We start from the raw sequence: 72,089 nt of genomic DNA, 5'->3' as shown, positions 1-72,089 counted from the left end.
CTAAGTGTGTTCATGGCTGTATTCTAAAGAGTATTGGAAGTGAGGGGTAAAGTGAACAGGGCATGTAAGCACAAGGTTTGTATGTTCCCTAATTGCTTTGCCATGTTGATTTGCTTCATTAGCATGTAATTCACCTATTTATGCCTTCATTAGCATATTCTGTCACTTATCCTTGTTTTGCAGCCAGGCACGAAGTGTAGAGCTGTTTAATGAATACAAAACAGCATGCTTGTCACAGCTCATCACGCTCATGTTCTTTGCAAGAAATGCAGGTTTTTGTGAATCCTGTCTAGAGTTGTTATAACTGTCTTCATAACGTTTAATGCATTACAACTCCCTTGATATACTCAAAATATAGTTCAATGTTTATTTTGATAAATCTATGCATACATTCTTGTTAACAGGGAGAATTCATAGATATTTCTGCAAAACAATGATATCGGACTATGTGACCACTTTTGTCAGGTCTGTTTATTATAACAATACATTTACTTATTAAAAATATGCTGGACCATTTGTTGATGTAAGGATTTAAAATGATTTATTTTTATTTTTTTTTTGTAACTACATTGAAGATGTTATAATCCTTGAATCAGATGTGAACATATCAATCTCATTTTTTTTATGGAAGACAAACTGTTGAAAGAGAAAGGGTGCAACAAAGCATAAACCATGGATACAACAGCATGCATGCATGTTCTGGAATAATTTATTTTTTCAATATGGTGTGTTAGAGTTTACAGTAAAAATAAAGCTCTGTCATATGTCTCATGCTTTTATTTTTATTAAGGTATTGATTTTTTGGCTGGATTTTTTTCAGAAAATCAGGCTGGTTAAATTGTTATTTTTTATTAAGCCTGTCATTTTAGGAGTGTATTTTTTTCAGTACTGGAAAGATATGCTATCAAGAGGCATACACTGCCCAGACTGGGAGTTGAGAGCTACACATGGGGGGGGGGGGGGGGGAACGACTACATTTTGGAAAATGGCATATAATTTAAAAAACCCTGACTATGACCTTGGGAAAGATGTCTGGGCTATACACTTAATAAAGAGAAAATTTAGATGGTGAATTAGAAGTGTATTATACCATGACCCCCCCCCCCAAAACGTGCACGCTGATTGGCCAGCGTGCACATTGTAAATCAAGTTATACTAATGGAAAAAGGTCCGGTTGCCCGGACTTTTTTCCATTAGTATAACTCTACTTTTAAAACACTGTCTCTCTATGTTATATGGGTTTAACATAGCGAGACAGCTTTAAAATAAGCAACAGAGATCTCCGTTGCTTATTTTAAAGCTGTCTCGCTATGCTAAACCCATTTAACATAGCGAGACAGGTTTTAAAAAAAAAAAGCAATGGAGAAAGCAAGATCTCCGTTGCTTTTTTTACTGTTTCGCTATATTAAATGGGTTTAACATAATGAGACAGTTTTAAAATAAGCAACGGACATCTCCATTGCTTATTTTAAAACTGTCTCGCTATGTTAAACCCATTGAACATAGCGAAAACAGTAAAAAATAAGCAACGGAGATCTTGCTTTCTCCGTTTTGCTCAACTCTGATGTACTGCGCAGGCGCGCAGTACATCAGAACTGCCGCAGATGCCAGACATCTGCGGAAGGGCAGTAAACAGGCATTATACTATGCCATTATTTAAGAAAAGTAATAGTTTCTTTTCTTAAATAATGTCATGGTATAATAGCAATAACCCACTTCTGGGTGTGGGTAATGCTGTATTTACCCACGGTTGGCTTTGTTTGGTCCCTCGGGCTTCGCCCTTGGGACCAAACCATGCCAACCGTGGGTAAATCCAGCATTACCCTCACCCAGGCGTGGGTTATTGCTATAATAACCACTCTTAAAGCAAGGAAAGTTATATCAGAGTTGAAATATTTTGGCTGCATTACATATGCTAGATATATTTCAGAGAATTAATAAACATTTTGATTGTTTAACTTATTTAAAATGTATTCTTAAAATGAGGAAGACTTTGCCTTTATAATTAATGGTCTCATTTAAATTGAGACAAGGGACTAAATTCAAGAAATCATAGTTTCTTATGTTCATAAACTCGGCAGATGGAGAATTTTAGAGATGCTTATGAGGTATAATTTACACTAAAGCATTTTTTTTATGTTTATTCTGCATGACTACATAAGAAAGAATGTTTATTACTTAACTCAAATGCAGATTCTGAATTATTTCTCTTATATAAACCAGAGAATGCTAAATGTATATAGTTTTTTTCATCAAAAAATAAATGGAAATTTTGGCCCTTTGCAAACAAATCAGACTTAAAACACTTCAGAAAATGGCATTTTAAAAATACTGAATATGGATTAAAACTGCAAACCACTGGGTTGACAGCACAGGATAACTCCTGATTAAAAAAAAAACAAAATCTGAGAAAGTGGAGCAATAAAATAATTTCCCAACAGAACCTTCCCAAGCCTTACTGCCACCATCTTGAAATCAATGCAAAGAAATGCTTGCTGACAGAGAAAGAGAGAGAGAGAGAGAGAGAGAGTGAGAGAGAGAGAGAGAGAGAGAGTGAGAGAGAAAGAGAGAGAAAGAGAGAGAGAGAAAGAATTCTCCATATAAATTCCTTATTCTGTGTAGTATGGGTTCAGCATACCATAAGTATTCCACACTGATTCAGGACAGATTGGAAATATGAGTTATTTACAAGTGACACGTTCATGTACTTAAATAGCTGAGATAAGCTCTGGAACCAGCATGGCCATGAATCCTTAATATGATAAACTAAGTATCAAGAAATCAATAAAAGAATACTTCAATAAACAACTAGTTACTGGCTTATTTAGTTCCAGGTTTACTGAAAAAAATCCTGTCACAAATCTCAGACGACGTTCCAGGAAATCTATAGTTCTGACCTGCCATGCACTTACACACACACACACACACACACACACACACACACACACACACACACACACACACACACACACACACACACACACACACACACACACACATTCATAAACTCTTTTCCTCTCTTGTTTTTAGCTAAAAACCCATCTTGCCACTTTTCTGTCTCATATGTTTAGGCATTGGCAATAAGGTAGGAGAAAAACAAAACATATTTTTATGTAACTGAATACAGAGTGATTGTTTAGTTTTGGGCATGAATAACACAACAGCAGGATTGGATTGTCTGTATGTAGGAAGGAGCTCTACAAAGAAGGTGTAGGCAAACAATATTGTTATTGATTATTCCAAGATTCAGGATAGACACACTAGCTGTTCAGATGCAGTTGTCAACATACATGTTTGTTTTCATTAAAAAAATGCAGCTATTACCTTAGGCAAATATATAACACATTTTTCAGTTAACCTCCTGCAGAATAGGAATTATTTTTTCTCCAAAAGTGGGGAAACATAATTTTCCTTTCTGCACACTAAACACTTTTAAATATTTAAACACTGATGCACCACATTTACCACTTGTTAAATGTAGAAATGCCCACCAGAGGACACTATAGGGAAATAACAGACCTTTTAGGGTTGAGGAGACCCTTCACTTCTGGCAACAGGCCTTACAGTGCCTTCTGGTGTTTTGTTTTTTCCCTTTAATGCCCAGTGTGTTAGGCATTCTTATTCTTGCCTACTTTATTTTCCCTTTGAAAAAAAAAAAATTTCCTTTTGATGAAAAAACTACAGCAACTCTGTTCCTGTAATGAAAATGCACTGTTCTCTGCATGCACATTTAACTAGCTGCATCGGTTATTGACATTTGACCAGTACCTGTCAAGGGTTTAACACATGCATTCATAAATAAGGACTCCTTCAGCAGTATGGTTAGCAGTTGTTTAAAAGTGGAATTATCATGACCTGCGGTCTATGGCGTCTGCCAGTAAATTCATGGATTTCTTTCTAATTATTATGGTCTGCTGCAAAAGAAAGTAAACCTTTATTGATGGTATTAATCCGACTTTGCCCTCAGTTTATTGACAGTAACATTCTGAGTAAACTTTAGATGACACACAGTACTTACATAAAAACATATACAAAAAATAAAGCTAGCCTATCAACAGGACAGATAACCTTGTGCTGTAGCAACATCATTGCACAGGAATTCTGTTTTGTTACAGGAAGGTGACAGCAAGTACACCTTTTAGGCACTAGTTAGTAAAATGAGTTCCTTGCACTGTAACACTGTGTCAACATCACTCCACGCTTTCACTGCTATCACTGCATAGGCACGTGAGTCTTAGGAGATTGTTGCCAATGGCATTACTAGATGCAGAGTCAGTAGTTGAATATCATTTTTGTTATTTAGCTGGCGTGCTTGTTTGGTTTACTTGCTATACTCTGCCTGAATATTGCTGATCTCTGTCTGCATTTTATTTTGAACGGAACTTTCTCATTTAAGGCTTGGTTGCTCCTATTTTTTTATCTTTTTCTTATATTGCATTTGTTTTGTTTTAAGTTTTCTGTTCTATTTGAGTTTTAAGAGGTCTTGGCTAGGGTCAGTTAGAAAAGTTAGCAAAGAATTCCTTTGCAAACAATAAATAACATCAGCTAATTAGTGGGAGGAGCTGAAAAATGGCATTCCTCATTTAGCTTGAATTATTTGGAAGCCTCTTTATTTAGCTGGAGCGTTTGTTTGGCTTGCTTGTTGTACCCTGCCTGAAAATTGCCGATCTCTGTCTGCATTTTATTGTTCCCCTGCCGAAGTGTTGTTGTATTCTTAAACTTGGTGGCTTTTGAGTTGCCTGCCCCCACTATAAATCTGATTTTGGATACCCCACCCAGTTCCATCTCATCAGCTCATTCTACTGAGTACGGAGAGATCAATTGGGAAGGCCCACCCTGTAAGTTTCTTAACCTTGAATTATCTTCTGTTTCCTCCCTTCCCACTTAAAAATGTTCACTTTATTCAGCTGATTTTACTGTATTTGTGTTTCTTCCTACTTTATTACTTTATTTTGCTTTTACCGCTTGTTCTTAAAATTGTTCATTTGCATCTATTCTGCTGCATTTATTACTGCTTGTTAGTAGCCTGATTAAATTGCAACTGTTATTCTAAACCTCTTAGTTTTGGTTTAAGCACTTGGGCTTCAGGCCAGTTATTTTACATTAAGAAGGTTTGTGGTCTACACTCTTGTGGGAGGAGAGGGTAATCTCTGCCCTTCTGAGCTGGGAATTGCTGGTGAAGGCTCTTTGTGGCTGGTGTTCTAAGTATCTTTCTTCTGGTTTAAGCACTTGGGTTCCAAACCAGTTATTTTACATTAGGAAGATTTGTGGCCTAAACTCTTGTGGCAGGAGAGGATAGCCTATGCCATTCTAAGCTGGGAATTGCTGGTTGATGGCTTATTGTGTCTGTTATTTTGAAAGTGTCTTAGTTCTGGTTTAAGCACTTGGGCTCCAAACCAGTTATTTTACATTAGGAAGGTTTGTGGTCTAGACTCTTGTGGCTGGAGAGTGTAGCCTACACACTTCTAAGCTGGGAATTGCTGGTAAGGTGTTTTTGTGCATGTTATTTTAAATGTATTTGTTCTGGTTTAAGTACTTGGTTGAGTTCCAGACCATTTATTTCACACTAGGAAGATTTGTGGTCTACACACTTGTGGGAATATTCTACTGAATTGGTGCTTTATTTTTTGCTGTTGTGGCTGTGATTTTCTGCACTTTGAATTTCTAGTACTTCTGCATTTTATAGCATAGGCTAGATTCAGGCTTGCTGAAGCTAGACTGTTTGGTATCATCTGAGCCTCAAAACCAGCCATCTTACATTAACAAGCTACCCTGCACACTTGTGGCAGAAGTGTGCAGCCAAGGATCCACTGGAGTTTGGGATTGTTGGAATAAGTCTCAATCTTGGGCTTTCTCTTTGGCTAATTTAGAGGCTAGCAACAAGCAATCAATATCCTGTGTTATCTGAAGCATCCACTGCCTGCTCATGAAAAATAAGTATACTTTTTACTTGCACTGCACGTATTGCATTGTAATTTACTGTGTGTTGTTATTTTTGAACTGTATTTTTGATGTTTCCTGAACTTTTAACTAAGCATAGACATGGTTCAGATTTGCTGGACCCGGTCTGTTTTTACAGTTTCTGAGCACTAATCTGGCTTTCCTGCACAAAGAAGACCTCCCCCTACACCCTAGTGAGAGTAGAGTGTAACTAAGGACCTATCTGAGTGGTTATTGTTAGCCCAGGGCCCAGTGTAGTGTGCTACCATTCATTAGAGTGTTTGAAATCAGTTTAATTTCATTGCTACTTGTTGCCTGCATTAGCTCAGGTTTGTGTGGTGTGCACCACCCACATAACCAAGCATTACTGCATAGTGGAATATACCATTGGCTGTTATAGATGCAAACTATTAGACAGATAATTTTCCCTAAGTCAATTGCTTGTGCTGCATCTGAGGTTTCTCACTGTTGTGCTTCACTGCCCGGTTAGACATTCAGCTGAGCTTCTGAAGTTCCTCACCAAGTTTTACCCATTAAGCCCATTGCAGTTTAGAACTTTTTCTTGTCCCTTGGCCATACTTGGTCTTTCTAGTCCCTTCCCTGTTACTGACTGCAGTACTTCACCTAGTATCATGAATGGACAATTTCCCACCATTTCTCCAGCCCACCTGATAAACATGGGCATCCTGAGACAATGTAGCAATTGCTTCATGTACACTGACAAACCACATCTAATTCACACATATTCAATATGTGAGAGATGCATCTATATTAAGAATGATAGAATCTAGGCTCTATTACTCACAAATCAGTATATCAGATAACAAGTAGGTTGTCAGCTTCATCTCCTGCACCATCCATGTGTACAGCACCTAAACCTACATATGCAGAGGAATAGAAGCCTACCTAAAGATAAGACCTCCCAAACAAACACACTTCACTTAATACATTCCCAGCAAATCACAGTACACATACAAATGGATGCACCAATGTCTCACCAAACACGCCCTGAAGCCAAAACACAAAATCAAATGTTTTGGTCATAGGTGACCCCATTGTGAGAAACATAGATGTCCCACTCACCAGGTTGGATAAGGGAAAGGTCACGGTCAGCTGTCTGTCAGGTGCCAGGATCCACTACATCACACATGCACTCAAGACTCTCAACAACAGGTACTGTTATGACTCTATTATAGTCCATGTTGGTGTGAACAACTTGAGATGTACCTCAATGGACTATATGAAGAGATATATGACTGTGCTGTCTGATTATGTGTCCAAGGCTGGTATGTCCCTAGCCTTAACCAGAATTCTACCTTCACCTAGGATGATGCCTCAATACAGATAAAAAGGGATTGACTTCAACAATTGGCTTAGTTTCTAGTTTCTTCTAAGGGGATCCAGTACCTATACAAACAAAAAGCCGCAAAACAGATGAACCAGAATGGCTTCAGTGGTGAAAAAATGATCCACTAGGCGTATAATATGTAATAAAGCAATTTATTAAAAACACACAGAGGAAAAAATAAAATAAAATAAATAAATTAATTAATATTAATCCAAATGAGTCAAATCCAAGTGCTTTCATCTCCTTTGTAGGAGAGTTTTTCAAGAACAGAGCATGCCCAACAACTGAAAAACTTTTATACCATCATTAATTAAGTTTCAAAACAAAAGCACCAATCATTTTCTGTTTTCACTAATTGAATCCTTTGGTGTAGGGTGTGATAGTTAAAGGTATAACACAATGAAATGTGCAATAAAATATGCAGTTTTACCATGAGTCAAACCAACACAAATAGCAAAAAAACATGTGTGTGTGTGTGTGTGTGTGTGTGTGTGTGTGTGTGTGTGTGTGTGTGTGTGTGTGTGTGTGTGTGTGTGTGTGTGTGTGTGTGTGTGTGTGTGTGTGTGTGTGTGTGTGTGTGTATACCATTTGTGCATTACAATCAGTTGTCATGAAATTAGAAAGTAAAAATATATATTAAAAAGTATATAACTAATATACTTGTGTTAGGTTTTACAAGTGCATATACATACGCACATGCTTGTGTAACCTATTCACGAAAAGTTATGAATATATAAATGAATAGTGTCTGTATGAGAAAAAGCTAAAATATGTGTGCATATATATAACTTGTAGACACAATAAAATTCATTTTAGAGGGTCAGAATGCACATAATTAATAAAATTAATAAAAGTTAATTGCCAACATTAAGCAAATATGTTGGTATCATAAATTTTTTTTTTAAAGACCTCCCAAACAAACACACTTAAACAACCAAAACTGCCGAACAAACTAGTGAAACGAAAACCACCAATTCTACCACCAGTTCTAACTTTAGATGTGCATAATCAAGCAGTTGACATTTAGTAACATAGTGCATATACATATAGCATTGATTTTAATTTAGGGATATTGAGTGTATTACATTTGATGTTATTAACGCTTTATTCTAATGTTTTATAAGTTGACAGTTAGATAATGTATAATAGACTAATATATGTATATTGTCAAAATGTATCATATACAATTTTTATGATTTTTATGATGGTTCAAAATGAACGTGTGGTTTTAAAATAGGACGGTCCTCACCAATGAGGTCATTAATAGGGTAATTAATTGCATATTTAAATGAGGTTCATCTCTGCATAATTCGTTTGTCTGAGGAAGGAAGGCTACAAGGCCGTCCGAAAGTTCTTGTATATCAATAAAGTGCTAACATTACGGTCCTTACTTCGTGATTATTTTTCACTTATTGGATTCATTGAAATCATCATCTGCAGAAGGCTTCCTTGGTGGTTTTCGTTTCACTAGTTTGTTCGGCAGTTTTGGTTGTTTACGTTTGCTATGGCCAACGTAGGAAGCATTTCATCGCAGGACCCATTGTTTTCCCAGGATTGCATGGGCGACGCTGAAAGCGTAGGTGATAAGGAAGTGGCTGACGAGGCGAAGGCTGACGGCGACTTAACAACGTTAATCCAACTTTTACTGGGAAGAATGGACACGCTTACCCAGCGGATAGATAAGTTAGATAATGTGGCTGGAATTAGTTGCAGTAACCGAGGCCATTCAAAAGACATTGTATTACAGCACAGTACCAGCGGTGGGGTCATTGGACCCATGACCCGGAATAAAGAAGTGCGACAGGCAAGAGGCTTAGAGGGTACTGAGGTGGTGGAGAGGAGCACCGAGGGGACTGGTCGGAGTTCCACTACTCAAATTACATCTAGTATCCCACCAGGACAAGGGCAAGCGTCTACTATGAATACTGGATCCATACAAGGTAGTGTGCCGATAAACTGTATTCATGATTCAGTTCCTACTGTTGAAGCGTACCTCAATAAGAATGACTTTTTTAGTTTAAACAGTAACGTAAGAGGGAGGGAGCCCTCAATAGGACCTAAGACTCTCATTTTCAATAATATTAGCATACTAATTAGTGAATTTGATTCCAAACTCTTCAAATGCAAGAAATTGCAATTGGAGATTGCCTACTTGGAGGAGTGCCTGGAGAAAAGGATAGTCCCTAAGGGACTTAGGCAATGGCGCTTCCCAGTGGGTCTTATTGAAGGATCACAGTTTCATGTACAATTACTCGAACTTTTCGACAAGCAAAGCTTCGAGTTCATTAGAATGCTTACGGAATACTATGGGCAACAGGTGGAAGGTTTCAAAAATGAGTTGGCAGATTTGGAACATAAAATAAAGGAACACTATGACTTTTTAAGATATAAATATGACTATGCCCGTATTTTTACGAGCATAGAAGCAACCACTAACAAACTTTGTGAGAACAAAAGGAGAAAAATAAAAAGGGATATACAACAATATTCTAATAATAAAGCCTACCCTAGACCACCACAATTGGGTGAGAGAAAAAATAATAATAAGCTTAATAGACCTCTTCCTCAGGCATATAGACAAGAATACCCTAAAGTGGGACAAGAAGTACAATGCCTAGACGAGTTTTTGGAAGAGGACATTCAAACGAATTATGCGCCTAAAGACCAGGTTTTAGATTTAGACAATGAATACGATCTAGTGGGGCAACCTAATGTGACGGAGTTCAATTCTGGACAGGAACAGGATGATTCTGATCAAGAGGCAAATGAGCTAGGGGCTGAGTACAATCAGGGTTTTCGGCGAGGCCGGAATCCACACCAAATGAACCTGAGGTCGAGCAAGACTACGACGACCTATATGAATGTAAGGAACAAACAGAACCAAAGGAGGAAATGATGAGTTTGGAAGGGTGGCCCAGTATAGTGTATAGTACAGAGGGTGATTTCAAGATTTTTAACTATACTACACTAAACATCACCACTGAAATGGCTGACTTTTTCTCCAAAGGTCTGAATTTTGTTCCAGATTCTCATATGGATTTGGTTAAGACAGTAATCGACCTCAAGCTCTTTGTGCGCAAATTGAACTTGACAACTGTTTTGGGTAAAGGTTCATCACTAGCTAACCCATTCAGAATAGCCAGTCTGTTTAATCCACCCCTGGTTAATAACTTAAAAACATTTGAAAAAGCTTGTGAATTAGACTTAAGGCATCTGGCAGTTAATAAAATGTATGGTTCTAAAAATAGACTTAACATTACAGGGGAGCAGCGGGATTTTTTATCACTAATTCAAGATTGTAATATACGGGTCATGAAACCTGATAAAGGGAATGGCCTCATTTTCATGAACCAAATGGACTATATTAAAGAATTAACCTTACATCTAAATAATGGGCCTTATGAGAATATTAGCCTGAATGAAGTGAACAAGGCTCAGAATAGGATAAGAGCTACAATTGAAGATCTGTTGTTAGAAGATTTTATTGATATTGAAATACATTCTTATCTGAGCGTGTTGGCACCTAGAATGCCTACATTTTTGGGGGCTCCAAAAATACATAAATCCATTAGTAACCCTCCATTTAGACCTATTGTTAATAGTAGGGGGTCCATGTTAGTAGCATGTGCGAAATATGTAGACGCTATTCTTAAACCACTCATTAAAACAGAAAAGCAGATTTGCAAGGACTCATGGAGCTTTTTGGAAAATATCAATAAAATACCTTTCGACCCAAACATTGTTTTTTTGACTGTGGACATTAAAGATTTATATACAGTCATCCCACAACAGCTTGGTTTGGAATGGTTAAGGATGTTCTTGGAAAGCAAAAATGTGGAGCAGAATATTATTTACATAACTGAGACCCTGCTAGAACTAATTCTTAAATATAGTTTTTTCAACTTTAATGGTCTAACTTATAAACAGACGTCGGGGGTGGCTATGGGCTCCCCATGTGGGGGAGCATTTGCCAATTGTGTCATGGCCCAGTGGGAAAACACATTCTTGTTTAACAATGACGTTTTTAAACAGCATGTCGCCTGGTATACTAGATACCAGGACGACATGTTCTTCCTTTGGAAAGGATCTTTAGATGAAATAGAACCTTTCACTGGAGACATGAAGTTATTTGTGGATTTTTTAGATTTTACGTTTGAAGCTCATAATAATGAGATTAACTACTTGGACATATTGCTCAGCAAAGATTATAACGAGTCTAGATATATTAGTAAAATCTATCGTAAACCCACTTACTCTAATGGATTTTTACATTTTAGTAGTTGCCACCCTTACCATCAAAAAAGAGCGGTCGTGAAGGGACAGATGGTGAGGGCAGCACGTATGATTTCCAGAGACATAGACTTTACTAGTGAGTGTGACAACCTGAGCAATATGTTTATTAATAGAGGATACCCCTGGGCCCTGATATTAGAGATTAAGAAAGAAGTAGAGTTCAAAAGGCATACAGGCCATTTTAAACCTATTTTAAACATTCAAGATTCTTACACACTGACTATGTTTGACAATATGGAGGGGGAAGCCATGAATAGTGTTAAGAATAATCTTGGAACCAGATTTTTGTACACATTTTCGGTGGATCATCGTTTTATAAGGGATATCTTACGGAAGAACTGGACAATCATCATTGAGGATAGGCATTTGGCTGAGACACTAGGCCCGGTACCATGCATTACTTATAGAAAAGGGTTTAGTTTAAAATCTCTCTTAGAAAAGAATAAAAGAATAGGTTCCAATAGACACAATGGTATGTTTCATTGTGGGACATGTCGCCAGTGTAAATACACACAAGAAGGATCACATGTCATAATAAACAAACAGAAATATAAAATCATGGGTAATTATAATTGCGCTTCTAGAGCAGTGGTTTATGTGGCTTTGTGTAACAAATGCCCGGCCTTCTATATAGGGAAGACTGAGAGGATCCTGCGGAAACGCATATATGAACACTTATATGCAATATCCAAGACTGACATAAATAATGCACTGGCTCGACATGTGATGGAGAACTCTGACCATACTTTCCATTTTTCAGTGTTAAGACAAGTACAGACAGAACAAAACTCAGGCCCCTTGGCAGATTAAATTGGAGAAAGAGGAGCTCTTTTGGCAAATCAGAACAGGAGCACACATTTATCCCAGTCTAAACGAGTCTATTTCCCTCACTTGTATTCTTAAACATCTAGCACTAAGGAGGTAATTTATTGTCTTCACATAGCTCTTTTAACACTGTCCCTTCTTTTTTAACTTACTATATTCTAATTTCTAATTTCAATTTTAATCTAACACTGAGGTCTTACTACCATTTTTAATTTACACTCAGTTTTAGTAATATACATACATCTAGCTTATTCTCCGTGGGTAAAAAAAAGGGGGGGGTTTATAGTGTATATAGAGTTCAATGTGTCATGCTATGTCCTATACCCTATGGGGTGCTACATAGGGTGCATATATCGTCATCCTATTAGATAGTACAAATAGTTCTAACTTTAGATGTGCATAATCAAGCAGTTGACATTTAGTAACATAGTGCATATACATATAGCATTGATTTTAATTTAGGGATATTGAGTGTATTACATTTGATGTTATTAACGCTTTATTCTAATGTTTTATAAGTTGACAGTTAGATAATGTATACTAGACTAATATATGTATATTGTCAAAATGTATCATATACAATTTTTATGATTTTTATGATGGTTCAAAATGAACGTGTGGTTTTAAAATAGGACGGTCCTCACCAATGAGGTCATTAATAGGGTAATTAATTGCATATTTAAATGAGGTTCATCTCTGCATAATTCGTTTGTCTGAGGAAGGAAGGCTACAAGGCCGTCCGAAAGTTCTTGTATATCAATAAAGTGCTAACATTACGGTCCTTACTTCGTGATTATTTTTCACTTATTGGATTCATTGAAAACAAACACACTTCACTTAATACATTCCCAGCAAATCACAGTACACATACAAACGGATGTGCCAATGTCTCACCAAATGTGCCCTGAAGCCAAAACACAAAATCAAATGTTTTAGTCATAGGTGACCCCATTGTGAGACACATAGATGTCCCACTCACCAGGTTGGATAAGGAAAAGGTCACGGTCAGCTGTCTGTCAGGTGCCAGAATCCACCACATCACACATGCACTCAAGTCTCTCATCAACAGGTACTGTTATAACTCTATCATAATCCATGTTGGTGTGAACAACTTGAGACATACCTCAATGGACTATATGAAGCGAGATATGACTGTGCTCTCTGATTATGTGTCCAAGGCTGGTATGTCCCTAGCCTTAAGCAGCATTCTACCTTCCCCTAGGATGATGCCTCAATACAGATAAAAAAAAGGATTGACTTCAACAATTGGCTTAGTTTCTAGTGTCATTCTAAGAGGATTCAGTACCTCTCAGCCTGGGTCGATATGGTTGATAGACCACGATGCTTTGCCAGAGATGGTCTTCATCTGTCACCTCTGGGCTTTTGGCTACTGGCTAAGGCTCTTGCCTCCCCCATAGTGCCTTTTTTATGCAATGTCACAAAAACAAAATTCCTGACATAAAAATATCCTCAAAAAACAACCTTGTGCTTATGCTGATATATGCTAGGAGTCTAAATCTGGTACTGCACTCTCTGGAAGAACTCCTCACCTTGGAAGATGTGGATATCTGTGCAGTCACAGAGACCTAGTTCAAGGCCGTGGTGAGCCCCCCAACCATAACTCGATATAATGCCTTCCACACATTCAGACCACAAAATGAACATGTGAAAACTAAAGGAGGAGGAGGAGTACCAATGCCCCCAAGTTATCACCAGCTATAGATCCCCCTCCATGAACCATGAGGTCCACACTGCCTACTTTGATTTACTTGAGTCCCTCAAAATACAACTAAACACTCTGTCTATGGGTGAGTTTAACTACCCATCCATAGATTGAGTAAATTATGCATGCACAAACACATTAGCCCAAAGGTTCTAGGACTTCGTTAACTCAAATGCCTTGGAGCAGATAGTTGGCACCCCCACAAGAGGCCTAAACATTCTAGACTTGGTACACACCAACATGGTAGAATGGTGTACCACCACAAGTGTATGTCCCTCCCTGGTGAAATCTGATAATAAATCAGTGTCTTTTAAAGTAATGATAGCATCAGACCCCCCTCAAGAGAAATTAGGCTAAAAAACTTCTCCAAAGCCAACTTCAGCCTCTTACAAGAAAGCATTAATAGCTTCAAATCTCCTGTCCCCACTACGGCAAGGACACCTACACTGAGATATACACCAATGCATTGTATAACCATCTGTACAATTGTTCTGACTCAGCCATTCCTGATTGGACCAAAGCAAGATCCTCAAGAAAAAACAATCCTGCCTCGTGGACATCCACCATAAACAGGTTATATAGTAAGAGGGAGAAATTGCTGTCTAAGATCAAGAAACACTGATCTCAGAATTGGAAGCACACCCTCCTCAGCTTGAACAAGCAAATAAGACATCTTGTATAGTCCTCTAAAGCTAACTACAAATCTAGATTAGCATCCCTATCTAAGGATAAACATAAGGCATTCTTTAGCTACATCTGAAACCTTAAAGGTAAAGCCCAGATTTGTGCTGAACTGGTAGTGAATGGTACCACATATACTGAACCACTGGAAATAGTCACCTGCTAGTGGACAGGTTCAGTGAAAACTTCTCCTCCCTGTCCCAACCACATATACCCCAAAACATTCCTACCACCTGTTCACCTAGTATCTCTAAAGAGCAGGTCTTAACTGCTGTCTCCAAGGCCAAAAACACAGCCTCTATGGGACCTGATAACATCTCAGGATGCATTCTCAATGGTTTAAAACAGGAGTTAGAAACAACATTGGGTACTCTTTTCAACCACTGCCTAAGCACTGGTTTTGTCCCTGTTGAATGAAAGACAGCTACTGTCATCCCCTTGCACAAGGGGGGGGGGTGCATCCATTGACCCTGGGAACTATAAACCCATTAGCCTAACCAACTTTATCTGCAAGGCCATGGAGAGAATCATCATGGACCTTATCAACAAGACTATAGGAGACCTTCAAACACTTGACCTGACCCAGTTTGGCTTTGTTAAAGGGAGATTCTGTCTATTGAACCTGTTGGACTTCTTTGAGACTGTCACCAAAGCCCTGGATGAAGGCAAATCTGTGCATACGACCTACCTAGACTTGGCCAATGCCTTTGACACAACCCCCCACTTAGGCATCACTGAAAAACTCCCCCAGCTGAGGGGTCAACCCATATACTGTCAGGTGGGTTGCAAACTGGCTCACCAAAAGAACACGTACAGTCAAAATAGGGGATTCCACCTCCACCAACAGACCCATTACCAGCGGTGTTCCACAGGGATCTGTTCTGGGGCCCTTATTGTTTGGAATCTACTTCTCAGAAGTACAGGCAAAAACAAAAGGTCTGTGGTTCACAAAGTCTGCTGATGACTGCAAACTGGGAGCAGTCATTGAGTCCCCAAATTATGTCAACATTCAACAAGAAGGACTTAGGCAAACCAGTAATTAGTGCCAAAGTCATGGTGTTAAACTCACAATAAAAAAATGCATTATCATCCCTTTTGGCAAAGCCGATGTCCCTGCAGATTATCATATTAATAACACCCTAAGGTCTAAATCAGTGGTGACAGATTTGGGCACACAGGTTGACAGCAACCTTACCTTTGGTCACCATGTCTTCACAGTGGTAAGGAAGGCCTTCTGTGTTGTTCACCTCATAAGCAAGGGCATAGCTTCCAGAACAAAAGAGGTTATAACCCCCCTGTATACTTCCCTCATCAGGCCAATAATAAAGTACAATGCTCCCTTTGGTATGTACCTAAACAGGTACCTGTAGCATCTCCAGAGACCTGAAAGGTTCTTCACAAAGAAAATTCAGGGTCTTCAGCACATGACTTACATGGACAGACTGAAATCACTGTCACTATACTCTGTATCATATAGGCAACCTGTGCCTTTCATATAGAGCAACCTTTAATCCTTCCTTACTGGACAGTCTGCACATTTGTAAGTCAAATTACAAAAGATTCACTTACTTTAGGGACCTTAACCTAGCATGTGACATTAACAGGACTTGCTGGAGAGACAGATATGTCTCCCAGAGGTTGCCTCTCCTCTGGATTAACCTTCCAATACAGGCTAAACACAGCCTCTCATTACGTGTAATTTGGATGATTTGGATGGGAAACCGCAAATTCACCCCAGGAGTTTCACCTGTGTCCCTCTTGGATAGGGACTGTTGGTACTGATTTAGATCTGCTTATAATGTAGAACATATCTCTAGACATTTAAGGAAACAAGGGTTGAACTTGGCTAGGCTTGTAAGGGTTCTAGGGTCATTAGCCTAGTAACCTCCTATGAACCCGTGAACTTATTTCAGAGGCACAAATGTTGTGTCAGTGGCAGGTAGATTATAGGCAGCCACTGTTTCCCACAGGCTAAGATCTTTTAAGAACCTTTACCTAATAGCATGCCTTATAAATACACCCACAGCATCCAGTGGAGCCCTGACTATGACGCAGTTGACCCAAGTTTGACTAGTGATTATGTTGCTGGACAAATTAAAAAGGTGGCAGTAGGAAGGAGAGGTTTTTTGCCAGCTTGCCCACTTTAGGAGTGAGTGAGATGATTCTGCCCATGATCAGAAATATTCAGTATAGGGATCTAAACTCCTTCTGCAACATCAACAGAAGGGTTTGGAGGGGCAGGTATATCCTGCAGATGAATCCACTGCTCTGGAACAGACTCCCCATCCATATAAAACGAAGTTCATCCCTGTCCATATTCAAGCACAACTGAATCTATGGATGAAAAACAGAAACATTTTCCCAAGACTGCCCCCTGTACTACTAATGAACAGGGGTGGTTCCTAAATGTGTTATCCCATGCATGGGCTCTCCTCAAATTGTCTACTGTATGATGCCAGTTAACCTCATTATGGGTTATATATAATTATCGACCATGGGATGGGTAAGGCCAATTTATAACCAAATGGTATAAGCTATTTTGAGCACAAAAAGGGAAAATGGCTAGGCTTAAAATTGCCAGCAAGGGCATCTAGCCTTGTACTTACCTATGACCCTATGTCTCTGGTGAAGAGGTCAGTGCCAAAATTGTGAAACAGACTGACATTAGCAGTTTATCTGGGAGAAATGACTGAAAATGCAGCTCTGTCCAGTTAGGGCATACGAAAAAATTCCTTGGTAGGCAGCACTACAACCCCCCCCCCCCCTTAACCCAAAACTGCTGCAGTCCCAGCCCGTGAGCAGCAGCTCTAGAAAGCAGCTGATAGTCAGCTGGGGGGTATGGAAAGGGGGCTGGTGGTGAGAGAAAGACTGGAAAAAAGAAGACCAGCAATTTTTAGTTGAAGTTAAGACTTCATAATGAAGGTTACTAATACAATAAAATCTGATAATATTTTTTCTGGAAGCCTTTTTCAGCATCTTCTTTAGATTTAGGAATTGTCCTAAGTCATAACATAGAAGTTTGCTGACTTTTATATGTAGACTCCCTCAGTGAGCTTTGAGCAAAAATGTTCTTTTACTTATACTGTCTATAGGCACTGCTCTCATATTTTGCCCCCATATATCAGCCACTCTGCACCTTATATGATTAATGGATTTAAGGTTTAGTGAAACAGGTATAGCTGGGGTAACTCTGGTTATGACTGATGTGGCCAGGCTATACAATTGACACAGGGTGGGATATACCAACATACAAACTGCTTTTATATGATTACTTTATTTGATGAGTCCCCTTTGACAGCGATGAAACATTATCTAGTAACAGAGATGTACGATTTAAGTTTACCATCTTTTGTACTTTGCTACATGCTTATTTCACAGCGCCACACTCTTTACTAAACCTCTGGTAAAGATATACCCAAGCCAATGTTTTTCGTAAGAATTTCCTCTAAGTGAAGTCTCTCCTGTCATGTACAGAAGAGTTCTGTAACAATAGTAAGAAATGGAATTAAGCTCAGTGAAACGAATGGTGCAGTTTTCATTCTGCATGCTTTAAGTGCCCAGGGATTCTTCTGTTATTATTCCATGATCCTTCAATGAGTGAGTATGATTTTACTCACTCACTGCAAGCTATGTCAGTCCCTGATACAACATTTTCCAATCTGGAATCTGACTTATTGTTTCTAATCGAATATTGAATTGTTTTAATCAGAAGTGATGGAAGTTGTAAGGATGATGAGTTTTCCTTGTGAACAATGACTTTGTGAGTTACAGTTTGTTAGTTTTACTACATACTACACCTTTTGTTTTTAAATGCTGTCATCTGCTTTAAGATTTGGAAAATAAGAAACTGTTAACTGAAGACCTCCTCATAGAGACGAAGCTAATTCTAAAAGCAGAACTCCTGATCATAATCAGGCTTGAGTAACCTGTGGATATCTAAAAATCAACTTCTCAGACATCATTTGCCTGAAGTTCTACTCACTGAGAATTGGAGTTCCTGGATAGCAAATCACTGTCGATGAGTTGTGCCAGCAGTGATGCCCTTTTTGGGAGTAAGTTCCTCCTTCTTTGAGTTGGTGTGACCATGGAAATGGTATATATAAGTTTGGGGTTGTGAGAGTTTGCCCCTGCAAATGCATTTAGTTTTTTTTTTCAGCTGCTTTTTTCAAGGAAATCAGTTAGGGGAGTCTAATCTTTGGCAAGCTAAAATTTGTCTACTCATAATGAAGGCATCAGAATTTATGCTGTGTTTTCAACCCAGTGGTATATAAACAGCATATATTCAGATTATAATGAAGGAAGAGATTAATATAAATATATATGAAAAATGTGTATCAGCTATAGATCTTTTCTGTGTCAGAGGACTATGGACTCTGGTTATATACCAGAGTTGGGTTTCCTGCTTTAAAAACTAGCCCTTGCTTGCAGATGGTTTACTACGAAAACCTCTCCACTTTGAAGGTCGAATCCAACTGTACAAATCCTGCATGTCAACATTTAGAATCTCAAATTCTGGCATTATTTACTGTCAGAACTTGCCCTCCTTCAGGACCCATGTTAGTGCTTGTTCCTGGGTCCGGAATGGTAGGGAGTTTTGAAGTTTGCTGGCGTTCACGTGTGCCAGTATTTGGTGTACCTTGACCTTTGGAGTGACAAGATTTTGATAGTAAACCCTTGTAGACAATACCTTAAGATGCTTTGTGTTTCATGTGAGCAGTTAAAATTAAATGCTTCCCTTCTTCCAGTCTTGATCTCTACTTAGGTGAAATTTAAAAGTTTTTATCAGTTGTAAGATAAAGCAAGTGAATTAAAAAACTGCATTTAACAGCATTTAACATTACAAATCTGCTTGAATCAATGGCAGAAAGAAATGTAACTCTAAACAAATTAAATACGTATCACATTGTTTAAATATTTAGTTAATACTTTGCATTTTCCTTTTCAGTTTTAGCAACCTATATCATGTATAGTAAGAGTTTACATTTCACTTCCATTATAGTTTGCTTTAGGCATGCAAAGAGCAGATAGAGAGAGAGAGAGAGAGAGAGAGAGAGAGAGAGAGAGAGAGAGAGAAATAGAGAGAGAGAGAGAGAGAGAGCATGCTGTTTTCTAAACGGACTCCAAGTCCATAAAGTCCCATTATTATACTGCATACAGTTCACAGATGTTAAATTCTGCTTTTTCTAGTTAATTCCAGAAGGTGGCAATGTGAGTATGTGGATAACACAAGTGTTCCTCAGAAATCACATTGTTTTCTTTTAGTGCAAGGTATCCACTTTCTGAGGTAATAGCTTTATGCTGTACTTTTTAATTTAAGGCATGTAGCCATGCAACCAGAAAACACTTCTGATTTTAAATGGTGCCCCGTTGCCTCATAATTGTTTTATGTAGGCTTCCTGAGAGTCCAGTTTTGAAATAACGTGTGCGTACATACCTCTACAGTATTTAAACTTCTCCTGTGTTCTCTCTGAGACCATTTGAAGTACACATATATAGAATTTTTACAGTCTTTGTTTTCTAGTAGTTCAGAATAAGTGTTAACTGGATAAGTGGAGAAAAGATTTATTTATTTATTGGTTGGCATTTGTTGACCAGCTTGGTCTGGCTTGTCAGGACTAAACCGCCCCTTTTCAGTGGACGCCTGGGGGGAAAAGCTCCATACACATACACTGAAGAAATAAAATAACTAAAAATAATAATACAATTACAAGAGTACAGCAAAAGTAAACCTCATTTTTTCATCTATACAAAATTTGCTTCATACACAGTAAGGCATAATAAAGAAGTAAGATTATAACGTGTATTGATAGTTAAAGGTTAGTATTTGGAGAAGGAAGAATTTGGAGTTGAGAGTACTAGCCTGAAACAGAAGTAATATAGTAATATATTTTTGCTTATAGAGAAAGTCGAGTAAGGGGGGGGGGGGTAAAATTATTTTTTTTAAGTAAGGGTACAAGAAGAATTGAAAATTTTGGTTGAGATTTAGTACTGAGCAGAGTGAGAGAAAAGAAGTAATTTGTCTTAGATCGAGACAGGGTGTTTTGTAATGTGAGATTTAGAGTGGAGAGAGATGCAGTTAGATAGTGGAGGGGGAAGGGTATAGTTTATGTAGTATAATATAATATAGCATAGTATAGTATAGTATGGTGCAGATTAGTTAGTCAGGGGTGGTGCAGGGACACAGTCTTTTGCTTTTAAGGTATACTTTCAGTTGGTCTCTAAAGGATTTGTGTTTATTAAGTTGTTTGATTTCAGTAGGTATAAGGTTCCATAGCTTAGCAGCATGGCAGGAGTAGAGGCACTCACCAGTGTGATTACTAAATTTGGTTGCTACAGGAAGTAGTTTTTCAGTGGAACAAAGGGCTCTATTTGGTGAGTATGGCTGAAGGATGTTTTTAAGGCTAGGACAGTGAGGATGATTGTAAATTAGAATATGAATAATAAATGGGAGAAGGCTATGTGGAGTGGGTGTTCTAACCATGATAGTTACTTAAGAGCCAAACAGTGGTGGAGTCTGTAAGTTTACTGGTGGCAAATTTTGCTGTTAAGTTATAAAATTGCTCTAACATGGTAGATTGAGCTGTACTTAGGTTAGTGAGAAGGTCGGAGCCATAGATCAAAATAGGGAGGTGGGAAGTTGTTACAATAGGAGTTCTAGTGTGAGTGGAAAAGTAGGTTGCTACCTAATTTTTGGTATGTTTTTTGAAGACTTTGTTAATATGTATATTGAATTTTTAATTTTTATCAATAGTTACCCCAGTAACTTAGTTGATAATATATGTTTTATGATTGCATTTTCTGCTGAAGGGATTTTAAAAAGAGATTTGCCAAGTGAATTTTTGTTTGAGGTAAATAGAATTAGTTTGGATTTTTTAGGGTTAAAGAACAGCTACAAATTGTTAACCCATTTTTTTATTGATGACAGTGAGGTTTGTGTTTTTTGTTGGCATTTGTGAAAGTTTGTCACTGCATATTAATGTTGCATCATCTGCATGTTGAATAAGAATGGCTTGTTTTTTGTGCCTTGGAAGTCATTAATGAAGATTTGAAGAGTAGTGATCCAAGTACTGAACCCTGGGGTATGCCTGCTGAGACAGGGAGAAAGGAAGAATAGGTACTAACCCATTTTACTGCTTGTGATCAATTTGAAAAGTAGCTGTAAAACCAGATATGTGAAGTTGGACCATACAGAGTCTTTGCAGGAGGATGGAATAGGAGACTGTGTCAAATGTTTAGTCAACTCTAGGAACACAGCAGAGACAAGGTTCCATCATTTCTGTTTGGGGTTATGGTGGAAATTAAGTTTAGCAATGCTGCAGTTGTACTTTGGTGGGGACGAAACCATGCTGCAAGGGAGTTAATAGATATACTTCTCAGGCACTCAGCTAGGGGTGACAGGATGGCAATGGGCCTGTAATTAGAAAGTTCAATGGAGTTTTCACCTTTGTGGAGAGTGAGTATATGATTTTTTTACAGAAGGTGGATACATATTTTTCTTGGATATTTACGAGGATGGATATTAGATGGGCAAGGGCAGCGGTGGTACATTTTAAGAATTCAGCTGGTAGGTAGTCAGGAACAAGGTTGATAGATTTTAAACTTACCAAGGAACTTTTTTATACAGGTATCGGGGACAGAGTTGTGAATAAAGTTTGTTGTCGAGTTGTGGTTATCTTTAGCTATGGTCTTGGTAGGATCTGTTGCATCTTTGGGTAAAGAGGCAACATCCTAGATGAAATGAGACTTAAATTGCTCAGTTATATTAGTGTTTTTAGAAGTGATGGTTGGGCTAGGTTGGGAGTATTGACCAGGGTGTAAGAGGTTATTTATGGTAGACTAGAAAAGTTTTTAGTTATGTTTATTTGTGTTCTAGAGGTTCAAAAAGTAAGATTTTTTTTGTTTTGATTAAGTTTTAGTAGTTATTTCTGAGGTATGTATAATTTTATAAGTTGAGAGTAGTTTTATTTTTTGCCTTGTCTTCCAGGCTTTGCCTCTCTGGATCATAATTTGTTTTGTTTCTATAGAAAGCCAAGGAGCTGTTATGTTTTTGTATCCTTTTAGGATTGTAAGGGGCTTGAGCATTATGTAGATCTTGGAAAGAAGAGTTGAAAAAGGACACAGCCTCATCTAAGGGAATGAATATTAGTGGTTCCCAGTTTAGAACTTTAAGTGTGGCATTGAAACTATCATGTTGAAGCATTATATATTGCATGCTTGCTTATAGATTTGTAGGTTCTGTGTAGGGGCCCCCCTGTCTCTAAGTATAGAAGTAGGGGAGTGGTCACTAAGGGTGTCTAAAAATAGTTGCTATACAAGATTTTATCTGGAGAGTTTGTTAAGATCTGGTCTAAGGTTGTATGGGGGTTGGAAGATTTATTTTGTCTAGTTGTAGCTTCTATAATTTGGTCTAAACCATATAGACTTATGGTATTGGTTAACTTGTTGCTATAAATTCTTTGTCAGTCCATAGTTAGATCACCTAAAATGATAGTTTCTTGTTTTAGATTTATGGTAGCATAGTTCAGAATTTCTTATGCAGTAGCAATATTTTTGCTTGGTAGGGTGTAAGTGGCTAGCAGAGATACTTTTGTGGTGGTTTAGTTTTAGAGATGAGACTAGTTGCTTAGAGATTGGTATGGGAGATGGGAGAGTGGGGTGTAGAGAGAGCTTGAGAGTTTTTTTTAGTATAATATGGCCACTCCCCTGCACCTTTCCCTGTTCTTATCCAATCTTAGCATAGTATAGCCTGATGGAAGAATGTCATCATCTTTGGTGCCCTGCTTCAATCAAGATTTCTTGATTATTATTATGTTTGGGATGTAAAGGGCTATGCATGCATGGAAGTCTGGTAGTTTATTATGTATACTCAGGAGATTAATGTTGTATTGGTTAAGCCTAATGTGGTTGTTGAGGGGGGGGGGGGGGGTTGCAGCATTGTGTTACTTCTGCTCTTGGTTAATAGGTCCAGGGTTTGGGTCTATATCACCACACAGGGGGAGACACTGCAACAAGTTGCAATAGAAATTGTAAATTTTTTTTGTAATGAGTTTATAGGTAATAATGGCTTTGGGTTTACTGCTGTAAGTAATGAAGTGGGCTTTTGTGCACGTGGATAGAAATAAAGTTAAATATGAGTGCTGATATGGAGAAGTAGTGGATATTAACATTTTGGGGTGTGATTCAGTTTCTGGTGACTGAAAGTGGATAGGATGGTTGGGAACTGTAATGATGTAGAGCATGCTAGGAGAAATAGAGATATGAGTAAGAGGAGGTAGGATAATGACATGCTTTTAGTGGAGATAGTATAGTTGAAGTGGAAGTTGTTTAGCAGGTGGAAGTAGATGGAGAGAAGAAAGTTGTTAGGGATATCAGAGAGCTAAATAAGTCTTAATAATTGGTTTGGGATGTGGGAGGGGAGTAAGAGGTGAAGGATGGAGATACTATGGAATAAGTTTATTGAAGCTGGGAGTGGGTAGGTGGGAATTGTGGGTAGAGTTGGGGAGAGGAGCGAGCCCAAGCATAGCTGATATATTCTAGCTTACATTATTTCATTCATTATTTATTTATTTGTATTTATTTAATGGGATAACCTGACTGGACAAAGGCATGAAGAAAAGGCTGCACATAAAGGCAAAATGTATAGATTATAAATTAGAGATACGATTTTTTAACTAATACAATGACAACTAGATATGCAATTGCATCCATTTGATAAGAGACATTTTATAATATGCATTATGTAGAAATAAATTACTGCTTACATTTTCAGTATGTTCACACAATGCGGAGGTAACAATAGAGAACTGGCAAATATATTCAGTGTTTGTTGAGCTGCAGTGTTTTACATACAGGAAGAGAGAGAGAGAGAGAGAGAGAGAGAGAGAGAAAGAAGAAGAGAAAGGCTCAAACAATTGTCATTTCTATATGTAAAGACACATGAGGAATGATAATCTGAGTAAGACAGAAGATAATATAGAAGATGTTTTTGTTAGTGAAAGTATGGACGTATTCAAATGTTATAGCTGAGTTTAATGCAGAAGCGAAGGATAGTGATGTCTGAAAAATTATAGGGAAGATAGGGAAAAAAGAAGAACAATGTTTAGGTAAACGGGGATGTATAGAGTAGGTATACACAGAAAAAAGTGTAAGGCTATTATAATAAGGTTATCATGGTAACTTATGCTCACCTAGTGTCATACAAGGAAAAACTTACATGTGTATGTATATGTATATATATATATATATATATATATATATATATATATATATATATATATATATATACACACACACACACACACACACACGCATACACACACACACATATATATATATATATATATATATATATATATACATTTAATAATTAATTATTGTTTTGCTAGAAGATTTTAATTCTCATTAACAGGAATTATTTAGGAACAGGAAGAGGTCTGTCATAGTGCAATAGGAAACAGACGCACCTCTTGGTGCTTAAAGACCTGAAGGCTGTGGGTTCTATTCCAACTCCAGGTGATTTCTATTGCTGGCACTGCACTGCAGTATTATAGGGGTGCTGCATTCCTAAATGTATTTACCTTCAGATGAGAAGGTCCCATCTGGCTACATTGGTGGTAGCTCTGGTTTATGTAAAAAATCCCACAGCATCTATCAAAAACAGTATTTTTTAATTTATGTTACACATACATGCTACTTACATAACTTTACACTATTTTACAACTTTCAGTATTTGCACATGACATTTATAGTATTTACAATATTTACAATATGTATAATATTTTGAATGTATACACTATACACATACAGTTACATAACTCCTTCTCAATCTACCAAAACACACACCTTAATTGAATTCATCATTACTACCCATACTTTTATCCTCAACCAAAATCTTATTCTTTCAGAATGTCAGCAAGAGTCCATCTCTTATTAAACAAAACTTTTCTTAATATTTTTTCCCAGGTTTCTCCTGTTCTGCACTTTACCCTTCCCTGAATTCATTTCTAGCCTCACTCATAATTGCCTTTCCTAGTGCACCTGCCCTATTTTACTGTCTTCAGACTCTTACATATTAATGTTTTTTTATGTTTTGCCCTGCTTTTAGCTGCTAGTAATACCTCTCTCTCCCCCTGCAAAGCCCCTCTCTATTGTAGCTTATTTTAACCATACAGCACTGGGTTTCCTTCAAGTAAATCTACTTGTGTAGCTTGAGGCCAGTGTCCTTTTGTAAGCTTACTTCTGCTCATATTTTATTTCTTTTTATTTTATTTCTGGTGACTATACCTTTAGAAACTTTATATCCTTGTCTCTCAAGCTAGTTTTCACTATCTTTTCTGATTGTTTCTATGACTTCATCTTGACCAGGGTGCTAGCCCAGCCCAGTATTCATCATTACCCCTCCCCCTCACCTCACTTCCTCTTCCTAGTCTTCATAGGTGCCTCACAACAGCAGGAGCCATTTTGAAACCTTCTTTCCCCTTCATGCTGCTGAGCATCTGCTGCTCTGTGTAAGGTAAACTTTTGATTCTTTGGCATTAACTGTTTTGTGATGTCTTTTCTGTTGCATTAACTGCTTTAAATCTTATAATATTTGGTGATTATTTTGTTGCTTTATCTTCTTTAGGTCTTATAGTATTTTGTGATTATATTAAGATGAATATTGCTTGCATAAGCAGTTTTGGTGTACTTTTTCTCGTGACTCTAGTTTTGTGAATATTTAAAGTCTATTTTTCCTGTCGCAAGGAGCTCCAGCACCTTATGATCATGGGTAGCTTAGCGTTTGAATTGTACTCATATTACTTCTTGTTTTTTAATGAAAGAAAACTGTAAATGTGAATATTTACCAACTAAGTTTTGTGTTGCAAGGAGCAACAGGCACCTTAACTTTACATTTAGATGTATCTGTAGTATTTTCACTGTAATTTCTTGGTGAAGCACTAAAGTAAAAGGAGAACTATTGCCTGAAAGTGTACCAATTGTTGTTGTCCTCAGTATCCTGGATTTCTGTTTTCCTGCTTTGTGAATTATTGCCTTGTGTATGTCTACACTGTGCTGTTGTTAACTACTGTTGGTCTGCATTACTTTATGCATAGGTGTAATTACTGCTGTGTTTTTAGCTAGCTATGTGTGTAAGACACTCATACAATGGAAATCAATGCTAGGTATACTGTCTCTGACTACCTGTATTAATTTTTATCTCTCTACCCATGGTATTTTTGTCTCTTGCTCTTTTCCTGAATTACTTGCTCAAAACTAATCTCCCTCCTCTCTGTTTTTATAGCCCTAGTGGATTTTCCCCTGCATTTTTCTCCTGGCCACAGTACAGGCAACACGGGTTTGAGGACCTTAACAGATACCCTGCAACTCTTAACTATCTGTCCGGAAGCCACCATTTTAAGCTTAAAATAATACCACTGAAGTATGTGTCCCAGTAAATAACTACTACATAAGCTAATATTTTAATTAATGCTGGACTTTATAAGCACAACAAGAATTTACAGTGTTTTTATTTTGCTAGTCATCACGAAAAGCAGACGCCAGCAGCTCCTATCCTTTCTCTTTGGTTACCCACTATCCTCATACTGTTTCTGTGTATATTCTCCTATTCTGCACTTTACCCTTCACTGAATTCATTTCTAGCCTCACTCATAATTGCCTTTCCTAGTACACCTGCCCTATTTTACTGTCTTCAGACTCTTACATATTAATTTTTTTTATGTTTTGCCCTGTTTTTAGCTGCTACTAATACCTCTCTCTCCCCCTGCAAAGCCCCTCTCTATTGTAGCTTATTTTAACCATACAGCACTGGGTTTCCTTCAAGTAAATCTACTTGTGTAGCTTGAGGCCAGTGTCCTTTTGTAAGCTTACTTCTGCTCATATTCTATTTCTTTTTATTTTATTTCTGGTGACTATACCTTTAGAAACTTTATATCCTTGTCTCTCAAGCTAGTTTTTCACTATCTTTTCTGATTGTTTCTATGACTTCATCTTGACTAGGGTGCTAGCTTCTCTCCATTCGCCCTCGCTATGCTCGGGCTCACTTCGCTACCCTACCCTCATTCCCACCCACCCCCATTACAATTACCTTTATACCTAACTATCCCTCCCCTTCCTGTCCCACTAGCCACTACAATTCCACTTCCTGCTTATTGCCACAACCACATTACTAATCTGTCAATCTTGTCAACACCACTTGATCTATACCACTGTCTCTCTACCTACTGTATCTGACCATATTTTATTCCAACATGTATTATTTTCTAATATCTTCTACACTACTCCTTATTTTCTCTATCTCCATCTCTTACCACTCCAATCTCTCTGACCCACTCCAATGTTCACCAACTTCTCACTCATACAACATATATCCAACTACTTCATCTTTTACCATCTCCCCTAATCTCTTTACTACCTCTATCTCAAGTCTATATAAACTATCCATAATACAGGTTTTTAAACCTTCCCACAAAGCTAAGTCAAAACTATAGAAACTCCATCTAGCATCTACTACACACTCTCTCCTCACTAAAAACCTACTTTGTTCTGGAGATATCCATCCCGACCCTGGCCCCTCTTCTCTCCGCAAAACTACCTCTACACTGCCCCATCTTACTCCTCTAACAGTCACCAACCTCAGTCACAACAATCATCTCCATCCAAATACTTAACTATTTACTCATTGAATATTCAGAGTCTAGCAAATAAAGTCACTGAGCTGCACTCATGGATAGCTCTCAATACCCCTCACATCCTCTCCCTATCTGAAACCTGGCTCAAGCCACACATCTCAAATAGTGAAATACTCCCACCAGGTTATAATATCTTCTGATCTGATAGACCTGTAAAAAAGGTGGTGGTGTGGCCATCCTCTACTCAAACATTCTTAACCTCTCACCATACCCTTCTCCAATTGCTGACTTCCTCCAAGCTGAAATCATCATCCTTAACTGCCATCTGAATCCCCACAAAAAAACTTGCAATTGCCTCTATCTACCTTCCTCCTGGTAACAATCTGCCCATTCTTGAAAATATCCTATCCTGGTTCTCCCACAACATACCATATGAGACACTTACCTTGGTGATGTCAACATTGATTGGTCCAAACTCACAACTGACTCCCCCCAACTCAGTATCCACCTACACGGCTTCCACCAACTTATAACATTTCCCACACGCTTCCATAAAAATTCCACTTCCAGCTCCATCATAGACGGGATCCTTACCAATTCCCCCCACCAATACCACAATCCCACCACCTTACCTGACTCCCTCAGTGATCATCTCCCTACCACCATCTTAAGACACTACTCCCATATTCCTAAACCCCACCTTATCAAAGACTGTTGAAAACTATCGACTTTCAATTCATCCCAATTTAACTCCATTCTCCACAACATAGATTGGTCCATTCTAAAACACCTCCCCCTAAACGATGCTGTAAGCACTTTCAATAGCATCTTCATGAATACTCTAAACTCCTTAGCTTCCTCTAGGAAGATCAGAGTAAAATCAAACCATGCTCCCTGGCTCTCCAAAGAGACTAGGTCCCTTATGAAACAAAGAGATCATGCTTGGAAAACCTGGACTAAAACTAAACAACCACCTTTTCTTCAAAAATACAGGCAACTGAGGAACCTTGCAAAAAAACATACAACTAATGACAAAAAGTTATACTATAGCTCTGCTCAGCTTAACAACAAATCCAATCCTCGAAAATTTTGGTCAACTCTCAACAACATCCTCTATCCTGGAAAGCCCTCTAATCCCTCCCCATTCCCTAACTCTTCCTCTCAGTAAACAGCTACCCTCCTGAATAAACACTTTATCTCTTCCATCCAAAATCTGGTAACCTCTAAGTCAAACTCTACTTCGACACCCACCTCCCCAAGTCCCACTAACACAACTTTGTTTTCTTTTGAGCCATTTCCCATTACTTACATCAAATCTCTGCTACTCAAGCTAAAACCTTGCTCTCCTTCCACTGGCAATCTATCTTCTACATTCCTCAAACTTGCTGCTGACTCAATTGTCTATCCTGTATCTATACTAATTAATCGATCTATTCTGGAATCAACTGTCCCCACCCTTTGGAAATCTTTCTTCACTATCCCTCTTCATAAAGGTGGAAACTCCACTGACCCCTGAAACTACTGACCCATTGCCATTCTGTCCCCCCTCTCCAAGATATTAGAAAAAATTATTCACTCACAGCTTCTCAATCACCTTCTCACACACCACTTACTTACCCCTACCCAACATGGATTTCATCCTCACCACAGCACCACCACTGCCCTCCTCTCCTTCACACATTTTTTTTATTTTATTTTTATTTTACATTTGTTAACCGGGATAGTCCAACTGGATATATGTCCATTTTCAGTGGAGGCCCGGGGAGAAAAGCTCCAACAAAAGCAGCAAAAACATACAGAAATTCAAAAACAATGCAGAAAAGTATAGGATTGCTTGAAGAACCGACAAAATACATTTTAGAACATGGAGTCAGAAGTTGACATTAATAATATTGTAAAAGGAACCACAAGCTTACATCGTTAGTAAGTGAGAGTGAGATGTTTTAGTTAGAAGGAGAGAATGAAGACTAAATACGTTGTGAAGAGTGAGGATTAGCCAGGCTTGGTACAGTAGCAGGACCTTTTAGACCCCAGGTGTAGTTTGAGCTTGGCTTTGAAGTGATTCAGGGAAGAAATTGAGGTAATCTCAGGGGGTAAAAGGTTCCAGGTTCTACCTAGGGAGTTGGACAGGAGAGAGTCACCGGCTAGGTTATTAGTTTTGTAAGTCTGGATGAGGACTTTGTTGGAAGAACGAAGTGGTCGTGGATTGTTGTGCAGGGTGACTAGGTGTTTGAGTGAAGGGGTGTTTTCAGGGGTGTATATGATTTTGTGGGCTATGATCAGTTGGTTGTATAGCACTAGACTAGGAAGTTCGAGCCAACCAAGCTGAGTTAGATTAATGCAGTGATGTGTTCTAAAAGGGAGCCCAGTGGCGAATCTGGCAATGTGATTGTAACAGTTAGTAAGTTTGTTTAGATTGGACTTATTGTTATTTAAAAGAAGAGGGATGCGACAGGAGAGTAGAGAGAAGATGAGAACGAGCAATGGCTACTTTGGCTATGGGAGTTAGAAAGTTCTTTAATCTGTACAGTGAACCTAGTTTTTTATTGATGGTTTTGATCAATTGGTTAACATGTAGATCAAACTTTAAGTGGATGTCAATAGTGACACCTAGAAGTTTAGTAGATGGGTCAGGAGAGATAATTGTGCCATCTTTGGATTTGATTGTGAAGTTTATGGGGAGGACTTTTGTGTTGGTAGGAATATAAGCATTTTAGTCTTTTTGGGGTTTAGAATCAGGCGGTGGTTGGATAGCCAGTTTTCTATCGTGTTGAAGGTTGTTTGGGTACTTAGCTGCAACTCTGTAGGGGATGTAGCTGAGCAAATCAGTGTTGAGTCGTCTGTGTATTGGATGCAGTTAACTTTAGGAATGGCAGTGTGAAGATCATTGATGAAGATGGAGAATAACAGAGGACCTAGTATGGACCCTTGTGGAACACCCAGGTTGTTTGGTAATAGGGTGGAAAGTTTAGAGTGCCAGAGTACGGCTTGTTGTCTATCACTTAGGTAGGACTCAAACCATTGAAGTGATTTTAGATCTAGACAGAGTGATTTTAGGGAATGGATCAATAGTTGGTGATCCACCATATCAAAAGCTTTGGACAGGTCCAGGAATAGGGCTGAAGAAATATGGTTGTTATTACGATGAAAGTTAATGGTGTTAGAGAAGGCTAATAGGGCTGTAGTGGTGCTGTGGTAGGGTCTGAAGCCGTGTTGAGTGTCTGCCAGGAGATGGTTGTTTATTAAGTGGTGCATGAACTGTTTTTGGATACATTTTTCCATTATTTTGGCTAGGGGAGAGAGTATGGCTATCGGCCTATAATTGGATAGTTCAGTAGAGCCTCCCCCTTTATGGAGAGGGATGACATAAGATATTTTCCAGATATTGGGAATATTAGCTTCTATTAATGTGCGATTTATAAGTACTGAGATTGGATAGGCAATGGCGTCAGCAGATTTTTGTAGATATTCCGCTGGAAGTTGGTCAGCTGCGAGTGTGGTAGGTTTTAGTTTTCTGAGTAAGGTATGGATAAATGATGTAGCAATTGGATGGAAGCTAAATTGTGGAAGATTTTTAGAGGTGGAGCTGTTTGGGCTGTAGGGGCTAGGGGGCATGTTGCTGGCTAGGGTGTGGATAGTCTCAGTGAAGAAGCGATTAAAATTGTCTGCAACTACTTCTAGTGGTTTATTGGTGAGGGCCTCAGGTACAGGGGTAGTCTTTTTGCCAGGGTGTATTAGATTGTTTAGTCCAGCCCAGAACTTTTGAGGGTTATTTTGGTTAGAGGATTGTAGATTACTGTAGTGTTGTTTTTTGTCAAGTAGTATAAGTTTTTTAGTTTCATTCCTAAGTTGCCTGTAATCAATTTGATCCTGAGGGAGTTTAGTAGTTCGCCATAAAGCCCAAGCTTTGTCTCTGAGCTTAATTTTAAGCCTGGTCTCTTTTGAGAGCCACGGTGCAGTTTTTGGCTTGGTTTTTTTAGAGCGGATGGGTGCATGAAAGTCAAGAATCTCAAGGAATTTTTTGTTGAAGTACTGTACTGCTTCTTCTAAGGGGAGGCGTTTTAGCATAGACCAATTGCAGGATTTTAGTTCAAGTTGGAATTTGGTTAAATCAAATTTTTTTTTATTTCTGACATGTCTTAGTAGAGGTTGGTTGGGGTTGCTTACTTTCTGCTTGATTATATATGTGAGATGGTGATCACTTAGACTATCAGAGAGAGTACCATATGTATACAGGTTGGGGTGATTGTTAATGAGTACCCAATCAAGTATACTTTCTTTATGGTTGGGCTTACCAGTTCTAGTTGGAGTGTTAATAACTTGCTTGAATGAATGCAAGTTAATATGAGTGGTAGGAGATTCAGAGGAACAAGTTCTCCAGTCAATATTAAGGTCATCGAGAAGTATGGTTTCTTGGGGGTAGTGGATGGATGTCCAATGAAGGATGTCTTCTAATGTAGCTATATTATTACCTGGGGGAATGTACACACAGATTATGTAGATATGTTTACTGTTATTAAGTTTCAGTTTGGTAGCTAGGATTTCAGAATTATTGGTCTGAGGCGGTTGAATAACAGCTGTAGTTACAATCATATCAGATTTATATAGTACCGCTACCCCACCCCCTTTTCTGGATGCTCGGTCCAGCCTGTGTATGTTATACCCAGGGGGAAGTATTTCATTATCAGAAGTGGAGGGTTTTAACCAGGTCTCTGAGAGACACAGAATATCAGGGGCTAGATCAGCAAGGAGTGCATGAAGTTCATGCAGTTTGTTATTGATACTCGGATGTTGAGATGACAGGTTAAGAGAGAGTTGGGTGGATGGGGAATTGTAGGGTGTAGCTTAAGTTGCTGATAGAGAGAGAGGATTTATTAGTGTTGGTAGGGCCAGGGTTAGGGTGTATGTCCCCATCAATTAACAGTTTGAGTCTTAACTTAGAGATAAATTTCATAAATTTATCTATTATTTTACAGTATTGTTTGAGTCTAGGGCTGATTTTACTGGTGTGAGTGTGTTGGGAGTAGGAGCATGATATAAGAAGTGGTTTGGTATTACTGATGTGATAAAAGTTGGTATGTTTGGTTTCAGTGTTGCTGGTATGACCATTTGAGGCATGGAGTCCTAGGAGAGGTTGTGTTTCATATAAGGTTAAGAGGTATGGAGCTAGTAGGGTGGGTAGTAGAATGGAGTACCACATGTCTGTAGGGGTAGTGAGTTACTAGTCCACTATCAGTTGTTGGAAAGTAAGGTTTGAGGAAGAGAGGCAGGTAGAATCTAAAGAGTGTAAGTAGCAGAATGAGGAAGAGTGATGTGAACAAAGAGAGATAATGAGTTAAGCAAGAAGGTGATTGGAGCAGAGTGGTGGGGGCGTGGCTATGTGGTTATAAATGTAGATATAGAGGGGGCGGGTGGGAATAGGGGGCAGGGAGGGGAGCGGAGAGAGCCCGAGCGAAGCGAGGGCGAGCGGAGCGGGGCTACACCTATACCATATCAAACAGCTTAAAGCACAGCTAGGTATGTATTTAGCTGTAAAAGCAGGTAGTTTAACTAAGGTTTTTAGCTGGAATTAATGTATTCAACTAAGGTTGTTATTTGGGAGAAAACCTGGTACGTGAGGGAAATTATTTAGAGTACCTTGGACCCACAGACAGCAGTCTCAAACAAAAAGTTTTATATTTGTGATCCACCTTGGCTCTTCGGTAGAAGCTGCCGTGCTGTATAGTCTTCCTGCCTTGCACTTATGTCTTTCCAGTGGGGAATGGTAGTCTTTCCTTGCTCTGGGCACTTAGAGGGGCTTAGTCGCAAGGGAACTGCCTAAGAGAGATAGAGAAAGACCAGAAGGGAAATTAGGAAAGGAATGGTTCAAGTCTGGATTGTTGTGCTAGAAAATGCACTTTACAATTTCCAAGTATGGTTCTTGGTCCACTAGAGGTTCCGCAAGCTACAGCTATGGTAAGATTATCCTGGTTCTACAACAATTACATTAGTTGCTTAAAGAATCCAATCGCAAGGGTCCAACAAGATAGGTAGCAGCAATATTACAACAGAACATACATGCACTTTATTTTTAATGCAACAGTTTGTTTTGGGTTAAAAAGCTGATCGTACATAGTCATGGGCATGCAGCTGATAGCGCTTACAACTGCTACTGTTCATTAACACCGACTTAACCAAACAATACAGCATTTAGAGTTGAGCTATTAGATGAAGCGTTAAACCTGAGCAACTGAAATAGATTACTATGCTTTTGGCTTAAAAACTGGCTATATAAATTAAACTCATCACATCAAATTAATAACTTTATCTTAGACAACAATATAGCCAAAGTAAGAGGAAACAAAGTGATTTTGGCCGCTCGCTTTATCAGAAAAACTCTCCTGCTGTGTAAAGAGCGTTTTACTAACTTGAATTTGTATACTGTTTCTACAAAACAACATTAAAAAAGCAACATGGGAGAAAACTTTTATATAGACATACCAGTTAGTTGAGGATGCTGCCGACAGGGTCAAAGTACTCTAGATATTTGAAATTGGCGGGTTTTCAGTAGGTGTATAAGAAACCTCGCTTAACTTGTTGGGGGTGGGGGAGCGGGGCTACACCTATACCATATCAAACAGCTTAAAGCACAGCTAGGTATGTATTTAGCTGTAAAAGCAGGTAGTTTAACTAAGGTTTTTAGCTGGAATTAATGTATTCAACTAAGGTTGTTATTTGGGAGAAAACCTGGTATGTGAGGGAAATTATTTAGAGTACCTTAGACACACAGACAGCAGACTCAAACAAAAAAGTTTTATATTTGTGATCCACCTTGGCTCTTCGGTAGAAGCTGCCGTGCTGTATAGTCTTCCTGCCTTGCACTTATGTCTTTCCAGTGGGGAATGGTAGTCTTTCCTTGCTCTGGGCACTTAGAGGGGCTTAGTCGCAAGGGAACTGCCTAAGAGAGATAGAGAAAGACCAGAAGGGAAATTAGGAAAGGAATGGTTCAAGTCTGGATTGTTGCGCTAGAAAAATGCACTTTACAATTTCCAAGTATGGTTGCGGTCCACTAGAGGTTCCGCAAGCTACAGCTATGGTAAGATTATCCTGGTTCTACAACAATTACATTAGTTGCTTAAAGAATCCAATCGCAAGGGTCCAACAAGATAGGTAGCAGCAATATTACAACAGAACATACATGCACTTTATTTTTAATGCAACAGTTTGTTTTGGGTTAAAAAGCTGATCGTACATAGTCATGGGCATGCAGCTGATAGCGCTTACAACTGCTACTGTTCATTAACACCGACTTAACCAAACAATACAGCATTTAGAGTTGAGCTATTAGATGAAGCGTTAAACCTGAGCAACTGAAATAGATTACTATGCTTTTGGCTTAAAACTGGCTATATAAATTAAACTCATCACATCAAATTAATAACTTTATCTTAGACAACAATATAGCCAAAGTAAGAGGAAACAAAGTGATTTTGGCCGCTCGCTTTATCAGAAAAACTCTCCTGCTGTGTAAAGAGCGTTTTACTAACTTGAATTTGTATACTGTTTCTACAAAACAACATTAAAAAAGCAACATGGGAGAAAACTTTTATATAGACATACCAGTTAGTTGAGGATGCTGCCGACAGGGTCAAAGTACTCTAGATATTTGAAATTGGCGGGTTTTCAGTAGGTGTATAAGAAACCTCGCTTAACTTGTTGGGGGTGGGGGAGCGGGGCTACACCTATACCATATCAAACAGCTTAAAGCACAGCTAGGTATGTATTTAGCTGTAAAAGCAGGTAGTTTAACTAAGGTTTTTAGCTGGAATTAATGTATTCAACTAAGGTTGTTATTTGGGAGAAAACCTGGTACGTGAGGGAAATTATTTAGAGTACCTTGGACCCACAGACAGCAGTCTCAAACAAAAAAGTTTTATATTTGTGATCCACCTTGGCTCTTCGGTAGAAGCTGCCGTGCTGTATAGTCTTCCTGCCTTGCACTTATGTCTTTCCAGTGGGGAATGGTAGTCTTTCCTTGCTCTGGGCACTTAGAGGGGCTTAGTTGCAAGGGAACTGCCTAAGAGAGATAGGGAAATTAGGAAAGGAATGGTTCAAGTCTGGATTGTTGCGCTAGAAAAATGCACTTTACAATTTCCAAGTATGGTTGCGGTCCACTAGAGGTTCCAAGCTACAGCTATGGTAAGATTATCCTGGTTCTACAACAATTACATTAGTTGCTTAAAGAATCCAATCGCAAGGGTCCAACAAGATAGGTAGCAGCAATATTACAACAGAACATACATGCACTTTATTTTTAATGCAACAGTTTGTTTTGGGTTAAAAAGCTGATCGTACATAGTCATGGGCATGCAGCTGATAGTGCTTACAACTGCTACTGTTCATTAACACCGACTTAACCAAACAATACAGCATTTAGAGTTGAGCTATTAGATGAAGCGTTAAACCTGAGCAACTGAAATAGATTACTATGCTTTTGGCTTAAAACTGGCTATATAAATTAAACTCATCACATCAAATTAATAACTTTATCTTAGACAACAATATAGCCAAAGTAAGAGGAAACAAAGTGATTTTGGCCGCTCGCTTTATCAGAAAAACTCTCCTGCTGTGTAAAGAGCGTTTACTAACTTGAATTTGTATACTGTTTCTACAAAACAACATTAAAAAAGCAACATGGGAGAAAACTTTTATATAGACATACCAGTTAGTTGAGGATGCTGCCGACAGGGTCAAAGTACTCTAGATATTTGAAATTGGCGGGTTTTCAGTAGGTGTATAAGAAACCTCGCTTAACTTGTTGGGGTGGGGAGCGGGGCTACACCTATACCATATCAAACAGCTTAAAGCACAGCTAGGTATGTATTTAGCTGTAAAAGCAGGTAGTTTAACTAAGGTTTTTAGCTGGAATTAATGTATTCAACTAAGGTTGTTATTTGGGAGAAAACCTGGTACGTGAGGGAAATTATTTAGAGTACCTTGGACCCACAGACAGCAGTCTCAAACAAAAAGTTTTATATTTGTGATCCACCTTGGCTCTTCGGTAGAAGCTGCCGTGCTGTATAGTCTTCCTGCCTTGCACTTATGTCTTTCCAGTGGGGAATGGTAGTCTTTCCTTGCTCTGGGCACTTAGAGGGGCTTAGTCGCAAGGGAACTGCCTAAGAGAGATAGAGAAAGACCAGAAGGGAAATTAGGAAAGGAATGGTTCAAGTCTGGATTGTTGCGCTAGAAAAATGCACTTTACAATTTCCAAGTATGGTTGCGGTCCACTAGAGGTTCCGCAAGCTACAGCTATGGTAAGATTATCCTGGTTCTACAACAATTACATTAGTTGCTTAAAGAATCCAATCGCAAGGGTCCAACAAGATAGGTAGCAGCAATATTACAACAGAACATACATGCACTTTATTTTAATGCAACAGTTTGTTTTGGGTTAAAAAGCTGATCGTACATAGTCATGGGCATGCAGCTGATAGTGCTTACAACTGCTACTGTTCATTAACACCGACTTAACCAAACAATACAGCATTTAGAGTTGAGCTATTAGATGAAGCGTTAAACCTGAGCAACTGAAATAGATTACTATGCTTTTGGCTTAAAACTGGCTATATAAATTAAACTCATCACATCAAATTAATAACTTTATCTTAGACAACAATATAGCCAAAGTAAGAGGAAACAAAGTGATTTTGGCCTTCGCTTTATCAGAAAAACTCTCCTACTGTGTAAAGAGCATTTTACTAACTTGAATTTGTATACTGTTTCTACAAAACAACATTAAAAAAGCAACATGGGAGAAAACTTTTATATAGACATACCAGTTAGATGAGGATGCTGCCGACAGGGTCAAAGTACTCTAGATATTTGAAATTGGCGGGTTTTCAGTAGGTGTATATGAAACCTCGCTTAACTTGTTGGGGGTGGGGGAGCGGGGCTACACCTATACCATATCAAACAGCTTAAAGCACAGCTAGGTATGTATTTAGCTGTAAAAGCAGGTAGTTTAACTAAGGTTTTTAGCTGGAATTAATGTATTCAACTAAGGTTGTTATTTGGGAGAAAACCTGGTATGTGAGGGAAATTATTTAGAGTACCTTAGACACACAGACAGCAGACTCAAACAAAAAAGTTTTATATTTGTGATCCACCTTGGCTCTTCGGTAGAAGCTGCCGTGCTGTATTGTCTTACTGCCTTGCTCTTATGTCTTTCCAGTGGGGAATGGTAGTCTTTCCTTGCTCTGGGCACTTAGAGGGGCTTAGTCGCAAGGGAACTGCCTAAGAGAGATAGAGAAAGACCAGAAGGGAAATTAGGAAAGGAATGGTTCAAGTCTGGATTGTTGCGCTAGAAAAATGCACTTTACAATTTCCAAGTATGGTTGCGGTCCACTAGAGGTTCCGCAAGCTACAGCTATGGTAAGATTATCCTGGTTCTACAACAATTACATTAGTTGCTTAAAGAATCCAATCGCAAGGGTCCAACAAGATAGGTAGCAGCAATATTACAACAGAACATACATGCACTTTATTTTTAATGCAACAGTTTGTTTTGGGTTAAAAGCTGATCGTACATAGTCATGGGCATGCAGCTGATAGCGCTTACAACTGCTACTGTTCATTAACACCGACTTAACCAAACAATACAGCATTTAGAGTTGAGCTATTAGATGAAGCGTTAAACCTGAGCAACTGAAATAGATTACTATGCTTTTGGCTTAAAAACTGGCTATATAAATTAAACTCATCACATCAAATTAATAACTTTATCTTAGACAACAATATAGCCAAAGTAAGAGGAAACAAAGTGATTTTGGCCTTCGCTTTATCAGAAAAACTCTCCTGCTGTGTAAAGAGCGTTTTACTAACTTGAATTTGTATACTGTTTCTACAAAACAACATTAAAAAAGCAACATGGGAGAAAACTTTTATATAGACATACCAGTTAGTTGAGGATGCTGCCGACAGGGTCAAAGTAGTCTAGATATTTGAAATTGGCGGGTTTTCAGTAGGTGTATAAGAAACCTCGCTTAACTTGTTGGGGGTGGGGAGCGGGGCTACACCTATACCATATCAAACAGCTTAAAGCACAGCTAGGTATGTATTTAGCTGTAAAAGCAGGTAGTTTAACTAAGGTTTTTAGCTGGAATTAATGTATTCAACTAAGGTTGTTATTTGGGAGAAAACCTGGTACGTGAGGGAAATTATTTAGAGTACCTTGGACCCACAGACAGCAGTCTCAAACAAAAAGTTTTATATTTGTGATCCACCTTGGCTCTTCGGTAGAAGCTGCCGTGCTGTATAGTCTTCCTGCCTTGCACTTATGTCTTTCCAGTGGGGAATGGTAGTCTTTCCTTGCTCTGGGCACTTAGAGGGAATTAGTCGCAAGGGAACTGCCTAAGAGAGATAGAGAAAGACCAGAAGGGAAATTAGGAAAGGAATGGTTCAAGTCTGGATTGTTGCTAGAAAAATGCACTTTACAATTTCCAAGTATGGTTGCGGTCCACTAGAGGTTCCGCAAGCTACAGCTATGGTAAGATTATCCTGGTTCTACAACAATTACATTAGTTGCTTAAAGAATCCAATCGCAAGGGTCCAACAAGATAGGAAGCAGCAATATTACAACAGAACATACATGCACTTTATTTTTAATGCAACAGTTTGTTTTGGGTTAAAAAGCTGATCGTACATAGTCATGGGCATGCAGCTGATAGCGCTTACAACTGCTACTGTTCATTAACACCGACTTAACCAAACAATACAGCATTTAGAGTTGAGCTATTAGATGAAGCGTTAAACCTGAGCAACTGAAATAGATTACTATGCTTTTGGCTTAAAACTGGCTATATAAATTAAACTCATCACATCAAATTAATAACTTTATCTTAGACAACAATATAGCCAAAGTAAGAGGAAACAAAGTGATTTTGGCCGCTCGCTTTATCAGAAAAACTCTCCTGCTGTGTAAAGAGCGTTTTACTAACTTGAATTTGTATACTGTTTCTACAAAACAACATTAAAAAAGCAACATGGGAGAAAACTTTTATATAGACATACCAGTTAGTTGAGGATGCTGCCGACAGGGTCAAAGTACTCTAGATATTTGAAATTGGCGGGTTTTCAGTAGGTGTATATGAAACCTCGCTTAACTTGTTGGGAGTGGGGTAGCGGGCTACACCTATACCATATCAAACAGCTTAAAGCACAGCTAGGTATGTATTTAGCTGTAAAAGCAGGTAGTTTAACTAAGGTTTTTAGCTGGAATTAATGTATTCAACTAAGGTTGTTATTTGGGAGAAAACCTGGTACGTGAGGGAAATTATTTAGAGTACCTTGGACCCACAGACAGCAGTCTCAAACAAAAGTTTTATATTTGTGATCCACCTTGGCTCTTCGGTAGAAGCTGCCGTGCTGTATAGTCTTCCTGCCTTGCACTTATGTCTTTCCAGTGGGGAATGGTAGTCTTTCCTTGCTCTGGGCACTTAGAGGGGCTTAGTCGCAAGGGAACTGCCTAAGAGAGATAGAGAAAGACCAGAAGGGAAATTAGGAAAGGAATGGTTCAAGTCTGGATTGTTGCGCTAGAAAAATGCACTTTACAATTTCCAAGTATGGTTGCGGTCCACTAGAGGTTCCGCAAGCTACAGCTATGGTAAGATTATCCTGGTTCTACAACAATTACATTAGTTGCTTAAAGAATCCAATCGCAAGGGTCCAACAAGATAGGTAGCAGCAATATTACAACAGAACATACATGCACTTTATTTTTAATGCAACAGTTTGTTTTGGGTTAAAAAACTGATCGTACATAGTCATGGGCATGCAGCTGATAGCACTTACAACTGCTACTGTTCATTAACACCGACTTAACCAAACAATACAGCATTTAGAGTTGAGCTATTAGATGAAGCGTTAAACCTGAGCAACTGAAATAGATTACTATGCTTTTGGCTTAAAAACTGGCTATATAAATTAAACTCATCACATCAAATTAATAACTTTATCTTAGACAACAATATAGCCAAAGTAAGAGGAAACAAAGTGATTTTGGCCGCTCGCTTTATCAGAAAAACTCTCCTGCTGTGTAAAGAGCGTTTTACTAACTTGAATTTGTATACTGTTTCTACAAAACAACATTAAAAAAGCAACATGGGAGAAAACTTTTATATAGACATACCAGTTAGTTGAGGATGCTGCCAACAGGGTCAAAGTACTCTAGATATTTGAAATTGGCGGGTTTTCAGTAGGTGTATAAGAAACCTCGCTTAACTTGTTCGGGGTGGGGAGCGGGGCTACACCTATACCATATCAAACAGCTTAAAGCACAGCTAGGTATGTATTTAGCTGTAAAAGCAGGTAGTTTAACTAAGGTTTTTAGCTGGAATTAATGTATTCAACTAAGGTTGTTATTTGGGAGAAAACCTGGTACGTGAGGGAAATTATTTAGAGTACCTTGGACCCACAGACAGCAGTCTCAAACAAAAGTTTTATATTTGTGATCCACCTTGGCTCTTCGGTAGAAGCTGCCGTGCTGTATAGTCTTCCTGCCTTGCACTTATGTCTTTCCAGTGGGGAATGGTAGTCTTTCCTTGCTCTGGGCACTTAGAGGGGCTTAGTCAAGGGAACTGCCTAAGAGAGATAGAGAAAGACCAGAAGGGAAATTAGGAAAGGAATGGTTCAAGTCTGGATTGTTGCGCTAGAAAAATGCACTTTACAATTTCCAAGTATGGTTGCGGTCCACTAGAGGTTCCATAAGCTACAGCTATGGTAAGATTATCCTGGTTCTACAACAATTACATTAGTTGCTTAAAGAATCCAATCGCAAGGGTCCAACAAGATAGGTAGCAGCAATATTACAACAGAACATACATGCACTTTATTTTTAATGCAACAGTTTGTTTTGGGTTAAAAAGCTGATCGTACATAGTCATGGGCATGCAGCTGATAGCGCTTACAACTGCTACTGTTCATTAACACCGACTTAACCAAACAATACAGCATTTAGAGTTGAGCTATTAGATGAAGCGTTAAACCTGAGCAACTGAAATAGATTACTATGCTTTTGGCTTAAAAACTGGCTATATAAATTAAACTCATCACATCAAATTAATAACTTTATCTTAGACAACAATATAGCCAAAGTAAGAGGAAACAAAGTGATTTTGGCCGCTCGCTTTATCAGAAAAACTCTCCTGCTGTGTAAAGAGCGTTTTACTAACTTGAATTTGTATACTGTTTCTACAAAACAACATTAAAAAAGCAACATGGGAGAAAACTTTTATATAGACATACCAGTTAGTTGAGGATGCTGCCGACAGGGTCAAAGTACTCTAGATATTTGAAATTGGCGGGTTTTCAGTAGGTGTATAAGAAACCTCGCTTAACTTGTTGGGGTGGGGAGCGGGGCTACACCTATACCATATCAAACAGCTTAAAGCACAGCTAGGTATGTATTTAGCTGTAAAAGCAGGTAGTTTAACTAAGGTTTTTAGCTGGAATAAATGTATTCAACTAAGGTTGTTATTTGGGAGAAAACCTGGTACGTGAGGGAAATTATTTAGAGTACCTTGGACCCACAGACAGCAGTCTCAAACAAAAAGTTTTATATTTGTGATCCACCTTGGCTCTTCGGTAGAAGCTGCCATGCTGTATAGTCTTCCTGCCTTGCACTTATGTCTTTCCAGTGGGGAATGGTAGTCTTTCCTTGCTCTGGGCACTTAGAGGGGCTTAGTCGCAAGGGAACTGCCTAAGAGAGATAGAGAAAGACCAGAAGGGAAATTAGGAAAGGAATGGTTCAAGTCTGGATTGTTGCGCTAGAAAAATGCACTTTACAATTTCCAAGTATGGTTGCGGTCCACTAGAGGTTCCGCAAGCTACAGCTATGGTAAGATTATCCTGGTTCTACAACAATTACATTAGTTGCTTAAAGAATCCAATCGCAAGGGTCCAACAAGATAGGTAGCAGCAATATTACAACAGAACATACATGCACTTTATTTTTAATGCAACAGTTTGTTTTGGGTTAAAAAGCTGATCGTACATAGTCATGGGCATGCAGCTGATAGCGCTTACAACTGCTACTGTTCATTAACACCGACTTAACCAAACAATACAGCATTTAGAGTTGAGCTATTAGATGAAGCGTTAAACCTGAGCAACTGAAATAGATTACTATGCTTTTGGCTTAAAACTGGCTATATAAATTAAACTCATCACATCAAATTAATAACTTTATCTTAGACAACAATATAGCCAAAGTAAGAGGAAACAAAGTGATTTTGGCCGCTCGCTTTATCAGAAAAACTCTCCTGCTGTGTAAAGAGCGTTTTACTAACTTGAATTTGTATACTGTTTCTACAAAACAACATTAAAAAAGCAACATGGGAGAAAACTTTTATATAGACATACCAGTTAGATGAGGATGCTGCCGACAGGGTCAAAGTACTCTAGATATTTGAAATTGGCGGGTTTTCAGTAGGTGTATATGAAACCTCGCTTAACTTGTTGGGGGTGGGGGAGCGGGGCTACACCTATACCATATCAAACAGCTTAAAGCACAGCTAGGTATGTATTTAGCTGTAAAAGCAGGTAGTTTAACTAAGGTTTTTAGCTGGAATTAATGTATTCAACTAAGGTTGTTATTTGGGAGAAAACCTGAATGCGTGAGGGAAATTATTTAGAGTACCTTGGACCCACAGACAGCAGTCTCAAACAAAAAGTTTTATATTTGTGATCCACCTTGGCTCTTCGGTAGAAGCTGCCGTGCTGTATAGTCTTCCTGCCTTGCACTTATGTCTTTCCAGTGGGGAATGGTAGTCTTTCCTTGCTCTGGGCACTTAGAGGGGCTTAGTCGCAAGGGAACTGCCTAAGAGAGATAGAGAAAGACCAGAAGGGAAATTAGGAAAGGAATGGTTCAAGTCTGGATTGTTGCGCTAGAAAAATGCACTTTACAATTTCCAAGTATGGTTGCGGTCCACTAGAGGTTCCATAAGCTACAGCTATGGTAAGATTATCCTGGTTCTACAACAATTACATTAGTTGCTTAAAGAATCCAATCGCAAGGGTCCAACAAGATAGGTAGCAGCAATATTACAACAGAACATACATGCACTTTATTTTTAATGCAACAGTTTGTTTTGGGTTAAAAAGCTGATCGTACATAGTCATGGGCATGCAGCTGATAGCTTACAACTGCTACTGTTCATTAACACCGACTTAACCAAACAATACAGCATTTAGAGTTGAGCTATTAGATGAAGCGTTAAACCTGAGCAACTGAAATAGATTACTATGCTTTTGGCTTAAAAACTGGCTATATAAATTAAACTCATCACATCAAATTAATAACTTTATCTTAGACAACAATATAGCCAAAGTAAGAGGAAACAAAGTGATTTTGGTCGCCGCTTTATCAGAAAAACTCTCCTACTGTGTAAAGAGCATTTTACTAACTTGAATTTGTATACTGTTTCTACAAAACAACATTAAAAAAGCAACATGGGAGAAAACTTTTATATAGACATACCAGTTAGTTGAGGATGCTGCCGACAGGGTCAAAGTACTCTAGATATTTGAAATTGGCGGGTTTTCAGTAGGTGTATAAGAAACCTCGCTTAACTTGTTGGGGGTGGGGGAGCGGGGCTACACCTATACCATATCAAACAGCTTAAAGCACAGCTAGGTATGTATTTAGCTGTAAAAGCAGGTAGTTTAACTAAGGTTTTTAGCTGGAATTAATGTATTCAACTAAGGTTGTTATTTGGGAGAAAACCTGGTACGTGAGGGAAATTATTTAGAGTACCTTGGACCCACAGACAGCAGTCTCAAACAAAAAGTTTTATATTTGTGATCCACCTTGGCTCTTCGGTAGAAGCTGCCGTGCTGTATAGTCTTCCTGCCTTGCACTTATGTCTTTCCAGTGGGGAATGGTAGTCTTTCCTTGCTCTGGGCCCTTAGAGGGGCTTAGTCGCAAGGGAACTGCCTTGGCTCTTCGGTAGAAGCTGCCGTGCTGTATAGTCTTCCTGCCTTGCACTTATGTCTTTCCAGTGGGGAATGGTAGTCTTTCCTTGCTCTGGGCACTTAGAGGGGCTTAGTCGCAAGGGAACTGCCTTTGCTCTTCGGTAGAAGCTGCCGTGCTGTATAGTCTTCCTGCCTTGCACTTATGTCTTTCCAGTGGGGAATGGTAGTCTTTCCTTGCACTGGGCACTTAGAGGGGCTTAGTCGCAAGGGAACTGCCTTGGCTCTTCGGTAGAAGCTGCCGTGCTGTATAGTCTTCCTGCCTTGCACTTATGTCTTTCCAGTGGGGAATGGTAGTCTTTCCTTGCTCTGGGCACTTAGAGGGGCTTAGTTGCAAGGGAACTGCCAGTTAGTTGAGGATGCTGCCGACAGGGTCAAAGTACTCTAGAGACCCTAGACAACAATAAACTCATTTCCTGTCTCTTCCCAGATCTCTCCAAAGCCTTCAATACTGTCTCTCATCCTCTACTACTATCTAAACTCGCAAATCTCCAGCTATCCTCCTCCGCACTTGCCTGGTTTAATAGTTACCTATCTGGCAGGGAACAATCTGTCAAATGGCTCTCATCCTCCTCACCGTTCCTTCCCATCTCCACTGGTGTTCCCCAAGGCTCCATCTTGGGACCCCTTTTGTTTAACATCTTCACCAATGATCTTTACACCTCATGCAAAGAATATCCCTTATTCAGTATGCTGACGACTCCACACTTATATCCATCTCAAATAACATTCCTGAACTACACTCCCTGACCCAACAGGCCCTACTATCCACTGAACAATGGCTCTCTCACAACCTATTGATCCTAAATCCCAAAAAGACCAAACTCCTACTTTTCATTCCCCATTCTCTTTCTCATCACAAAACCTCCTTTTTTATTACATCTTCTAACAATACAAATATCCAACCTGACACCCACACAAAACTCCTAGGGGTCATTATCGATGACAAACTCAAGTTCAACCTACATTTACTCCAATGTATAAAAAAAAACAAAACAGAAACTAGGTCTGCTATATCGGAACAAAAAATTCCTAACCCCTCAATCTAGACTTACCCTGGGCCAGGCACTCCTCCTCCCCTCCCTCTTATACGCCACCCCAGTTCTTACCAATATCCAGGCCTCCACTCTAAACAAACTGCAACAGACTTGCCGTAAAATAGCCAGATTCATTACTAACTCCCCATACAACTCACACCACTGCATTTCTTTAAACTCTCTTCAATGGCTTGAACTTCCCCAGTTTCTGCTATCTTATCAATGTCATATGCTACACTCTATTCTTTATAAACCCTCCTTCTGTCCATCTGTATCTTCCTTAGTCTCCATCTACATCCCATCCCAGACCCTCCATGCTTCTAACCAACAATTACTTGATATCTACCACCCAAAAAGGTCAGTAGGCAGACTACTCTACAATCACTCCCTTGCCCATGCTTGGAACAAATTTCCCCTTGACTTACATTCAATCTCCCACACCTCACACTTTAAAAATGAACTAAAAGCTTATTTTCTCAATTCCAGAACCTGCCCTTGCCATGACCCTACCTAGTATTCCTTCCCTTTATGTACCCTGAAAAGGACCATACTTAGTACCTCATTATATCTCTCTCTCTCTCTCTCAAATGTGTCTACTATGCATTTGCACAATTTTATACAAACAAAAAATGTTCATTGTTGACCTATTGAACTATATCAATGTAAAATTGTTACTTAGCTTCTTTTTAATGCATCTTTAACTTTATGCATGTATCCCAACATATGTGAATCGTTTTGCTATAACTGCTATTATATCAATATTGTTTAAAATTGTACTTGTTTTAAAATGTATCCACTGAAAATGGGCCACAAGCCCATTTGGACAAACCCGGTTAACAAATGTCAATAAATAAATAAATAAATAAATAAGTAAATAAAATGTTTCCCATATCACCTAAAACATTATTTGATCAATTATTTCCTTCATACTAGCATGTTCTTTCCTATAATGTACATGCAAAATCATATTCATGTTCACATCCTCTGTTTTTTATGCTTATAAGAATATTTCTCTTTATTCTTTCTCATTAAAAATATGTTCTACTGTTTCTATTTCAGCACAATATATACACATCCTATCAGACAATATAGCAATAACCCACGCCTGGGTGTTGGTAATGCTGGATTTACCCACGGTTGGCGTGGTTTGGTCACGAGGGTGAAGCCCGAGTAGCCAAACAAAGCCACCCGTGGGTAAATCCAGCATTACCCACATCCAGAAGTGGGTTATTGCTATTATACAATGACATTATTTAAGAAAAAAATATTTGCTTTTCTTAAATAATGGCATTGTATAATGCCTCCTTGCTGCCCTTCCGCAGCTGTCTGGTATTCTGCGGCAGTTCTGATGTACTGTGCATGCATATGCCTACGCAGTACATCAGAGCTGTGGGCAAAAGCACCGGAGAAAGCAAGATCTCCATTGCTTTTTACTGTTTCACTATGTTAAATGGGTTTAACATAGCGAGACAGCTTTAAAAAAAAGCAACAGAGAATCTCTGTTGCTTATTTTAAAGCTGTCTCGCTATGTTAAACCCATTTAACATAGCAAGACAGTTTTGAAAAAAACAACGGAGAAAGCAAGATCTCCTTTGCTTTTTACAAACTGTTTCGCTATGTTAAATGGGTTTAACATAGCGAGATAGCTTTAAAATAAGCAACAGAGATCTCCGTTGCTTATTTTAAAGCTGTCACGCTATGTTAAACCCATTTAACATAGAGAGACAGTTTTAAAAAAAAAAGCAACGGAGAAAGCAAGATCTCCATTGTTTTTTACACACTGTCTCGCTATGTTAAAGGAGTTTAACATAGCGAGACAGCTTTAAAAAAAGCAACAGAGATCTCTGTTGCTTTTTTTAAACCTGTCTCGCTGTTAAACTCCTTTAACATAGCGAGACAGTGTTTTAAAAAAGACTTATACTAATGGAAAAAGTCCGGGTGACCGGACCTTTTTCCATTAGTATAAGTCGATTTACAACGTGCACGCTGACCAATCAGCATGCACGTTATGGAATATTAATGGGGGGTCATGGTATAATATCTTATATATAACAGTCTGCCTTTTACAGGTAATTTGTTAATTGATAGTCCCCATAAAAAATCTGACACCTCTTAACACAGCCAAATCTTGCCCTCATTTCCATTCTAGTCTCATCTACCTCAGTTCTCATTTTCCTAAATATGATAATAAAAGTTGCAGTCAACCTTATGATACAATTATTTCCTATTTTTTTCTAATTCCTCAATATTTATTTTCCATAATATTTTTTCTCTGATATTCTTTAATTTCCTCATTAATAAACTTTTCTCCCTTTTCATATTTAACTTTATCCCACGATACCCCATATTTAGCTTCAAAAACTTTAGTAAACAAGCTATTTGTTTTCTCTGTTTGTACATCTCAATATACAGTATAAGTACAAAGATGTCGTAAGTGTAAAGGATGCAATAATGCTAACCTTTCTCTTTTTACATGTACAGAATCTTATTCCCATGTGATACTAAACACCATCTATATTATTTCTGTTTCTTTTTTTGACTTGGACACATATATATGCACTTCCTGTATTAGCTAACCTGTCTGAAATAATGGAATCAAATCAATCAAATGCAGTTTCTTTTTAAATGATAACCTAAATGTTTCCAGAAAACACTTATTCATTTTATTTTGCTATCACTGCCCCCCTTGTTTCTTTACTTCCATTTCATGCTATTCCAAGAAATTCAATTTTTGATAAGAAAAACAAATATCTTTAAGTTACTTCACCTAAACTTTACTTTTCTCTTTATTCAACTGTAATCCCACTTTATAAAAAATAAAGTAAAGTAAAATCCACTGCTCAGCAAGCAAAACGCTGTAGTTCTGTGAGTTAGATATAATGTAAGTCACAAAGAAAGCGGAGTACAGCAGAAGTAAGAACAAAACTCCAAATTTAATTCCAAGAATGTGCACTTATAACATACGGATGAGCGCTTTCACCATTACAGCTTCTTTAGATCCTTGTATAAAAGTCACAGTAGGCCTCCCCTTATATAAGCAGCTCAATTAATCAATTAAAACAATTTAAACAATTAAAGCAATGCTGGAGAATTTAAAGAACTCTCCCATATATAAACATGTTAATGTAAAGTAAGACAAAAATATATAAAACTTGCCCAATGACCTAAAAACATGTAGATAAACATTCTGATAAGTTAATATTGATAAAATACATAATCAATAACATATACAAATAAATGATGGTTCATTTTATGTGCCTGCGTTGTCTCAGCTTAGGTTTTATAGAAGCTCTATCATTCAACCCATGCCCCCTATCAGCTTTCAAATGAATGATCCAGTCAGTCTCCTTAGATTCAGTAAGATTCATAGTATTACCACCCTTCTTATTCACAACAATTATCTCTTGGACCCGGAACAAAAAAGTATGATCATTGTCATTGGTGGTTATATGTTTTGCTAAGGCATTGTGTAAAGTGCCCTTTCTCATGTGGTAAATATGCTCTCTCATTCTATCCCTTAACGGCCGGTTAGTTTTACCAACATAGAAACTCGGGCATGCCTGACAAGTAGCTAAATACACCACATTAGGTGTCATACAATCTGCATCTGCCTTGATGGAGAAAATGGTGTGTAAATCCGGGTGTATAAACACCTTACTGCTATCAATAAATGAACAGAAGTTGCAGTGACCACAGGGTTTAGTGTGACCAGTGTTCTTCATAATCCTATCATGTCTGGGGTGACAAAGCAATCGCTTTAGGTTACTCTTATTCCGAAATAGGAAACTTCGTGTCTCCCCCACAATGCGTTTCAAGTCATCATCAACCAGGAGAATATCCCAATGTTTGCTAATAATTTCCTTTAACTGATATTGATCAGAAGTATACAGAGTAGAAAATTTAATAGATATATTTAACATATGATCTCCAACGGTTTGATCTTGGACCCTGGGTCCAAAGTATGGTGCACCTGAAGTGATGCGTGACATGTATGCTTCCTCCATGTATGGTATAATTACAGGGATACAAGGATAATGAGATAATGAGATTCCTTGCTTATGTCTCTCACCATTAACTTAACACCATTCAGCCCATACAGCATGTTATCTGTTACCTCATTTACCAAAATTAATAATTACTAGCATCTTCTGCATTTCATTCCATGCATTCTAGGTAACATTACTTCATGCTAACCTTCTCAAACTTATTTGTAATATTTTTATTAATATTTTTTAATCTACATTATTCAATATAATTGGCATCCATTTTGTATTGTTTTCTTTTCCTTTTCTCCATTTTAACCTTATAATGTCTTCACATATACTACTTCCCTGAGCCTCAATCTCATACCATTTATTCAATATTTCTAAAAATTCTCTGCTGCTCATTAAATTTTGATATATATCATCACGTATACCATCCTCTCCTGGTGATAAGCTCACTTTTAATACATTAAGCACACTGTCTAATTCATCCAAAGTAATCTTTCTTTGCAAACTTTCAATTGCTTCTACAAAACAATCTTCACACCCCATACATTATTACCTTCAGCTGTGCTTTCTCTATAAACCTTCTTGATGTATATACATTCATGATATCCATAATATATTTTTGATTGTCTTCAATATAATTGCTGCATTCCTGAGTGTGCTGTCTTTAAGATGCGACACTGAATCAACATTCCATCTGCTTGAGCTAGTGGTAGCTTAGATGGATGTAAAACATCCCCTGGCTCCTATCAAAAAGAGTAGATGAAAAATATGTTTTATGTGGTAAGCTGGATGCACATCTGTATTTTTTATTATAGCTCTACTCTAGTTTGTTTATCTGAGTTAATTAGATATTAATTAGTATAGAAGATGCAAACAACAGGCTAGGTAGTAAGAAGGACAAAAAATTTGTTAACTTGGCAAATTATGAGAAGACTTGACTGTACAAAAAATGGTGAGCCTTTGGTTTGTTATATTTACTATATAACTGGTTGATAATCAAACTTTAAGTTTTGATCTGTGATTACTCCTTACAGTTAATTTGGGATACAGGTTTATAGCATTGTTTCGCTAGTTAATATTGACATCATTCCGGTTTTCCTAGAAGAAGCAGGGGCATAGAGAAAAAAAAATAGTATTTATGGCTGATAATAGTAGCTGGTATTGTGTTAACTAGTTTTCCAGGGTAGAAAAGGAGTGTTTATATATTAGATAATGGTCAAATGTAAATGGCAATACCTTATTGGAGAATGGACGTTCTTCAACAAGGTGTTAATGTATGAAATGAGCCTGGTGCTACATCCATGGCTTCACAGCAGCATATTAAGCTGATATGTAATTAGGACATTAAAAATAAAGCTATCTTCTTTACGATTGTCAAACTTGGCAGATAATAAGAAATCTCATGATATAAAAAAATCAGCAAACAAACAAAGAAAGAAGTATAATATTATAAAAAGTCACCACATAAAAAAATGATATTTACAAAATCCATACAAAATAAACACTCCATCTTACCATAGGGGGGGAGAAACAACAGCAAAGTACCTTTATCTCAGTGGAGTAGTTGTTGTTGTTATAAAACATAAAAATGCTTAACAAGCAGACAAATAAATATACCAAAAAGCATCAACACCAAAATATAATAAAAACATAGACTATTTTACAAGACTTCAAAGCCATTTGTATATATACACTGTCTGTGGTATACCCAACTTCAAAACTAAAGCAAGATACTGATAAACATACATGCATGCATATACACACACACACACACACACACACACATATATATATATATATATATATATATATATATATATATATATATATATATATATATATATATATATATATATATATATATATATATATATATATATATATATATATATATATATATATATCTCAGTATGTATTTTGCTAAGTTTAATGTTTAACATAGCAAACACCACTTGATCCAGCACAAATGCTTGAAGCCAAAATTCCATCTGCTAATTATGTATGCCAACTCTGAGATGATACAACAGTGGTGAAAGCAAATTCCAGGATTCCTGATCTACTGCATTATATATATGCGTGTGTGTGTGTGTGTGTGTGTGTGTGTGTGTGTGTGTGTGTGTGTGTGTGTGTGTGTGTGTGTGTGTGGTATGTGGGGGTCTATGTCATAACACTGAAAACTCACTTCACTGAAACTGATATGGTCAGACCCATTACACGGAAAACTAATTTAATTGAAAAGCTTCTTCACAAGAAATATATCCTAAAAACATATTTTTGCAGGGGGGGCAAGCTGCTCTACACCCCCCATATGGGAGTGTTTGCCCCCTACACCCCCTTTTATATCTTATATATATATATATATATATATATATATATATATATATATATATATATATATATATATATATATACTAACTCACTGTGATTGAGTGCTCAAGCACAAACTTGGACATCTAAAGATCTGGGGGTGCAACATCATGCTTACCGTTAAAATTCACAAATACTGTGGTAGACTTCCCTAATAACTACTATGATAAGAAATGACACTATCACATACTTTCTGTATACTTCTACAATTTTCTATGAAATGAGTTTTCACTGAAATGGATTTGACTATTTGGGTTTCAGTGAAATGAGTTTTCAATGTTAAGATAGACACCCATTAATTTCTCAAAAGGTAGCTTAATATCACATGGATTTGCCTCTGTAATCATCCCACATGAACTCACCCTTTTCTCTACCACTATCCTCTCTATTTTTCCCTTCCCTACTACTATATCTCACTCAACAACTGCTCTGTATTGTACAATAACTCTCTGATGATAACCCAATGTGTTATGTAAATTCATTCAAATGTTTTATAGTATATTTCTTTGTTATGTTTTTTCTTCAGTGTTGTAATGCTTCTTACTATATTGTACTGTGGAGCTTTATCTACATTTGCTTAACTGTTTTATTGTATATTTTTCACTGTATTCAACTTCAACTTTGTAAATTTTTCTTGCTTACTTGTACTGTGGAATTTTTCTCTCCGTGCCTCCACTGAAAAAGAGCTTTTGCTCAGATGGACTATCCTGGTTAACAAATGTAAAATAAATAAATAAATGTCATATATATATATATATATATATATATATATATATATATATATATATATATATATATGTGTGTGTGTGTGTGTGTGTGTGTGTGTGTGTATGTGTCGTCCAACAGGGAAAAAGTGGTATGGGTAATTGAATATCAACTTGATTGCAAATACTGGCTATCTTCCTGAGTGAGATTGCAGTACAGTGGGTATCAGGGCATTTTCCCTTTTTTGCTGTAGTATGATCTTGGAGTTGATGTATATAATTAGCAGGGGATGTGGGGGTGCAAGGAGGGTTTCTCCCCTGCAAAATAAAAATATTTAAGAAGTTTGCAAGGCTATGTGTTCACTTACAGAGAACACTGCAACATTTTTCAAGTGTTTCAACTGCATCCAGAGCTGTTCAAGCTAAGATAAAGAATATTTTCTTGACTTACTGCAGTTTTACCTGCTTTATACAGTGATCACTACTGTTTTTTAATGCATTTATTTAATTTTGTGTCGTCATTTATCTACAGGCATTTCTAATTCAGTTTGCCTTCAAATCACTTTGCATTAGGGTGAAATAGCCAGGGAATTGGTTGACTGGTAGTCATTTGTTGTGTAACTGGCACTTAAGAACTGCTTTTACTATGCAGGGGGCATAAGAGTCAGTTTTCAAGCTTTTTCTTTGCTACAAATCAAGCAAGTTTGCAAGGCTCTGTGTTCACTTACAGATAACTGCCAGAGAACTCTGTAACTTTTTTCAAGTGTTTCAACTGCATTCTAAGCCATCCAAGCTAATATAAACACATTTATTGATTTACTGCACTTCTACTTGCTTTATACAGTGATCACTACTATTTCTGAACATTTTGAAGCATTTATTTAATTTTGTGTCAAAAAATAGTAATTTCTCTGTTTGTTGACTTTTCTAGTTCTGTTTGCCTCCAAATCACCTTGCAGAAGGGTGAATTAGCTAGGGACTTGATTGTTTGGTAGTTATGTGTTGTTTACTCAGCACTTGAGAGTTTTTTTTTTTGCTGTGCTTTTACATTAAGAAATTCCAGGATCATCCACCTTGTGGTAGAAGGTGTTCACCTGGCCTCTCTGAGTATAAACACTCCAGGAAGTTCAAATTGTGGTTCTTTATTAGCTAGAGGCCATATGAGTCAGTTTTTAAGCTTTTTTCTCTGCTATAAATCAAACAAGTTTGCATGGTGCTCTTCACAGAGCAGGGGCAGTCAGCAGTGCCTTCTCTAGTAGCAAACACCTAGACAGTAAAAAAAAATCAGTAAAGTTAGGATTAGATCTAAAACCTATTGAATTGTGTGGCATTGAGCATAATTATATTTAGAGCAGCTAGCTTGCACATGGAATAGCACTACCATATCCTTGCACTTTATAACATCTTGCTCTGAACCCCATAAACCACCCTGGGTGACCCCTGTTAAAATTCAGTCTTTAATACTAAACAGTCCACCCTATTATAGAACTGGACAGCATGGATATGCTATTTCCAAATGTCTCTGTGGCTAGCTTGGTAGATTTGAGTATCCTAAGGCAATGTAGCAATTGTCTCATTCTCTCAGAGAACAAGTTAATCATTAAAGAAAATAACATGGTATGCAGGAGAAACAAATACACACCTTTCTTGGAGGCAAAATTTCACATACAAACAAAGCTTTCAGGAATAGCAACACTACATCACACACACACACACACACACACACACACACACACACACACACACACACACACACACACACACACACACACACACACACTCTGTCACACACACACACACACACACACACACACACACACACACACACACACACACACACACACACACACACATGCAGATTGCCTTAAGCTACCTAATGACAACACTGCTCCTCAGTAGTCACAAAAAACACATACCAAAAGCTACACCAAACATCTCATGTAAACCTGCACCCATTGATACTCCAAGACCAGAGCCCATAAGGCAAAAATATACTTTACCTAATACACTTGTATTTGGGGACTTTATTGTGTGACACATAGATTCCCCAGTCAGCAGGTTTGATAAGGAGAAGATAATGGTTAGCTGTCTATCTGGAGCCAGGACCAACGATACCCCTTGCCCACTCAAGTTGTTGAACCCCAGGTACCAATATGATTCTAACACAGCCCATTTGGATGTAAATGACGTGAGATGTTCCTCACTAGACTATGTGAAAGGAGATATAATGGATCTCAGCAGCATTCTACATTCACCAAGGATGATAACATAGCATGAACATAAAATGACTGTTTTTAATAAATGGCTTAGTTTCTGGTGTCAGTCTATGGGGAAATGATATCTGTCAGTGTGGAAGAACACAGTCAATGAACCATATTGCTTTGCCAAGGATGAGCTACACCTGTTCCTCTAGGCTTTTGGATATTAGCCAAATTATCCACCACTCAGAGCCTTTTTTATGCAACAGTAAAAAGACAAAACTACCAAACATAGTGAAAAAGTCTACAAGCAACCTTAAAGTGTTACTATTCCATGCTAGCAGCCTAAACAAAACTCCACACCTTCAAGCCCTCCTCACTCCAGGGAATGTTAGCATCTGTACCAAGACTTGGTTTAAAGTCATAGAAAGTACTCTGGCAGTGCAAGGCAACATAGCGTTCCACAAATTTAGACCAACAGCAGTGCAGACTGGGGCCAAAGGTGGAAGTATTGCAATCTACTTTAGCAATAAATATACCTCCAAATTTGTTAAACAGGATGATACCATGGAGCTCATCCACATGCACGTCTCACCATCCAACAAAACACCATATTCGTGGGTTACTTTAGCTACTCCTCTATAGATTGGGAAACTTATACCACCTCAAACTCAGTGGAACAACCCTTCCTGGACTTTTAATACAAACACCCTGGAACAGATAGTGCACTCTCCAACCAGAGGATCAAACATACTGGATCTGGTACTCGCCCACATAGGAGAGCATTGCACCCCTCCCCCATGTCACATCCTCACTAGTGAGGTCAGATAACAAAGCTGTCTCCTTTCAAGTAAAAAATCAACCTGGAAACCCAGCTAAAACAGCAACAGTTAGGAACAATTTTAAGGCAAACTACATCCTATTAAGTGATGGTTTGCCAAACGTCAGTGCTCTCACTAACCCTGAGTCCTCAGCTACTTATGCAGAATTAGTCACAGAGTCCGTATACAAACATGTGAATGGCTGCATAGAAGCTGCCGTACCTACCAGAAGTAAACTCAAAACAAGCACTAAAAACAAGTTTCACTGGTGGAATCCTCACCTAAACAGGGTATAAAAGACAAGTGCTCTCTTATACAACTAAACAAGAAACTGAGAGGTCTAATTAAATCCAACAAGGCCAACTATGAGGTCAGGATAGCCTTGCAGGCTAACAACAATCACAAGGCCTTCTTCAGCTATATCTTGAACCTTAAGGGTAACACAGTTCAGTGTGCTGAATTGGCAATGGACTGTACCACCTTTACTGATCAGGATGACAGAGCAAATCTACTGTCTTACGAATTCAGCTCAAACATTACATCCCACTACCCCCCCTCCCCCAGCTCCATGAGGTGAAATTTCCTCCAATATACTACCCTAACTATTAACACGGACCAGGTACTGGAAGCACTTGATAAAGCCACCTCCTACATGGATCCTGACAACATCCCTGATTGCCTCCTGAACATTCTAAAACATGACCTATCAGGACCACTTGAGGTACTCTTGAACTGCAGCCTTAAAACAGGCTACAGTCAAAGTGAATGGAGCATACTTTTTTTACAGAATGTCCAGATTTTTGCCTTATGTTTTTGGTCTATTGTTCAAAAAATGTGGTTTTCTGACAAATCACTGAGGACTGAAGTCACTAAAAAATGGCATGCATTTGAACTTCAGACTTCATATCCTACAGAAAATGTATGCTAACAAATAATGTTATTCTAGCAATTTTCTAACTTTACAAGAGCAATATTTAAAATCTGTCCTCATTTTTGGACTTTTTTCTCCCATTATTTTAGGATTTGACCAGATTTCTTGATCTAAGAAGTTGAGAAGTATGGAATGGAGGACTGCAGTAGTCATTCCCTATAAAAGGGCAGACCATCAACTGACCCAGGGAGCTACAGACCCATTAGTCTAACAAGCCTAATGTACAAAGCCATAGAATGAATTATTATAGAAATGATAAACAAGGACTTTGGCAACCTACAGACACTGGACCCATCCCAATTTGGCTTTTTTTAAGGGAATGCCATGCCTACTTAACCTAGTAAACTTCTTTGAGGGAGTCAGTAAGGCAGTGGACAAGGGTAAAATAGTGCATACTGCATATCTTGACCTAACCAAGTCATTCAATACAACAGCCCACTCAGGCATTGTTGATAAGCTCTCCGAGCTAGGCATAAATCCATACATAACTCAGTGGATTGCTGGCTGGCTCACAGACAGGACCCAAGAAGTCAGGATTGGTGAGAACACCTCCACCAAGAGTCCAGTCTTACTATATGTGGTGTAGTGCACAGCTACATTTCTAAACAGAGCACTAAATTATGTCAACAATGATCAAAATATTGACATAATAACTGAACAACTGTTTACAACAGTAAACAGTATACTCCTGCCATGGTAAAAAATATGTAAGACCATTCAAACCACCATTCAGCAATATCAAAAGAAAACCTACAGAAAAAAAAATCCACAGTAACATCACTGCACATATCAGCATGACTGGTAACAAAAGTATGCTTTGATTTAAAATTATACATGGCAAGAACAGGAACAGAAGGACAACTGCAACTAAAATCACAATATTTCACTGTGCTAACCAATGCCACTGGACCAAAATACATAACCCTTACAATGAATGAAGAAAAAAAAAACAGTTGGAAGCTAACAAAGATACAGATGCCAAATATATGAACAAAAAGGAGACCCACTGTGCCTAGTGGTATCCTATGAAAAGTAGGTATCAAAACTACCAGAAAATTACTAACCCGCAACCCCACCCAAAAAAAAAATCACAACAACAAATTCAAGAGCAAGTATGCTAGTACATCAGAGAACCAATGTAGAAAAACTACTTCAGACAAAAGATGCTACATATAAGTTCCATTGCCAACCTATCAAAAAGATAGGCAACACAGTATAAGAGCAAAAGCTGTATAAATCCTTGTAGAAGTTGTATTAGCACCAAGAGAAGTAGTGTTTGTAAAAGGAGACAGGTTGGAAACTAGCCTTTCAAACTACTGGAAACTAGCAATACATGACCAAAACAAAAGAAAGGCTCACAGACCACCTCCACAAAGAAGCCCATCAGCAGTGGAGAGCCTCAGGGCTTGGTACTAGGTTCACTCCTATTTGGCATCTACTTCTTGGAAGTAAAGGAAAGTCAGGCATGCTGGGAAACTACCTCATTGATAAAACATCCCTAAGACTAGACACAGTAGTCAGTGATTTGGGAGCACATGTAGAGAATAACCAGGCCTTTGATCAACATGTGTCTAAGGTAGAAAGAAAGTTATTCTATATTGCTCAACTTATAAGTAATGGCATGGCATCTAGGTCTGGGGAGGTCATCATGTAAATGTATTCATCCCTCATCACAACCATCATTGAGTATAATGGCCCCTTCTGTATATTCCTGACCAACAGAGGTTCCCCACAAAAAAGAATACAGGACATAAACGCAATGTCCTATACAGATCACCTCAAAGCCCTATCTATATGCTCTGTTTCCTACAGACTGCTGAGATATGATCTATGCCTGGCATACAAGGCATCCTTGGATCCCACTCTGACAGACCTTTTGCAAATCTGCAGAAAGACTGTATCAGAACTATGAGATTTAAGGAGCTAAACATTGCTTATGACCTAAATAAGACATATTGGAGGGGTAGGTATGTATCGCAGAGAATTCCCATTCTCTGGAATAGGGAATGTAAAGCAGAGCCCCTCCATAACCCTATTCAAGCATAACCTGGACCAGTGGATAGGAAATTTAAATACACCCCTGGTATGGCACCATTAACTCATTCCCCCCAATGGAGCTATGGAAGTTTACACCTTAATTTCCAATGGGCAGAGCCTAAGCTTTTTGAAAGAATCAAATCATGGCCTCTCATTTAAAAAATGCACTTATCTCTGGAACCATAGGTGTTACTAAAGAAGTAAAAATGGCAAATTCTTTAGCAGAAATTATTTTTTAAAGTAGTGATATTCTTTTTTTTTTTTCAAAAAACTTTTTATTGAAATTTTCCAAAAAATGAACATGAACAAAATAACCAGCAGGTAAAACTATACAAAAATATATATAAAACTATATGCAGAGTTCGTAACAGATATTGTCATTGATTAATAACACTAATATTTTTCTAAAAGGTTTTTGAGCTTTAGCCAATATAATTTCTTATGAGTAATATTTATAGTACCATTATATAAAGTCAGTAGTTCTTTATTACATACATTCTTTGCTAGATATATAAATTCAGTAAAAGCAAGGACAGTTTTGTTTTTCCAATTCGTTGTAATAACCTTTCTAGCAGTAGCCAGGATAGAACAAATGAGAGGCAGTTGAGTCACAGGAATAGGATTTGGAATATGAACATTAAATAAAATTAAAGAAATAATGTAATATTACACTTGTCTGACCACATGGCTTTAGCAAAATTACCAAACTCACTCCAAAATAGGGCAACCATTTGAAATTCCAAAATCATATGCTTCCAGCCAGCTTTCAAATTATTATGTCTCCAGCATCTTGAATTTTCTTTTTTGAAAAAAAGGCTATTTTGTGTGGCATTAAAAATTTCTATGTAAAAACTTCCATGTAAAAATTTTCCAATAAATAGACATTTATTGTGATGTTACCAACAGACATTAAGTATAACTTTTTATCAGTTTCTGAGAATGGTTTTGTATTTATTTTAGTAGAATAATCCCAATGAGACACATCAAAATGAACAATTTCAGATCTTAATATCTTATAAATTGTTGATAAGTACTCCTCATCCAGGAAAAAAGAGGTCATTGTTCCCCTCTACTTGACACTCATTAGACCAATTATAGAGTACAATGCTCCTTTTGGAATGTACCTTACAAGACATCTGCAGCAGCTGGAAAGGCCACAGAAGTACCTCACAAAGAGGATTACTGGCCTCAAACAGATGCCCTACACTGACCGTCTCAAAAACATCCAGCTTTACTCCATAGCATATCACCTACTCCGATCTCTGCCTAACATATAAAGCTATGTCTAACCCAGAGCTGTTGGACATGCTGCACTTAAAGATATCCCAATCCCTCCAAGCTACATGTTCTAAGGACCTAAACCTTGTCACCACAATAAACAGGACATGCTGGAGGGATAGATTCCTGTCCCAAAGGCTTTCCATACTCTGGAACAAACTACCCATCTATGTCAAGCAAAGTTCCTCATTAGCACTCTTCAAGAAAAATCTTGATGAGTGGATAGGAAATAGGAAATACACCCCGGGGATCACTTCTGTGGCTCTGCTCGACAGGGGCACAGGAAAATAACTTTCTTGGATGGCGTAAGCCAGGGAACCTTGTTGGCTAGGCTTATGTAGACCCTTGGGCTAATAGCCTAGTACCTACCTATGAACCTATGAACAAGCACCAGAGCTTCTGAGAATGAAGCAGAGAGGGAGGTCTATGAGTTGAGACAGGAACCTGAAGAAGAGGCAGTATACACAAGAACAGATAGAGACAGATCCTGTAGTCTGGAACAAAATATGAAAGGTTTGATTTTTAATCTTTCTTTAGTTACTTTAACATCTGAACAGAGTGATGTACTGAACTGCAGATTAAATGTTATACCTGCAGAATATTCTTCACTTAATGATGTACTTATTGATCTAAAGCTTTTTATAAGGAACATTTTGTTGAAATTATTGTATGGCAACAGAGAGAACTTTCATGTTCCTGTTTATAGGAAACCTAGTGTTTTTACTCCTACTAACACCCCTCTGTTAGAGAATTTTTACAAATTGTGTGTAGATGACATTTACAGTTATTTTACTCACTCTTCTGGTAAACATGTGAAAGGCTATAACAACTTGAGCCGAGATGAGTACTCTTCTTCATTAGATTTAATAAAACATGATGATACTTGCTTCCGCCCTCCTGATAAAGGGGGTGGTATAGTTGTTATGGATGTAATATGCTATTTGAGTGCTATGAAGTTAATGTTGAGTGATAAGCACAAGTATACTATGGTGAGCAGAACTGAGGTTTTAGAATTGACTGCTAAGGTACATGACAGTGTTGAAGGGTTGTTGATATAAGGTGTGATAGACAGAAGTCTGTATGAATATTTTCTTGTTGAGAATGCAGTGATACCTAAAATCTATGGGTTACCTAAGGTACACAAAGATCAAGTGAACCCACCTATGCAACCGATAGTTTCTGGTACAGGGTGGGCCACAGACTCCATGTCAATATATGTAGAAAACCAACTTCGCCCTGTGGTCAATGGGGTGGGAAGTATTTTGAGAGATACTAGGGATTTCCTTAGTAAGCTACATGACTGGTCTGCTGTGGAGTATAGAGAAGATGTTTTATTGGTGACCATGGATATAACTTCACTTTTTACTTGTATTCCCAATGACACTGGTACTAATAACATCAGACTGTTCTTAGGTCGACACCCTGCCTATGATAATAACAAAGTATATTTGATTTTTACCTTGTTAGAACTTATATTGGGATACAATGCTTTTGTGTTCGAAGGTAAATTCTTTCTATAACAGACAGGGGTGGCCATTGGCACAGTTTGTGCCAACAGTTATGCCAATATGGTCTTGGCTGAATGGGAGTTACATTATGTATTCTCTGAACTGAATAGCTTCAAGGGGGTCCATCCTCTACTATGGCCGATATGTGGATAACCTGTCCCTTGTTTGGGGGGCACACTAGAAACATTTGGTCAGTTTGTACAATACTTGAATAGTACTATGAGTTTTCTTCATTTTACCTATGATTGGTCGAATGAACATATTTCATTCTTAGATGTAATGGTCTGTAAAACTTTGGGAGGGTTGTATACGAGGCAATACGTGAAACCTTGCAAGACCAACAGTGTTGTGCATTCTCGAAGCATGCACCCCAAACATGTGAAGCAGAATGTTCTAAAGGGACAGTTCTTTAGAACAGCTAGATTAAATACAAGGGACAGTGATATGTATGACTCCTTTGAGGTTCTGGCAACCAGCTTTTTGAATAGAGGGTAAGATAATTCAGAAATTTCAATTGCACAGAATGACAGAATTCTGTTGAGAGATACCTGTACCAGACCTTATTTTGAGGAGCGGGTAGAACAATCCACCTCTCTTAGCTTGCCATCCACTCAACCCACACGTATGAGTCTCACTTATTCTAAGAACTCAGGTTCCATTTGTGAGATAATTAGGAGACGTTAGAAGGCTTTGATTTCAGATGAAAAATGTAAGGGGTTATTAGGTACCTCTCCTTCCTTTTGTTTTAAGAATCGCCCCTCTATAAAAATATGCTGTGTTATAAACCGCTAACAAGTCAAAGAAAAAATGTTGTGAGTGAGAGAATAGGCACATATCCATGCCGCCACTGTAATGTATGCAAATACATCAATACTGATAATCAGTTTGTACACCCAGATACAGGGTGTGCATATAATATTAGACTTTATGCTTACTGTGGTAGTTTAAATGTGGTTTATTGTGCCTCTTGTGAAGTCTGCAAATATTTCTGTGTTGGCAAAACCAACTGATCCCTAAGAGATTGGATTAGAGAGCACATGTATAGTATCAACAGATGTGATGAGAGGAATGCACTATCAAAACATGTAAGAGCTGCAGGGCATAATCATTGGTTTAAATTTATGGTGTTCTTTAAGTTTTATTTTGTGTTTTATTAAACGAGTTTTTTATTTCACAATTCTCTGCCTACCAGTTCTCTCTGTTTTTGATATAAATTTGCCTGTTTTACTGGTTGATCTTCACTTGCTTTTGGTTATTTTTATATATAGTAGTATAAATCTGTAAAAAAGAATTCTAATAATTTAGGTGTAGGTTTAATGCTTAAATCTAATGGGATATGTATATTATTTTTATGAATTCCTTGAAAGACTGTATATCTAACAAACTACTTATATTTGCATTATATCTGACTATTTTGTTTCCATCCAAAAACCAAAACCAGTATTTTATATAATTTTGTCCAAGTTTAGTTATTATATTTACATTAAAAGATTCCTGACAACCAGTAGTATAGGCCGTAGGGAACAGATAGTTACTTTCCATTACTGTTTAAATACAGTTAATATGTGTTCAAATCAAATGTATAGTTATTCATATTTTTATTATTTATAGAATAGTCATTTAAAGTCCAATACACTATGCTAATATTAGATGGGATATTAAGACTTGATTTATATCCAGTATTTGAAACCAAAATTACCTCATGTAATGATTTTCAACTAGAAGTATAAGCTGAATTCAGCTAGAAACTTAAAATATTTAATATAGCAGATTTGATATAAAGTTCAATATTTGGGAATCCAATATCATTCTCTTTCCAGCTTTTAACATGTCAGTCGTAAGATATTCTTCTTTTTTGTGGATACCATAAAAATTTTAATAATATAGAATTTAACCTTTTAATGATTTTTAGGAGGTAAAAGTATTAAAGACTGTGTAAGATATAACATTTTGGTAGGATTGTCATTTTTCTTAATATAAACCTGTCCTCCATTGTGAAATACAATTCATTCCAATTTCCAATTAGATTTGATATGTTAGTAATTAAAGATTTATAATTTTGCAATACTGAATTCTTCCATTTGGCTTTTATGATAATTCCTAAGTATTTAAGTTGTTTATTTTCTCAATTAAATTCCTTATAATTTCCTAAATTATAAGATATTTTCTCATTTATTAATAATGATTCTGTTTTATTATGATTGAATTTTAGACCAGAAATTCTCTCAAAGTATGTCACTGATTTAATGATTTTTCCTATTAAAGATTCAATATTACTCATAGTTAACAAAATATCATCTGCAAATAGTTGAGTTTTAGAATTATGCATACCATTAACACTAAAATCTTTTATTTCCTTATTTTTTCTAATAAGGATGGCAAAGGGTTCTATCAACAAGGCAAATAATAATGGGGATAATGGACATCCTTGTTTCATTCCTTTTAATAATTTAAAGGATCTAGACATAAAAGAACCAATTCTAGCAAAAGATAATGTATTATTATAAAGTTTCATTATAATTTCAATAAATACTGGAGAAAAATTATATGCTTTAAGTACTTTTTGTAAATAAATCCAATTAACTGACTCAAAAGCCTTATTGATGCCTAAACTCAGTATTGATAATTTTTTTTTTAAATTTTTATTAGCAATATCTATCGAAGATAAGAGTCTAATAATATTATCCTGTACCCTTCTTCTTGAAATAAATCCAGTTTGATCTTCATCAGTTAGACCTGGTATTATATTACTTAATCTCTTTGCCAAAATTGCCATTAAAATTTTATAATCTACATTTAATAAGGAAATAGGATGATAGGAAATATATAACATAGAATCTTTATCTTGCTTTAAGACGAAGGTGGGATATTTAATGAAATTTTAACTTCATCAAATGCATTTGTTAATATTTTTAGAATATTATTCAGAATAATCTTGTAAAATTCAGAAATTAAACCATCTACACCAAGAGTCTTATTATTTTTCAGTTGTTTTTAATTTGATCTTTTATTTCTCTCAGAGTAGTAGGTTTATCTAGTTTATCATTTTTTCTTTTGTTACATTTTGTTTTGCATTCTCTTTTAAAAAGCCATCTGTCATATCACTATTATCTAATGCTAAATTTCCGTTATTAATTTCTTCATAATAACTTCTAAAGACATCTAGAATATCTTTTAATAGATTACTTTTTTAGATTTATCATCTACATGATATGTAATTTCTTTAATGTGATTAATATTATTTAATATTTTTCATCAGCTTGGATGGTGCAGTAGTATGTTCTTTGACTGTAATGTACAGGGTCCTGGGTTCAAGTCATGGAACTAACATTTTACCTATGAACCTATATATCAAGCAAAGTCCCTCATTAGCACTCTTCAAGAAAAATCTTGATGAGTGGATGGGAAATAGGAAATACACCCCAGGGATCATTGTTGTGGCTCTGCTCGACAGTGGCACAGGACAATAACTTTCTTGGGTGGCGTAAGCCAGGGAACCTTGTTGGCTAGGCTTACTTAAGCCCTTGGGCCAATAGCCTAGTACCTACCTATGAACCTATGAACCTATGATTGCTAATCTATGTAAATTCTTGGGATTTATAGTATAAGTTTGCAATTTAAGTTTTTCCATGTTTATTAATGCTTTATGATTTAGTATTTCTAGGTACTTTTCGTTTAATGTTTTTACTGCAACATTTGCATCTCTATCAGAAGGCTTTACTTTTAATTTTAAGTTAAATTTTCTCCAAACCAAAATTCAATATCCCATTTCTTTTGTTTACATATATACCAACTCTTAATTCTGCCATAAATATAAGCTTTTAATGTGTCCCATAGAATAACATCTGAAACTTTGCCATTGTTATATGTATCTACAAAGAATTTTAGTTCATTTAGAAACCATTCTCTAAACCCTTTAATTTTGACTATATATGCTGATAACCTTTGCTAAAATACTAGATTATTAGAATATCCAACACTTTTGAATATAATCCATTGGATACAAAAACTTTATCAAGATGTGTTTGGGTGCAGAACATATATGAATAGTGAGTATAATTCAATGAATTTGACATGTTTAGTTCTTCTATGCTACAAAGATTCATCAGATTACTAAAATTGATTAACTGTTTAGCAGTAGCTGCTATTTTAGGTTTCTTATTCTTAGTAGTGTCCTCTTCTGACAATATACAATTGAAATCACCAGCCAATATTTCACCTTTTGCATGTAAAGCTACCATGTCTAGATATTTTTGACTACTTTAGAACCAGTTCCAGGTATCCAATAAATATTAACAAATGTGAAAAATGTCTTATCTATCTCAAGGTGCACTAGTCCCATCATACCATTTTTTATCAGTATAGAAATCAATTACTTTAGGTGTGGTCAAAGATTTTTCCAAACTATTATAGTGCCTCTTCTTTTAGCAATATAATGTGAATTCACAAGTACAGAATAATCTTTATTTGTCAGTCTGTCCAAATCTTTCTTTAATAGATGTGTTTCTTGTAGAAAAACAATGCTAGCTTTATTTATTTTAAAATACTTAAGTAGGCTTTCTCTCTTCATGGGATTATTTAAACCATTAATATTCAGTGAGATACATTTATAAACTGCCATTTCTGGTCTAGAAAAGTAAAAAAAAAAATAGTTCATAGGATCATAAGGTCATAGAAAGTTACTAGGCTATTGGCCTCAAGGCCCTTACAATCCTAGCCAAGAATTTAGCCCATGTTCCAAGTCAGCACCTGATGCCACTGCCCAGCAGGGACACAGGTGGAATGCCAGGGGTTATTTTGTTGACTGTACTTAACTTTACCATTACCTCGTATGGATGCATTTAAAAAACATCAAATGACAATATAAAAAAATAATTACAACTCCAAACATGGATTGTAGCATTCCGGGTTTAATGACGTAGTCATTAAAACTACCCTCTAGCATCCCTTAGTATTTCTCAGTTAACACTCTGCTGCTGCCTCCAAAAGTATTTATTCAATAAGTTATATTAATCCACATGTATTCCCTCTGGTGACCTTTTAAAATATATCTATTTAAACTAAATTTATATTTTAACTAATTTATTAATTGTCAGAGGGAACGATCTATCATTACTATATCAAAATATTATTAACTTTCCTAAAATATTGAGACTAGGTGTAATTTCAAAACAAACACTTACATTGTAAAAATCAACTATATTTATGCTATAAATTATTACATCATATTGTATATTATTTATTAATACCATGCATTTAGTAGGTAAAATTTCACTACATACTGTAAATCAGATACCTTGACATAAATCACTAGTGGTGATATTCTTTAGGTTCTGGGTTTTAAGCTGTTTTTATAAGTGACAGTAAACACAGTAACTATTATGTTTGTAATATTTTGTAAATAACTTGCAATATCTCAGCAACCACTCATGTTATTCATATACTGTTACTAGCATTTTGTTTATCCCGCTGAGACCTTTATTATGAGGCTAAGCAGTTCTGTCTTTGATACTTGGTTGTTGAGATATTTAGAAAAGAATGACATTTATTACATATAAATAAATATTATATGAGTAACATGAACATCTCTCTACTTGCATTAGACAGAGGTCAAATATTAACACAGTTGTGTTTGCCATTGTGTAAGCTTTAATGTGAAATATTTTAATACTTTGCATGTAGAATGTTTTTTATAGCTATTAATGCAAATTTGAGGAAGCAATATTTGGCACCTAGGGATGTCAGTAGGATGTAACTGCAAAAACAATTACAGGCATTGCCTGGCTGTGATTAGTTAAATCATGCACTAGCTAACATAAACCCTTTAGAATAACCTCTAAAGCAAAATAACTCATGGGATACATTTGGGTTGCATGTCTAGGCTTATAAAGGCCCTAGTAGTCGTTAGCCTAGTATGCACCTATGATAAAGTGCAGGTCCCTTTTCTAAGTGCAATAATGCCTTCCAATGTGGGTGTTATTGTGGAAATAATGGAGCTTCCAGGGGCTGGAGAGGCCCTCTACCTGTGACATTGGGCATCATGACACTTTTGGCTCATCTGTTATTTCCATAAACCAAAAAAGAAAAAGCCAGCACTCAGAGGCAAATAAAGTTTTATTCCTTTCCCTTCAGACCAGTTTTGGTAACAAACCTCCAGTGATAAAACATACATAATGCAGGGACAGTTTTTATAGATAATGTATATCCCCAATTATGACATCACTTCCCCCATTAATCCATTTCAGCCTCCAAACACATACAAATATCAACCAAAATAAACATTTTAAATGTAATGTCAGATGCTGTAACCAAACTTCCATTCATATCATATGGTTACTTGTGAAATTACCAATTAGGGTCCTTAATAAAAAGAAAAATACCCTCATAACTTGTCATTTAGTCCAGAATGAAATAGGGCACCCAACTTAATAATCCATTTTCTTTCCTTTTGAGTTAGTATAGTGTGCCAACCTTGCTTCATAGATCTGTTACCTTTTACTTGGTCAGTAATGACAAATCTAAAAGAAGCAGTTATGTGTAACTGACAATGTCTATACAATGCGTTGGTCATTTTTTTAAAATGCAAATCACTCAAATGCTCTAAAATGTGACTTCTTAGTTGCCTAGAAGTCTGCCCTACATAAAAGACAGAACATTGGCAAATAGCCAAATAGACAACCCAGTCAGAGCTACAATTTCCAAAAAGTTAAATATCAAAAATTTGACTAGTGTTTTTACTGATAAAAGATGAAGTTTTAAACATATGTTTACACAGACTGCAATGTCCACAAGGATGTGAGCCAACAAGCCTATCCCCCAATATGGTTAGTTGATGTAGGTTCACATATTCCAATGTTTGTTGACTACATCCTGCAATAATTGTATATTACTGCCAAATGTAGTAACCAACCTCATGATTCCTGATCCATCCTTTTTGATTTTAGCTTTATAATTCAATAAGCTAGATCTCTCACAATTGGCCATCCAATCACTGGCCCTTTGTACAATTGGAATATTCTTTGGGCCAATACAGATCTGGATCAATGTTTGTCTAATAGATGCCAATTTTCTTTCAGAAGGGGAAGAACACTCACTTCCTATTTTGTGCATTATAAGAAAACCTTTTTGGATTATTGAAGAAGGTTTGTTACCGAAACCGGTCTGAAGGGAAAGGAATAAAACTTTATTTGCCTCTGAGTGCTGGCTTTTTCTTTTTTGGTTTATTTAATAGTTTGGATAAGCCGTGCATCAGTCATACTTGCTAGCTTATTTGGAGGTCATCTGTTATTTCCCCCAAAATGAACACCTTGTCTGCCATTATTGCTTACTTGGAAAACTGTAGCATGTTTAGTGGGAATATGTGTTTTTTTGTAAGATTTTGAATACTAAGGGGCCTAGGATTTACCATTTTGCTACTCCAACAATAATAGGAGAAGAGTAAGTTTCTTGTCATCACATACATACTTATTTCTTTATTAATTATAATAATTATTCTAGTTTTCTTGGTTCAAAAGCAATTTGGCTGCTTTATTTACATATCCATGATCAGTGTTTGACTATGTTAGCTTGGTTTGACTACTTGGCAACACAAACATCAAATGTGTATATGCACTCAATCTGTGTTAAGTCTGAGATGTTAAGTTATGATTCAGTAAATATTGACAAAGGAATACAGATCCTTGGCAGATAATAAAATAACCACCAAACTGACCAATTCCCTACCAAATGGATAAATCAAACAGCTTTCATTTCCCACCCCTGAAAAACTGCCAGTTATATCTGCAGTGCATTCCCTCAGCATATATCACCCCATTACTTCATAAATGAAGACTGTTTAGTCATCTAAGCCTGTTTCCAAGAAAAATTATTGTATATTTTCCTAATTTCCCCTTCTTGTGTCTTCAGATGATGCCCATTTAGTCTTGTATTTCTTCTTTTTAGAAGGATTGTAACAATGCTGTATACTTACTCCCCATAAGGCAATTATGTATTTCTGTTATTTTTCTTTTTTCTGCATTTCCTTAAAAGTATTCCTGATCTTTAGATTATCCCATAATATGGTATGTATCTTAGAGTCTGCATATTTTGATGCTTTCCTCTTACTGATCTAAACCCATTACAATATTCTTGCAAAACAGGGTCTGCAGAACTTGATTGAATAGTGCAGACAGAATTTGTTAGTTTGCTATATAGAGGGATAGCAGCAGTTTGTTCTCTGCTTATAATTGTTTTATTCTCTCTATCCCATCAGATTTTTTAGCTGCATTCAGACTTTGGTTACTTTTAGGTTGCTGTATATAACCAAACCAAGCATACATTCTTCTCGAGTTTAAAATAAACTCCCTCCTCTTCTGGGCCAAAAAGATCACCCCTTTTCTATCCCAATCAGCCAGGGCAGCCATTAGTAAAGGGGTTCTCCTTTCTCAATTTGAATATTGGCTCCCAATGTTTGCTTCTGTCTCACAGAAAAACATTACTACACTCCAGACTATTTCTAACAGCATCTGCTGATTTGTTACAAACTCACCTTTCTATGAGCATTACTGTATCACCCTAGAAAAAGCCAAATGGCTACCCTTAAAACAAAGATCTAACCTACTTTTAGGATCCCAACTCTACAACCAACTGCAGCTTCACTCATATACCCCCATGCAGCTAAACTTCACAAAAAAACCCTCAATACAATCTGAGTCACAAGCCACACTGACTCTCATTACCCCTAGAACAGAACTCCACAGCACTGCATATGCTTTTTCTGCTCAGGCACCAATACTTTGGCAAGCTGTCCCTATTGACATTAAGGAAATCAACATTTATTGAAAAGTGGAGAACATATCACCAAACCTGTCTCCATCCTGAATGTCTTGACCTCTCTCAATATTTACTGAAGACTGACCCACTTTAGAAACTAATGTATATTGTACATTCTCAACATTTACTGAAGACTGACCCACTTTAGAAATGAATGTATATCGTACATTACACTCTGCTCAATTGTACATTGCTCGGTGCTTGTCCACTAGAATGTATACACTGTTATTTCTATCTAATTAGTCTAAACTACTCTGTTATTGCTTATATTTCTTCATTTTTGTTTATGAAATGTTTTGCACTTCACCCTGGCTGAGCTTGAAGTTTGTAAATATTTATCAGTGTACTAACCTGGTAAACAAATACAAATAAAATAAAATAAATAAATTGTTTCTCAAGCATGAGTGCAGGCAGACATTTTTGTTTTGTATTCAGACATGTTATTGCCAGCATACCTAACATTGTAAATATAGAAACACTTCTCCAAATGCTGCCTTTATGCACTTAAGAACTGTTTACATAATTTAAGTATTACTCCCTAAACAATAAAATGCTTGTTTTTTGGGGAACTTTCTGTATATATCTCAGAACAACCTTTTGTATGTAAGCATGTTTGATATGGATTTGTATGTAGACATTAATTTAGACAGTATTAAGAAGTTTGGGACTATGAGCAATAATGTTTCTGAGACATTCCCCCCAAAACAATGTACTTAGCTGAGCATGCTGCACTCTTTTACCCAAACAATCATCTTGCATTTATTGCTTGAATTTAGATTGTCATGTTATGTTACAGATCATAAATCAAAATTAACCATGTTATACTTCATTATAAATATTCTTTATATAGAAAGACTACCGCACAAACCCTTTATTGGCTGCAAGGAAAGCATTCTCTTTCTTCAGACCTTCTGCCACTCCACTTTACTGTCTTTTGTATGAATATATGAATATATATACTAA

Source organism: Protopterus annectens, chromosome 11.part0 (genome assembly GCF_019279795.1).
Source record: "Protopterus annectens isolate FY-2018-M chromosome 11.part0, PAN1.0, whole genome shotgun sequence".
NCBI classification, from domain to species: Eukaryota; Metazoa; Chordata; order Ceratodontiformes; family Protopteridae; genus Protopterus; species Protopterus annectens.
Note: the sequence above shows the minus strand (reverse complement) of the source record.